General features: G+C 48.7%; 1 protein-coding gene across 1 annotated transcript; it reads left to right on the top strand.

Moving 5' to 3' along the window:
* Window positions 1-29,857: 29,857 nt before the first annotated feature.
* On the top strand, window positions 29,858-66,236 carry JCAD (junctional cadherin 5 associated). The gene is made up of 4 exons (XM_072954900.1): window positions 29,858-30,001; window positions 43,052-43,408; window positions 55,193-58,890; window positions 63,692-66,236. The coding sequence occupies exons 2-4, from the start codon at window positions 43,128-43,130 to the stop codon at window positions 63,724-63,726; spliced, it is 4,014 nt and encodes a 1,337-aa protein (XP_072811001.1). The 5' UTR covers window positions 29,858-30,001; window positions 43,052-43,127; the 3' UTR covers window positions 63,727-66,236.
* The last annotated feature ends 4,934 nt before the right edge of the window (window positions 66,237-71,170 follow it).

Here is a 71,170-nt window from a genome sequence, read left to right as displayed (position 1 = left end):
AAGGGAGAAGTGGGTGGAATTTTAAGGTTGAAGATTTCACGACAAAAAGTTATTGGACAGTAAGAACTTTGAAATAGCACTCAAAGAGAAGATGAGTCATTCCAAAGAGTTTATAAAAAGATGTGAACATGTTAAGAATTGGAGGACGCTTGTCATCCTGAAAGTCTTAGCAGCAACCCAGAACTCATTCATTCTTTCATTCAGCATTTCTTTTTGGAAAATGTTTATTTTATTTTATTTTATTATTTTATTTTGTTTTTTAATTTTTTAATTGAAGTATAGTCAGTTACAATGTGTCAATTTCTGGTGTACAGCACAATGTCCCAGTCTTGCACATACATACATATATTCGTCATTCAGCATTTCTTGAATATCAGCCAGGCACTGGGGACACAAAGGTGAATGAATCAGGCCAAAAGGAAATCCTGCTTTCCCAGAGTTTACAAGGAATAAAACAAGTAATCTCACTGATGAATATATATACATATATTCTAGTGGGTGCTTTGAGCCCAGGAGCTCAGGGAGAAGAGAGAATAACAAAGGAATCAGGTCCGGCTGGGGTGGGAAGGGGTGGGGGTGTAAGCAGGCTGTCCATGCAGTGCCGGTTTGAGCTGGGGTCTGAAGGGGAGAGGGACGGGCCAGTGGAAGAGTCCTTTTAGAGAGAGAATGGCGCACGCAGAGTCCTTCGGGAAAGGATCGTGGCATCTTCCAGAAGCAGAAGGAAGATCAGTGTAGCCGGAGGACAGTCAGGAGACGCGGGGTAAACTGAGGCAGGAGCGCTGAGCAAAGCTCCGTCTGGCTGTCCCGAGGGTCATGGTGACTGGGGATTTCATCCCAGGAGCAGCAGGATGTCATACAGATTCTTGCTGACAGGGGAAATGGGCTGCGACCAGCAGCTGGACTCTCCAGCCAGCCAGCACTCACCAGTTTGTGCCCGCACTGTTTCTGTTTTTCCCACCTTGATGGACAAAGGTCTGGAGGCAGCTTGCTCGAACTTTCTCTGTCCTTCCTTCTGTCCATCCCCGACCTCTTAACATTTTCTCATGTAAATCATCATCTCTTTGATGCCCTGTCTGAGGCATCAAATACCATACATTCGAGGTCTAAAGGCTGCTTGTCCTACATTCAGTAATCCTAGACTGTTTTCTACTTTTGAAATTCTGGTCTGTCTCAGCCTTTTCATTTCCGGCGGCTACTACTGTGTCTGCCTCTCACTCTAATTGGATGCTTCCAATCTGTTGTGAGATGAGTAGCCAGGGGACTAAATGGAGAGGCTTCAGATGAGCTGGAGTTCGTGGGCTTTGTGGTCCCGTCGGATGCCTTGTAGGTTCCCTCCTATGTCCCACTGATGCTCTAAATTTCAGGACGGCTACAGGGAGCTCCATCTAGTGCCTTAGAGCTGTGCTGTCCAGTATGGTAGCCACTAGCCCCAGGCAGCTATTTAAATTTCAATTAGTTAAAATTAAATAAAGTGAAAAATTCAGGCCTTAGTCACACTAGCCACATTTCAAGTGCTTGATGGTCCCATGTGGCCAGCGGCCACCCTATGAGACAGCACAGATCTGAACACTTGTATCACTGCAGAAAGTTCAGGTGCACAGTACTGTTTTAGAGTGTTGGCGGAGACCTTGGACCAAATGGTGTGCATGATTGCCGCTAATATTTTTACACGTCTAGCTGACAGTAACTCCAGGCACGTACCAGCCTGTCTCGTTCCTCTAAGCGCACAAAAATACATTCTGTAAATTATTCCTTTCAGAATTGTTATAATTACTGTAATGTATTGAAGAAACGCTCAGGGATCTGCTATTTCCAGCAGAGAAATGGACCCAAAGCTAATTAAAATTCTACAGTTGCTCCCTGGGAAAATCTGAGCTCTTGCTTGATTCACCTTCCCACAGGGTCTCCAAATAGAAACCCGTCACATACGTGTCAGGCAGCCTTAACCATCTGTTTGAGAAATTCCAAGACACCACCCGAGCCTTCTTTAGTGCCTATCTCAACCTCAGGAAACCAGGTACGTTCCAGAACTTGAGACCATGGCACAAACAGATGCTCATTTTCTAAAAACAAAATCAGCTTGTTGAACTAATGAGCTAGTTACCCTGTGTCCTGAGCTCAGAATAGCAAATGAAAGAAGAAATAGACGGAAGCTATTCCGGCTGCATGTTACATAAAAGCCACGTCAAGGTGTGATGAATAATGCATTAGCGATTCCTTGATTTTTATTATGTGCCAGTGTGAGAATGCGGTCTGTGCCTAGAGGTTTCAGTAATAATCACAACAATAATGACAGCGCTTAGACATCACTCATCCCGGTAACAACGTGATGGGGACAGCGTTTCCCACATCTTACAGATGGAGAGACTGAGGCTCGGGGACGGGCTAGAGGCACAGCAGGAACCCAGCTCTGTGTCACGTGACTGTGCACCCCCAAGGCTGGCGGCTCAGCCCTCTGCTCTCAGATGCATGTGCCCCCTTCTCCTGGTACCTCTGGAGGCTGGGGAGGTGGGTCAGGAGGACTCAGCAAGGCAACGTGACAAGGAGAGGAGGTCTTAATGGTCTAAGCTGGTTGTGTCTTTCTGGAAGCTTCCAGACACTCTAGCTCCTCTGCTGACAGTGTGGCTTGCATGCACTAAACCTTGGCTTTTACTGACAATGGAAAAAACAAAAGTGGAACAGCAGCAAATTTTTTTCCTGACTGTTGTGATCAGCTGATTGGACATGACCTGAGTTTCAGAGAGAAATTCCACTTGACAAAAAGCAAATTGAAACAGACAAAACTACAGGAAGTCTCTAGACTGGGTAGGAACAGCCTGTCTCTTGCTCATTCGGTCATTCGTCCTCATCACTGTTTTCTGGGTAAAGTTCTGTCCATGCCGAGGCTGGGGTTTTAGGATTCTGTAAGGCCTCTCCCCTTGAGGACCTCAGCTGCTAACCTGAGTGGCTGTGAAGATGTTCTGAACACCTGTCCTGTACCAGGCACTCACGATCCAAAGATGAGTGAGAGGCGGCGGTTCCTGCCCAACAGGAGCTGGCAGCCTGGCCTGGGGACCGGCGGGTGAGCACACGCAGGCACACCGCCTCGCACTGTGCTTTGCGGATGTCGCGTTTTTGACAGATTGAAGGTTTGCGGCAACCCTGTGTTGAGTAAGCCTATTAGTGCCATTTTCCCAACAGCATTTGCTCACTTCACGTCTTTGTGTCATATTTTGATAATTCTCACAATATTTCAAACCCTCCACCACCAAAAAGATGACACTTTGCTGAAGGCTTAGATGATGGTTAGCATTTTTTAGCAAGAAAGTATTTTTAAATTAAGGCATGTACATTGGTTTTTTTTTTTTCTGTTTTTAGCCAGAATGCCGTTGCACACTTAATAGAGTATTGTATAAACAGAACTATCATATGCACTGGGAAACTGAAAAATTCCTGTGACTTGCTTTAGTGCGATATTTGCTTTATTGCTGTGGTCTGGAACCAAACTCACAAAATCTTGGAGGTCTGCTGATAATAAAAACACAGCAGGGCAAATGCTATGAAACCAGGATGTATGAAGTGTAAGTGAGTTGAGAACTAAATGCACACTTCCAAGCAAAATTTCCTAGTTATGGTGAGCCAGATGGGGATACAAGTTTAGAAATAGGATTAGCCGGGGAGCAGGTACTGGCTCTGGTTGGAGCTGAGACAACACAGACCAGGCACCTGGGCCACTGGCACCGTTACTGAGGCCACGGGGCCACTGGAGAGGCTGGCTCAGGACTTCATTTGGAACAATAGTTTTTAAAGCCATGATTCACCCATGGATAGAATCAGCTGTAATCACTGGCTAGTAAATATCTATCAGCAATACTGAACTGGAAGTGGAGAAATGGGCCAGGCATCAGAAAGTAACTTCAAGGGATGAGGGCCATGGACTCTCTCTCCATCAGGGCAAAACTGGGAACTGCAATTTCGAGGCAGGAAAGAAAAATGGGGGTGTGGACCAGGGAAGGACCCAGAGTTCCAGGGCACAGAGAATGGACATAACATTTGTCCCAGGGCCACAGGCAAATCAAGGGAAAAGGATCAAAGGGACCCAACCAGACCATCGTTCATGGTGCACCAGCCTGAACCCGCCCCAACCTGAGAGCGGTATCCCTGGGTCCAGCATCCTGCTCAGCCAGGATGGGGGACTCAGTATGCTTGTCTGAGAGAGAGTGTGGGAAAAGGAGGAGATTGGAGACGACGCCACATCTTGGGGAGACCCGGGAGAGGGAAAGGCGGCCAGGCCATGGGGTGGTGAGGACGACAGGGAACTGGTAGGCTGACTCCGTGAGGATTGTGGGCAAGTGGGAAGAAAGGTCGGAGTGGGTGGCTAGGCTTTATGAAGGCAGGAATGATGCTTTAGTTTTGAGAAGTGGGAGAACAGGTTCTTTCCATAAGACCACCACCCACTCCCCCAGGGCTGCACAGGAGGCGCAAGTGGTGGAAAGGGTCCTCTGCCTTCAGTGGGAAGGTGGCTGTTGTATACCGACCCTCACGCAGTGACAGCGACCCCACGGTGCCAGGAGTCTGACTTGGTCCCCTATCACTCCCATATTTCACAGTAGTCCTCCAGGACACAGTTCTTGAATTCTCATCTTGACTTCAGTACAAAAAAAAAAAAAGAAAAGAAACTGACACAGCTGAAAAGTTAAATATGAAATATACTATGAGTTTAGGAGGAATATTCTCTGTAGTTGGGGAGACTCAAGAAGTTTCTTCCTGTGGCCGCTTCTCCACTGAGACCAAGTCCTCATCTACCTGCTTACAGAAGCTCTAGGCAGGTACCCAGTGGTAGGGAGGGGTCTGTGGCCCAGGGTCCTGGTCCATTTCTCAGCCTGGGCAAACCTCCAACACCCACAGGGCCACTAGAAACTGCTGCCCACTAGAAATTTTCTTTTTTCATGGTACATTCATTTTTCATTTGTTCGAGTATTTAAAACTGTCTACTGCACGCCAAGCACTATGCTAGACACAGATGCTACAAAAATAAGATCCTTAGGGAGCTTCAGCTAAGTAGATTTATAACAGTGCGATGTCATAGGCACTCCAGCAGCAAGGAACTCCTGCAACAGTGCCTCGCCGGAAGGCACGTTTCTGGTGACTTCCTACAGCAATCCCCAAAGAAGTGTCACACGCCTTCCCTGTGAATGGCAGCAGCCCGCTCACACTCAGGAAGTCCTCGGGGGCCTAGCAATGCCCTAGGCAGGAAAGACAGAATCCCACGAAGGCCCGAACTCTTTATAACAAGACACCCAAGCGCCCATTACTGCAAGCGGTATCAATAAACCACTACTCTACAAAACCAGAGAGTTTAGAGTTTACTTTGGAGGCGCCTATTAAAGAAACTTGGCCTCCAAATCCTTGCCTGATCTCTAAGCCAGTCTCTGTCCCTGGGCTTCCCTTGGCTTCAGTGCTTGGATCCCCGAGTGCTGCGATAGTACAGGGTGGGTGGAGGTCGGGAGGTGTCTGCAGGAACTCAGGGACGCAAGGCACCATCTGTAAGCAGACACTCATCTTTGGCTCGGCAAACCCTCAGCCTCTTTCTCTGTTCTGCAGTCCTGAAGGTGCCCCGCTGCGGGCCCTCTGCCTCTCCCACCTCTCCAAGGCAGACTGAACGCACCCCGGTTTTACTGACGTGCCCACTCTAAGTTATTCAAACTGATGGGGGTGCCCAGATGTGGAAAACAATGAAAATGGGCTTGTAAGTGACTCTTAATACATGGACAGCAGAAAATTGTCATAGAAAGAGTATGCCGTTGGGATCCACTTGGGAAAACCAGAAGACTGGGTGTTACCAACATTTAAAGCACGCCCAATTTGAGTGATACTTAGTGTTGGCTAAAGATGGATTCCTTTTACTGCTTGGCCTCAGGATCTACATGGAGAGCCCATCTTAAAATTGAAACGTACCGTTGACTTAATACCCAGGACCCTGGCGCATCTGCGGATGTCGAATTCTGTCCTGTATCCTTTCCGTTTTTTTCCAGTTTACCCAATGTTTCTTTTTTCTGTCTTTCCACGTTTACTTGGAGCATTATGCACGCTTTTCACTTTCAGAAATCCTCGTGCAGAGCCGTCTCTCTTTATGAAAACTTTCCCCCAACAGAACCTTTTCGGTTTCCAGCACCTCCTTGCAAGAGTTGCTGAGCAGAGAAGCAGCACAGCCTGCGCTGAGGCGTGGACGCTAAGCCGTTAGCGAAGCTCGCTCTCCACAGTTAAGTGGCTCGCTCTCGCCCAAGCATGGCGCTCGCACTGACCCCGCTCTGAGCCTCTTCGGAAGGACAAATGGTCCCCTGTCACGGGCTTAGGGGGATGTTCACAAATAGTGAAACTAGGAACATTCTAGCTGCAAGCGCCGAGCATCCCACATGCCACTCCTGACGCCGCCTGTGGAAGGAAGATGCTTCCTTCTTGAAGCTTCTAAGCCGCTTACTGCTCCGTGTGACCTGCAGCACTGGGCTGTGTGCTCAGAGGTGAGGCTTTTGCCTGGGATGTTGTCCACGAGCGCACTTGTCCCCAGGAGCCATCTGATGCTTCTTCCCCCAGGTTTGGGAAGCTAGGATATTTCGACCTGCCAGCTGTGGTCTGAGTGGATGGAGGAGGGAGGGTGGTTGTGATGGTTTTGACACCTGTGGAAGCTCCCAGATGCTCTGCTTAGCCTGCTACCCTCCTCCAGGGCCCTGCCACGTATGTGCATGTCTCTGGCCTCCCCACTACTTGGGTCCCCCCACACACAACCCCTTGCCCACCCCACCCTCGTTCTCAATCTCCACTCCCCTTTCTCTTTCGAGAGGATCCCCATGTGTTGTTGAAAACATACCTTTGATTTTAGCCCTCAGGTAGATTGACGTTAAAGAACTTGAATAAGGTTGAAAATGTAGCTGTTGCCACCCAGAGCTGATCAAGCCATCTTTCCACATCTCCCACATCCGTCTGGGGACATCTGATGTCTGTCCGCATGTGTTTGTGCCGCCGACTTTAACCATCCTCTCAGCCCTGCCTGTAACAGGAACTTCCTTTCAAGATAAATTTAAACAGAAAGTCCACGATGCTATTCAAATCTCATCCAGAATTGCATCTATTTTTGAGAAGTTTTTTCTTAGCTCTGTTTAGTGATCTTTTCATGATGCCAAACGGCTGTCAGAAATCATATGGCAGGCAGAGCGTCCCACAGACGTACCAGTCAGTTGCCTTTAAGTCACCCTGTTGTTAATCCTCCAGAGTTTTAAGGGTTTTGTTGAGCTGGGAGGATGGGGAGATGTCTCGGCACCTTTGGTCCAGGCAAATCGGACCTGGAAAGACATTTATGAGCGTGTGAGGCCCAGGTCAGTGCTGAGGCTTCCACTTCTAATCTCGCCGTGGGGTTGGCTCCAGTTCCCTCCCTCGACCCCAGTAAATCAATAGCATGTGAATTAGAGCAGAAGTCAACAGACAGTGAGCTGATGGGGGCTCCTCCCTCTGCCTTGTGAGGACACCCCTGTCCCAGGGGCCTGGACGCACCCCCTTTCCTGCCGTGTCTCGATTTTCAGTTTCTGGTTTGACAGAACCTTTGACTGAGCAGGGAAAGGGCTTTTGGAGTAGACCAGGGAACAATCTAGAACGTTCACATTTTTCTTCTCTTAACTACCTCTTTTATCCACCCACCCATCACTGGCTGTCTGTCACCTGTGCAGATATTTCTCGTAAAAAGCATCTCAAGCAATTAGCAAGTAAGTAGATAGTGTCCGTGATGGGGTTGGGACGCTGATGTGCTTGGAGTGTATTTAGTGTAATTTGCTTGGGACACAAAGGAACATACACAGCACTGAAATCACGGGGCTGGGCCCAGCAGCTTCTTGGGTGACAACCTCTAAATGAAAGACCATAACATTTAGTTAAATAAGCACCGTTAAGTTGAGAAGGTGAGTGTTAATGAGGTTTTATCTCCTTGATGTTAACTCCTGGGACACAGACATTCCTTTGACCATTTTCATAAACATAGTTGGGAACAAAATACACTGGCCATTTTGAATTTATTTGACACAATCGTGTTTTTCATGAACTGTGAATAACTTTTATACTGCGGAGTTGATACGTGTGTGCACGCACTTTAAAAGCCTCAAAACACAAAAGCCTTGCTGTTCACTGGACAGCTGACATCTGCTGCTCATTTCCGAGTGATTAACTCATCCACGGTGACTTCTCACCCCCCTGGAGAAACCAGACGGCGTCACGGCTACCAAGACGGCAGTGGTCCTCCCAGATTCTAGGAAACAACTCTCCAGTCAATGCTAGATATTCTGCATATTCCAGAAGGGGTTTCCAAAAAGGTCTTCTGACACTTGTGTCCCTAGACAGCCATTAGAAGCAACTAAAAATATCCGGCAGGACCTCCACCTGTCACGCCATCATCTCTGCTGTTCCTGAGATCCCACAGATGGATGCACAGCAGTAGTTCTGCACAGAGCTGCCAGACGGGGCAGCCAGACGAGGCGGGGAGAGGAGCCGTGCTGTCCCGGGTCTCGGGGACAGGTGCTCCTCTCTGAGCCCCCAGCTCTCAGGGAGCCATTCGCCGACAGCTCTGCAGGGTGGTTCCTCGGCCAGGGAGAGGCAGCTGCAGGCAGAAGGCCCACCCTCACCATCCATGGCTTCTGCATCTCCTTTTTGGTTAGTGAGCATTCTTTTTTGTACACGCCCTTCCTTCTTAGGCTAGAGGTCACTTGTCCCTGCTGGGTCTTTTTTCTCTTCCCACCTCAAGGCCTGGAAACCAAATGGACTTCGTCCAGCTCTTCCTTTGGGGTCACTGTGTTTTTGAACCTGATTATTTTGAAAAGAGAAAGGAAAGCGAAATTGAATCAGGGCCTTCATCTTGCTGTCTCCCAAACTGTTTGATTTACAACCCGAACACGGAGCTGGCAGATTCCCTCTGCTTGTTCCAAGTCAACAAATGAACCCGGAGCCTGCAGTGAGCATTCCTCCCTCAGAACGGTGGTGTGCTCTGGAGCTCTGAAGGGCAACCGCTTTACCCTGAACGTCCTGTGGGGAGAAACACGTGCTGTTTCCTATTCTAATGCTAATCATCTATCTTTGGGAGTTGGAAGTCATATCAACTGCTTCCAACTGCCTGTTAGTAATTTTCACACTCAGCCTACTTGGCTTTTTTCTAAGAGATCCGCTCTCTCTACCTTCATGAATTTGAAGGAATAGTTGACTCAAGTCCAGTGAGGCTCCAGGTACCATGCTAGGTCTTTTTGAATAGGATAGACACATAACCCAATCCCCCTCTGCTTTTCCCTCCCCACATTTGGAGCCAGTCAAGTCAGGCAGTTGTATTACTGATAAAATATGTCAGAGAATGTGTTTTCAGTCTGTTGGCCACCACGTCCCTAGGTTAGATACATTTTCCCTGCCATGCACAGTGTGACTGCTGAACACCTACAGGCTGGCCCCTCAAACACAGGCTTGGAATGCGTACTGGACTGTCACTGCGGAGGGAGGATGGAGGATGGAGGAAGGAGGAAGGGGCCAGGCTGAGTGAGTTCAGCTCCTCCCCAACTTGACAATCAGGTACCACTTTGCCTCCCACCTGGGGTGGAGTGTGTGAAGGCATGAAGAGGCTGGAGTGTGACTCTGTGTCACCAATGGGGAATAAGGCTTTGTCCACATCCAGGTGCCCCTAACTCAGAAGAGCCAGGATTTCCACCCAAGGCTCTGGGCCCCAGGTCCGGGGTTCATTTCCCCATACCCATCCTGCTGTTCTGACAGGCAACAGCAGGGGTTCTTTAGCAAGAAATAAAATTCTACACAAACTTTGAAAGTATTCCATACTTTCAAAATAGAGAGAAATAGATCCATATACCTTTTAGAACACAATTTCTGACTTATCAACTTGATCTGATTTATTGGTTTATAAGAAGTATGTGAACATTTTCAAATCATATGCCTCTGACTGGAAAGAGTTCAGAGCCACTGGTTGGAAAAAGTTAGGTGGATAGCTCTTTGTTTCTTGATCTATTGTATGGGCTACGGGAAGTCCCATGGTTACTAGAGTGATGACACCTTTTGTCAGATGGAACAAAACATTGAACAAATTTTTTTTCAGTAGTGGGATTGGATTTCCACCCATCCGAGGTCATAATTAATCTGGATTTGTGACATGGGTCTCAGCAGGTAGAATTCACCATTGAAAGTCCAAAGCTAAGACAACTGGTGAGGTCCACACACAGACAGAACGTTCCACCTTGGGCTACTGACATCATCCTGTGGGTAAACAGAAAGCAGTGAGCTCTTGATTGTTGTCTAATGCAGCTCATTTCAGCTCAGCCACATAATACTCAACAGTGAAAAGTCGAAAGCCTTCTCACTAAAATCTAGAACAAGACAAGGATGCCCACTCTCACCACTTCTAGTCAACATAGTATTGACAGTCCTAGCCATAGAAATCAGGCAAGAAAAAGAAATAAAAGGGATCCAAATTGGAATAAAAGAGGTAAAATTGTCACTATATACAGATGACATGATACTTATATAGAATCCCATGAATTGGACAACATCACCTTAAATCCATGGGCACTCTTAAATAGAACAGGGAAACTGAGTCATGAATGATGCTAGAGATTTGGGCTCTCAGCCTAGCTGCAAAGAGGCTGGAGGGCATCTTGAGGGCTAGCCCATCACTCCCCACCAATACCCAGGATTTCAAACACACACCTTTGGTTCTTGAAACTAGTCCTCACATCTTTGGCTCATAACTCATATGGTCCCTCACTTGGAGGCCCTACCTTCTCCCCATCCTGTAGTGGCATCTCATTCCCTTCAAGTGGTCTTTTGTGATTGCACAGCTCTCCCTGGCCACTATCTTCTCAGAGTTTCTGCAAAACCTGTGTCCCATATAGCAATCCAGCACACCTTCTCTCTAAATTCATGGTAAATTTATTGAAAGCAACAATTATGATTCTTATCCATTGCAGAATTTTTGAGCAAGAAGGAATCTTAAAGTCAAGACTAAAGGACAAATGTAGAAATGCTATGGAAATGTAAAGACCAAAACAAGGTCACATAAAAAGGGTGACAAATAAAGCAGACGGTTCCCACAGATCAGGGTCACAAAATGTGCTCTTTTTGTAGTGAACCATGTTGGTTAAACCTCACTCTTCATTTTACAATGTGAGGGAATCACTCTTGAACACCACGTATATGGGCCATCCCCAGAAGACAGTCCTCCTCTGAAACAGTGAACGTGTAAAAACTGAACTGGAGCTCATGAAGAGACCAGAAGATTTTTTAAAAGTTATACAACTAGAAGAAAAGACACCAGTGGTGGCAGAATGACTGTTGGCATCTTAGAATCAGGGTTCTCGACGCCGCCAGGCCTAATAGCAAGATTGTTCCTTGATTTTTGTGGGAAGGATAGGGAGACAAACTAATCTGAAACCTGTATGAAAGTGGAAAACAGAACGAACACGGTTCAGGTAACTATAATGATTTCCAGAGTGCAGATAATTGCTATATTTGACAGTGTTAATTTAACTCACCCTCCCACCTCACGAACGATAGACACTTCCAGAGTCTTTAAATCTTCATTGCTCATTTGCATGTTTTCTTTCTTATGGTTTAAATGCCCGTATTTCTGTTCTGATTCATGACTGACCAGTGTTAGGGCTGATAGGTGAAAGTTTCATTTCATCCCCATGTACAATCACGGATTGAGTTACATAAACACAGATTTGATGGCTTAGAAAATAGGCATTTAGGCTTTAACTATTAAATAAAACTTCTCCCAGCTGTCTGTAGGTCCTGTATCCTGGGGTGTACAAGGAACTCTGCTACATCTGTTGAGTAGAGCAGGACACCCATAAGTAGTATGTTTATCTTGAAATCTGTTTGTGGTCATGTAAAGTGTTGTCTCAAAATCTTTTCTTGAATCATTTAGTGGGATCCACATGAATATATATATATACAGAATATATATGTATATATATACATATATATATATGTATATACATATATATATATACACAATATATATATATATATATATGTATATATATACATATATATTCTGTATATATATATATATATACACATATATATATACAGAAAATGTGATATGAGTTACTTTTTACAGGAAGTAAAATCCTCAGGAAGTAACTGCTTAACATTTTAAAAAAATTTGTATTACTTTTTAAAATTGAAGTCTAGTCAGTTTACAATGTTGTGTCAATTTCTGGTGTACAGCATAATGTTTCAGTCATACATATACATACATATATTCATTTTCACACTCTTTTTCATTATAGGTTACTACAAGATATTGAATATAGTTCCCTGTGATTTACAATAGAAACTTGTTGTTTATCTGTTTTAAACAACAAGTATAGTAGTCAGTACCTGCAAATCTTGAACTCCCAATTTATCCCTTCCCATCTCCTTCCCGCTCTGGTAACCATAAGTTTGTTTTCTGTGTCTGCAAGTCTGTTTCCATTTTGTAAATACGTTCATTTGTCTTTTGTTTAGATTCCACATGTAAGTGATGTCATATAGTATTTTTCTTTCCCTTTCTGGCTTACTTCACTTAGAATGAATCTCCAGGTCTATCCATGTTGCTGCAAATGGCACTATTTTATTCCTTTATGGCAGAGTAGTGTTCCATTGTATATGAACACCACAGCTTCTTTATTCAGTCATCTGTCAGTGGACATTTGGGTTGTTTCTATGTCTTAGCTATTGTAAATAGTGCTGCTATGAATGTTGGGGTGCATGTATCTTTCCCAGTTAAATTTCCCTCTGGATATATGCCCAGGAGTGGGATTGCTGGGTCATAAGGTAAGTCTGTTTTTAGTCTTTTGACAACTCCCTATACCATTTTCCATAATGGCTGCACTAAAGTGCATTCCCACCAGCAGTGTAGGAGGATTCCCTTTTCTCCACACCCTCTCCAGCATTTATTGTTCATGGACTTTTGAATGATGGCCATTCTGACTGGTGTGAGGTGATACCTCATGCAGTTTTGATTCACACTGCTCTGATACTTAGTGATAGTGAGCATTTTTTCATGTGCCTAGTGGCCATTTGTAGGTCTTCATTGGAGAATTGCTTGTTTAGGTCTCTGCCCATTTTTAGATTGGGTTGCTTGTTTTTTTTTTTTATTAAGTTGTATGAGCTGTTTATATATTCTGGAGATCAAGCCTTTGTCAGTTTCATCTTTTGCAAATATTTTCTCCCATTTCTCCTATAGGTTGTCTTTTCATTTTGCTTATGGTTTCTTTTGTTGTGCAAAGCTTATAAGTTTAATTAGGTCCCATTTGTTTATTTTTGCTTTTATTTCTATTGCCTGGGTAGACTGCCCTAGGGGAACATTGCTATGATTTATGTCAGATAATGTTTTGCCTCAAAATGGCGTAAAGACTGAAACATAAAACAAGACACTGCTTAGCATTTGGTGGAGGCAGTGGGAAGACGATGGGGAGGGCACTTGAAGGGTCTGCTCGGGTCTGAACCATTGTCTGACCTCGGACAAGCTATGTGCTTCATCTGTAATGACTTTGAAAGTTTCTCCAGTTCTGGAAAACTCTGTTTTTTTGGCATTATTTTTTTCTTTTCTTCTAAATTGCAGTATAGTTGATTTCCAATATTATATAAGTTGCAGGTGTACAATATAGTGATTCACAATTATAAAGGTTATATCCATTTATAGTTGTTATAAAATACTGGCTATATCCTCTGTGTTTTGCAGTACATCCTTGTAGCTTATTTTGTACTTAGCAGTTTGTATCTCTTAATCTCTTACTCCTGTGTTACCCCTCCCCTATTCCCTCTCCTCTGGTAACCACCAGTTTGTTCTCCATATCTGGAAAGAAAACTCTACTTTTGTAAAATAGGAGATTAGCTCTTCCTCCTTCTTATGGTTAACAAGAAGGTAAGGAGATAAAAACACTTCTGCAGATAGGGACCAGAAAAGAATGCATATTTGGAAAACCCTGGAAGTCTGCACCATCCAGTCTGGAATCAGTGGCATCTTCTTTTAAAATACATTTTGAATTAGGTTTCATATCATTCGATCAGAGGAGCCTCTTCTTTTTTCTTTTTCCTCCAGTTTGTGACCTTCATTAACAGTGAGCTGTCATAGTCTTCCTGTGGCAACATTGTTACAAAAGAATTCAATTTCTAAGGTATTAGAATAAGTGAGAGCTTTTCTTAGCAACACCTGAGAAGTGACTCTATTTTTCATCCTGCGGGAAGATGGATTTGACAGCTAATGGATCTGTTTTGTTCTAAAACTACCATCTGTTCCAAGGCACTTCTAAAGGTTTCTATCATCACCATTATGTGTGAGATGTATAAATACATATTCATAATTATTCATTTCTAAGAAAAAGGTAAAAACAATTAAACTTGGGCTTTAAAGATACAATATTTATACACATGCAACTCAATTTAAATTGCAGCAAATAAAGAAATTGGATATGCCCGCAGACCCTCTAGTTATGTACACATTTGATTGATATCTCTGCAAACTAAAGGAACATCTCATTGCACCAGAACTGCCGGCAATGCGGGGGGTAACGGTGCTACACACAGCTTCTGCTGATTCCAGGAGCGGCCCTGAAGCAGCTGTGTGTGACATCCTAGGGGGGGTGTCTCACTGACACTGGTTTCTCTACTAGTCAGGGCCATGCTGGCACTGAGGTCGGACATGCTGGCATTTGAATTCCAGGTTCAGAGTCAACTCCATGCCTTAACTTACTGAACTTGTTTGTTCAACCCTTTCTTCAATTCCATGATCCAATTAAAGCTCCCTGTAGGATCAAACTAGTTCTAACTGAGTTTTTGTCACTTTGGCCCCCCTCCCCCACAATCCTGACAGATAAAATATCAAAATATAGTGGCCTTTTGTTCTAGCCCTTTATTCCTTATTCTCTAACTAACCTGGTTAACCAGTCCATGGTATGAGTTCTCTAGGTGCCAATAATGTCTTGTCCCTCCCAGGTAACATAGATGCCTCTTGAACTTCACCTTGGGAGGCATTTGCCTTTATCTGGGGCACCATGGGGGGTCTGCAGGAAAGAGATTCAGGCCAGAGTAAAGATGTGTTCTATTGCCTTCAGTGAATTTGGAATACAAGCATTACCTGGTATAACTCTACAGTAGGGCTGCCCTGTGAAAACAAAATTTGTTTTCCTCTTTCAACAAACCAAGAGCAAATCAGACGTCTTGCAAAAACTTGTACAAATGAAAAAAATAGGGTTTAAAAAAATAACATTGTCATAATCTGCAGAAACTGTTCTAAGCAGGGGAGACAAATGTGGAATCCTAGTGTCTGGTTTCCCTAAGTGCAGAGGTAGGTAGGAATGAATTAGATCAGCCAACCATGGGTGCAATTCAAGGTCTCCAGCTCCTGAAGCTCTCTTGCCCGCTACATCCTAGGATCCGAATCGGAGTGGCCATGTTGTGTATCATGTGACCGAGCGCCCCAGTCACAGCTGCTTGGAGCCTGGTCAGTGAACTGACAGAAGGCCAGCCAGTCCATGGCCAGGTGGCCAGATATCCTGGAAGAGGTTTGGCAGGAAAAAAAAAAAAGCTTTGCCCAGAGATAATGGTGATTAAGAACACTAATTAGTGATGATTAAGTACACTAGTCAGTTTCTGTCTCTTGGAAATGTTGCTCCCTAGACCCTCACAGAGCCCGTCTAGAGCAGTACCACCTCCCTCACTCAGAAGCTCATTGTACTCTCTGCACTCTGCTGCCAGCTAGCCAGCGGCTCCTGCAGTCCCTCCTCTTCCTGACCTACCGACAAAGTAAGGCAGGTCCCTAGACCAGCACCCCAGCAGAGGTGAGTTTCCTTGGTGCTGAGTGGAATAGCCTCCCCAGGGTCTGACAGCTAGAGCCAGAGTCAGATCTGTGGAGCCCTTACCTCCATCTCCTCTACATCAAATAAACTTTCCTGCTCCAAGGGCGTACAAAAGAGGATGACTGTGACACCCGACCATCCATCACCAAGGTGTGTTTAAAACACTGGCCGCACCCCCTTCCCTCCTGAATGTTGCCGAATCCCGATAGCTGGGCCACCATCCTTCCAGGCGTCATCAAGAAGAAATGCCTGCGGCAGAACTGACATGTCTAGTTCTGAAGAGGAACGCACTACCTCCTGTGGACTTTTCATGGAGTAGCATGAAAAGGGCCTGCTGCCAGCCAGTCATTAGAGAAGTGACTTCTCTGATTGGTTGTTCCAGATCCAGCTCGTTCCCAGGCATCACAACCAACATTTACTGGTCTTGCCTTTGGGTTAGAGCAATCCACTCTTCCCTCCAAAGCATCAGGCTCTGTGTTGCTCACCTTTGTCTGGCGTTTCTGCCATTAGAGCATCCATTTCAACCATCTTCACAGGCTTGATGGAGGAAGTGCATTAAACAGTGGATCTCTAATGCTGATGCATTAAAAGAAAAAAAAAGAAAGAAAGAAAGAAACCCTCATCTGGCCCACTGGGAGCCCAGAGTGCCTTCCCGACCAGACGTTTGACATCCTACAATTGCCATCAGTCCCTGTGTGTTACATGGTTGTGACAGTTACAAGGTGAAGTCCCTGCAGAGCGTCTCTGAGATTTGTCAGGGAATAAGGTTCACACACACCCAGTTTGGTTGACCAGGGTGAGCTACTGGAATTTCAGAGGATAAGCTGTACCTGTCCTTCGTGACTAAATTATGAAGAGCATGGAAAGCAAATCAAAACCACCATGAAGTACCACATAACACCCGTTAGGATGGTTATTTTAAGAGAAAATAAAAAAATAACAGGTGTTGGCAAGGATGTGCAGAAAGTAGAACCATCACGCATTGCCAGTGGGATGTAAAGTGGTGCAGCCAGTGTAGAAAAGAGTTTGGCAGTGCCTCAAAAAGTTAAACATAGAGTTACCATATGATCTGTAATTCCACTCAGAGGAACATACTCAAAAGAATTGAAAGCAAGGACTCAAACAGATATTTCTGCACCAGCATTCATAGCAGCATTATTCACAGTTGCCAAAAGGTGGAAACAACCCAAGCATGGATTGACAGACAGATAGATAAACAAAGATGTGATGTGATATATACATGCAGTGGAATATTACTCAGCCATGAAAAGGAAGGGCATTCTGATACACAGATGAACTTTGAGGATGTTAATACTAAGTGAAATAAGTCAGACACAAAATGAAAAGTAGTGTATTATTCTACTCTCTGAGGCATTTATAGAGAGAAAATAGAATAGAGGTTACCAGGGGCTGAAGAGAGGGGGGGATGGGGACTTACTGTTTTAGGATAGAATTTCTGTTAGAGAAGATGGAAGAGTTCTGGAAATGGATAGCGGTGGTGTTTGTACAACATTGTGGATGTACTTAGTGCCACAGAATAGAACACTTAAAAATCGTTCAAATGGTTAAAAAAAAAGTATGGAAAAGTAAATCTCTTTTCTCAGTTCCTTGCCGCTCAGCTCCATGTACTGCCTTCTGCCCACGTCTGTGGTCACCTGGCCACAGAGATCACTGGAAGCCCCCACTCTGGAGGCAGGTGGCATGGGACCCTTCCAGCTGCCTTCCAGCAGCATGGTTAACACTCTCTGCAGTCCCAAACATCTTCTTCCATTTTTCCAAGTTCAGTCAAATCCACGTCCCTTTCTCTGCCTGCCATTCTGGGCAAGTGAATTTGGCTGGAGAATGTGCCATCTCTTCTCCCCGAGAAACCCTTCTCAAATGAATAAAACATAGGCCTGAGCAGTTCGGCCTGAGCAGCTGGTTCTCGCCAGCTTACAGAATGTCTTTTGTTTTGCTCCATCCTCGGCAAGCAGGATGGCTCTGCTCTGATGTTGATTCTGATCGCTGGGAAGTTGAGGCTGGCAGGCGTCTGTCGGTCGCATCATACCAGAGTTCAGCTGAGACTCGTGACTAGCAGTGCCACGCTCCCCAGGCTACACGTGTGTCCTCATGTCGTCCTGACCGCACAGAGATGGCCCTTCCTGATCCCACCACATAATTCGAGAAAAGATAAGTGGGCAGCATGGGGATGCTGTCCCTTGCTGACACAGGCAGTCAGTCTGGCTTCTGCATCTGGCTGGGTGAGCCCCACAGCCGCAGAGGACCACCCAACTTTGAGGCTGAGCCCCAGCTGTGGTTTCTGCCAACAACAACTGCCCAGGCAGTGTGATTATTCTGATACAATGCAAACACTGGCATGCAAACTGGAGAAAGAAATCACTCTGTCAGATTTCTGGGTGGGTACCACATGCTCAAAAAGTCCCTGCATGAACCATATTTATAAATGAGAAGTGAAAACACGGATGCCCCAGGAAGCATCAGGCTAACTCCGTTTGTCATCTCAGCCGAGAAGATTCAGAACAAATGACATGGGGCAAAGGGTGTCACAATGTAACGAGGAGGCAGGAGGGGCAGGTGGCGCTGACAGAGGCACATCGGCGCTTTGGTTTTCCCTCTAATTCATCCCAGGGACCCCCCACCCCTTCACAAATACCGCTGAAACAAACTGCCCCCCTTCCGAGTGCATTTCTTCCTTCCCACACACTCCAGCTTTTCCACTGAGTTGCTTCCTAATCTGACGGCATGATGCTGACAGGCTGGCATCTGCTGGGGTCTGGTGTTCGGTGTTTTTGATGCGACATCGGCTTCATTTCATGCAAGAGTTTCTATTGGGATTAAATGTAAGTTTCTAGGCGGGGGTGAAGGAGATAGCCTGGCTTCAAAATCCAACAAAGTAAGAGCAAACCTGGGGGCTCTAGTCCCTCAACTGGCCCTTGGCTCACTTCTTATAGAACAATTACCCAGTGTCAGTGCCCCGCACAGGGAGGTTACATCAATTAGGCCATTCCCTGCAGTCGGGATGAAGCGGCGTGAAATGTCACCAGGCTAATGGGTTTAATGAGGAGAGCACACCCTTCCTGAGGTTTCCCAGTAAAACATCCCGGAAGCAGCAAGTAACAGTCTGTTTCGTGGGCTTTTTCTTCATCTTGGAGGGAACTGTGCTTGTGCCTTCTCCTCCATCCCCAAAGCACATCTCTCCTTTCAGAGAGTCCCTTCACCCTGACCCACTCCACTCTGGAAGAAGAAGATGGCTTCTGGAAATCTATAGAGATTTCCTGCTTGTGTAACCAAGATTTAAATAAAATCATTAAAGCCTTTAAAAACTGGTCAGATGTGGGAAATGGAAAAAAGGGGCCTGCCTTCGAAAGTCGGCAGGTATTGAAAGCGTCTTGTGTTGGGGATGGGATGGACATCACACCGGGGCTGTGGGTAGGATGCAGGTAACCTGTGCCCCACCACGACTCTGCTCTGAGGATTGTGGTCACAACCTCTACATCCTTTTCAGATTCCTCGCTGCCGTGGGGATCACAACTGCAGGTCCCTGGAAATCACTGCCGTGGTGTGTTTGGGCGGAGGCAGAGGTGGCCCGTCCGCCCTCCCGTGCTGTGACCCACCTGCACACGTGGTGAGACATCCACCTGGGAGCATTTAGAAGCCAGGCCCAGGTAGCCAGGCTGGCTCTTCTGAACGTCTAGGCCAGAGAATTTGGCTCAAGACACACAGAAAGAGGACTTCAACCTGAAATCACCGAAACTTTCAGTGAGTTTATAGTAATGGTCACATGATGTGCATCTCGGCCAGTTGCCTGCTTGGCGCCCTCCCATTAAATCTGGAAGAAAAGGGTGAAAGGCGGTGAAGTAATGTCCCAGCCACAGGTACAGGAGGTGATAGGGGGGTATCCAAAGGAAGAATCACGCAGATTGATCTGGCTCGTGTCATGGATGCTTCACAGGGTACCCTTGATTTTGTACCCGACAGTTGTTTTGTCCCAGTATGTGTGGTCAAGTTTAACACATTTCTTCATCCTCTCACCATTGGGCTAAAACTGCTCTTCTAAATCCTGAAAGCTGGTGCTTATACGGGCCTCTTCACACACACACGTGGAGCCGGATCCTCAGATTAAGCTCTGAGATTTTCACATTTCACGTTAAACATGAGCCCTCTCATGGCAGCGTCCTCCTGGGATCCTGTGATAGCTGGGCTTCCAGCAGAATGAAGGGACCTCTGCATATCCTGCCTGACATGGCCTTTGGACTAAGTTCTAATGACATTTGAGGAGCTTTAAGGAGCTCTGACACTTTGTTTTAACTTGCTCTGTGTGATACCGGTCTCTTGTCTGGGAAGAAGGAAGGAAGGAAAGCACAATCTTGCTTTTCCAACTAAAAGGCTAAGTGGAACAGTCCTTCTTAAGAACATATCATCTAATATCTCTGGAACGTTTCTCCTACAAAAAGCAAACGAATACAGGCAGACCTCAGAGCTATCGCGGGTTCAATTCCAGACCACGTCAATAAAGTGAATATAGAAATAAAGCAAAGGGGAGGTAGAGCTCAGTGGTAGAGTGCATGCCTAGCGTGTATGAGGTCCTGGGTTCAATCCCCAGGACCTCCACTAAAACAAACAAATAAATAAACCTAGCTTACCCCAGCCCTCCAAATTTTTTAAAAAAAGAAATAAAGCAAGTCACACAATTTTTTTTGTTTCCTAATGCATATAAAAGTCACGTGTACCCTACACTGTAGTCTATTAAGTGTGTAATAGTATTGTGTCCAAAAAACAATATACATACCTTCATTAAGAGTATTTTTATTGCCAAAAATACTAGCCATCATCTGAGCCTTCAGTGAGTTGTAGTGACAAAGCTCACTGATCACAGCTGGCCAGAATAAATGTAAGAATGAAAAAGTTTGGGATATTGTGAGAATTGTCAAAATGTGACACAAAGACAGGAAGTGAGCAAGCGCTGTTGTAAAAAACATGGCGTCAACAGACTTGCTCAACGCAGGGTTGCCCCAAGGCTTCACTTTGCACAAAACACACGTATCTGTGAAACACACTAAAACGAAGTCTGCCTGTAGAGAAATAACTTTCCCCTTTGATTTTCAACAAATGAGGGGGCTGTGCTCAGAAGTTACATTTGATCCCCACAAAAGGAAGACACTCATGGGTCTTGCTGGCAGAGTGCCGTCACATGCCAGGAGTTGCCATTCCTGTCACTCATTCTCACATGAGCCCCAGGAGGGACGCAGCCTGAGGACAGCGAACATTTATTACACGTCAACTCTGTGCTGGATGCTTTCAGAGAAGATCTTTTTTTTTTATTGAGTTATAGTCATTTTACAATGCTTTGTCAGAGAAGATCTCTTTTGATCCTCATAACCAGAATGTGGCTTATTATCCTATAAGGAAACCAAGGCTCAGAGAACTGAAGTGATTTGCCTGAAGACACACAGTTAAAAAAATGGCAGGCTGGAGACCCAGCTGAAATCTGCCTGACCCCAGAGCCTGGGCGCCTCTTCCTTCGGTGAGATTAACTCCTGACCAGCGAGGGAGCTGGGAGGCACTTCACAGAGAACCCACATGGGGCAGCCAGCCGGCTGCCACGGAGTCAGACAGGGCAAGTGGAGGACGATTACTGAGAGGTCCCGTCCCATCAGGAGCCAGTCGATTCCAGGGGCCGCCACAAGCTGTGACTTTTTGGTGCTCATTTGAACCAAAAAATGCAGATTTCTGAGCCCCACCTTTGGGTTCCTAGCCAGTGACCACTACCCACTTTTTTTTTTTCCCAGATGGCCCATACATTTAATTAAATCAGTTGATGGCATTTCCAGCCCTAATGGCACCTGTTGTGAATGGCAGTTGTCATCAGGTATCTTGTCACTGAGAAGTTCACCGTCTGCTGTGATGAAGGAGGCCTTGTGCATATAGGAATACTGCGGGAAGGCGTGCGATTATTTTGAGATATTAGTAAAAATGGTATTGATATTAGTATGGCATGGTGCACAAAATATAGCATGTAACCTGGAAAATTGGAATGTTAAATACACTTTACTGAGTAGTAGTGGGAGTTAACAGTGCACTAAAGATGTTTCATGGCCTTTAATTTAAATGCCAGGTTAAGTTTTTATGATACTAGCATCTGGTCACCTGCCTTTATGAGGAAGAGGGGAATATTTTGTTCTCCCAAAGCAATGATGTATTGGCTGGGGTTCCTTCTTACTGTCTTTATATTAGTGTTTCAATTCTCCATCCAAGAACACCTGTCTGTCTTTTACCTTTTAAGTATATTCCCTTAAACATAGGTATTAAGACTTTAAATTTTACATCCAAAGGCTGAACTGCTTACATCCTACAACTGCTTCAGCATTAGGATCTTGGTCCTCATATTCCCCAGCCTGTCACCATCTCCGTTCCCATGTGCTAGTGCCCTGTTCATACTACAATTCATTAGAAAAGTAGGGGGAGGTAAAGATGATGATGATGATGATGATGATGATGATGATAATATTGGAACAAGTTATTGTGAGACGGCAGCAGAGAGTTAGTAACTAGGAAATGTTCTACATTTTAAATTAATCCTCCAACATATAAAAGTCATCCTAACCTCATATGTAGATTGGCTGATAAGCAGGTGGGCCCTGACCACAAACAAGGCAGTGTTCTCTGGAAAAGATATTAATTTTACTTATGAATAGCACCTGTTCCAAGAATGTATAATATTATGGCTCCAGTGTGTGCTGTATAAGGAGGAAAACCAGGGGTGGATTTAATACTACATCTGTGACTGGTTACTTATGGTAACCTTCAGGTATTTGGTGGTTTCAGCAAAAGTTCTAATGCACATTCCAGGCATCAAGAACCATAGGGAAGACTGTAAAAATATGGAGACAGAGAATGAATACATTCACTCGTTTGGGAAAATGAGAACGTACACACAGCTCCCTGCTGGCTTGAAAACTGCACTCAATCCATCCTCTCCCAGGGGAGCATCCCGTGTGGGGACTGAGGTGCATGCTAAGATGGGGGTGTCACTGGGCCTTATCAGTGGTGATCACGAAAAATGGGCCAAGTTACCCTTTTATCCAAGGGATATCCATTTCTCCAGGGGATGGTAGGTAACAAAAGAAACTGCAGGAATTATCCAGGAATTTACTAACCAATTGTTCCAGCCAAGTGAGACACTGGGTTTGGACTTTTATTGTTGCTTTTTTAACTGTTGGTGATGAAAATCTGACTTTCACCAGTGATTTACGTTCTTTTCTCAGACTTAACGTTTCATGTCTACTAGTTCTCTGCCTGCGAATCACTGATTATTCCCCTTGACTCTCTTCTTTGCATGTTTTACATTATTTGCTTTTAAGTTTAGTTTTTGTTGGGTTAAACCAAATAGCATGCAATCTGATATCAATATCTATCTATTTATCATCTATCTATCTATCTATCTATCTATCTATCTATCTATCTATCTATCCCTTACCTGGGTACGTAAGGGGCTAATAAAGTTTAAGAACAGTCATCTGGGTTTACGACAGAACACAGAAAGAACAAAAGTAAAACTCAAGACAGATTTGAAACAAATTGACAAAAATATCGAGAAAACTAGGCATTTTCTGAAAGTACTGGTCATTTTCCCTTCAGTAACCCTCAGCTCTCCACTCACTGTTTTCACCCCACTCATAGGATGAGGATTTATAACTCGGGGTTTGCACAATGTGAGTTTGGATAGCCATTTTTCACTTCAGAGATTCAACAATTCAATTTCGTCTACCTGTTCAAAGATATGGTGCTAGGTTGTGGTAAACAGAGAGGTTGATTTGGGTCTTAAGATTATAAAGGTGAGTGAGCGATGACTCAGAGAGGTCAATGCCTTTGACAGAAAAGTTGAATGTCACTCACAGTTCCCCTAGAAAGGAGAGGCACACCACGCCACGCAGGGCCACAGAAGGTAGGCACCAATGTCCCCTGGGGGCCAGAAAGGAGGAAGGGGAAAGCACACACCACAGCCTTTACTGGGTCTCAGTGGGAAAGGCAGGGCAGGGCTGGGGAAGCAGCTTGGGACTGGCTGGTTTAAATAACTGTGGTGGGCTTTGGGGCATCAGGGCTGCCCCTGGTTGTCTGGGTTGATTTAGGGCAGGGGAAATACTGGCTTGGTGTGCGAGAGAGAGATAAGGAGGTGGTTTATAGAATGGGCTCCTGGTCACAGAAAAGTTGTAAACGGCTGAGGCCGTTGATTTAGCCCCATGATTGACGGATGCCAAATAGATAAACATGGAGCCGAAGGAAACAGAGTTAGGGCGGGAGGGGGGCAAGCCCTTCCACCAGGAACTCAGGCTCCAGTAGCTGAATTGAACATGTAGAATGATGCAGCAAATCCAAGGTGTATCACGATGAACGCCACCCTAGCAGCTTAAACCAAATGCAGTGGGAGTTTGACGGAAGGAAACAGCAAAGATGTGGAAAGCTGTCTTACTGGGGAGGGGGGCTCGGTCTGCTCAGCACTCAGCTAGAATCACTCCTTCAAAATCATATGACCCTGGAAATAAATCTCACCCTCAGATACGTGGGAGAACTTAACACATCACAAACGTTAACTAAAAGGGAGTTCTTGCCTCTCCCTCCCAGCCTAACGTCATTTTTGTATTGCTAGCCATCACAGACTTCATAGAAGTCCCATATAGTATTCTCTCCCCAAATGGAAGCTTTTTTTTTTTGCAATTAATTTTGATAACCAACTTGTTTCATAGTTACTCATGTGTCGCCCATTTTTCACCTTAAAAGTCACACAGGGTTAAAGAAAATACTCAACTCGCTTTTGGCCAATTCTCGATTAGCTGGTGTCAGATGAGAGGTGAGAGGTGGCCCGGAAATGCCGGTGTCCCTGTCCGGACACTCTGGCGCTGGCCCACATCTGTGTCTCCCTTGTCCCTGGCGATCCCAGTCAGCCACTGTCACTCCCTGGAGGACAGGAAAATTGGGTTTTCCTTATAAACCTGGCAAAGAATTGTAGACTGTGGGCAGGAGGGTGCTTGGAATGTTCTGTCAGCCACTGGCGAACAGCAGCTCTGCTGCAGGGCGTGGGGAGAGGCCCAGAGGCTCTCGCATTAATGTGCAGCCTGATGGAGGGGAGGGTGGACAGAGAGACAGCAGACAGCGCACAGTGCTTTTTCTCATGCAACCACCAGCACATCCATTCTCCTTAGAGTGAACGTACAGGATCGCACTATGCCTGTCATCCCTTTTCTTAATCCTCAGGGTTGTGAGTTTTCTGTTGGGGTTGGTGCCAAATCTTCTAAGTCAACAGTTAACAGACACCTGTTGCACTTCGTTCCCTGGAGGCGTCCCCCGGCACTGTGCAAGGACATCCACGGCCACTGTTTTTTGAATGTTTACTATGCGCCTGTCATTCTGTTGGGCCCTTGGCACATTAGTTCTCTCCCTGTGCTCTGGCCTTGCTTCTCAAACTTTCCCATGGGTACGAATCATCTGGCCCTTTACTCGAAGTACAGATCCCAGGCCTCAACTGTAGGAATGAAACAGTCTGATCGTACCCAGCGTGGCCAAGGCCCAGGAGTCTGGCTCCCAGTCAGACTCCCAAGTTGATTCTGAGGGAAGTGGTCCACGGAGATCACTTTGCAAAACAGATTTCTGGTTCGTGGTTAAAAGTAATTATTCATTGTAGCCCCTGAGTTACTAGAATGTATGTCAATATTTAGAAACAAGGTTTATAAGCATCTGTTGACCTAAAACCCTTTCTAGTTTTTGTGTAACTATCATTGTCTGACTCTAGGACAAGCCAACTAGAGGGACTTGAAGATATTATCAGGAACATTCATCTTTTTAAAATAGTAGAGCGGCTAGAGTTTTCACAGACTAAGAAAAACATCAAAGAATATTAAGTCAGTTCAAGGAAACCCTGTGGTAGGTCAGCACTGGGGCCCTAAAGCCAGGAGGGAGGAGGGTTTTCCTAGGTCCTTGAAAAGGCAGCAAATCAAAGAAACAAGGGTTTTGTCCTTTCTTTCTTTCTTTTCTTTTTTTCTTAGGAAGGCTATTAAGCATTCTTTCCCTGGTCAGTGCACATCTGCCCCGATGACTCAGTAAACCATGTTCCTTCCTGAGGCTGTGAAATCCCTTCTCCAGGACCCGGAGAGGGGTGGGGACACTGGGCCATTGGGGCTGGATCCCGCCACATGGTCCCGGGCGGCCCTGGATATCTGAAAGCATCATGCTCAGAGTTGCTTTAAATCATGTTTTCTGTTTCCTATCAATCACTTTAGTAGTAGATAGATTTCTTTCCCCCTGGGTTTAATGCTCCCAAAATGAGGCAGATGAGAGGGAGGGGCTGAAGTTACATCAAAGTGAGAGTGGGAGGGGACGAGGAGGGATGTCATTCTTCTTATGGCCAAAATAAAATGTATGCAGGTGCTTTTTGTGACAAAGACGTATGACTAATGAAGAAATGCCCTTTTAGTTAAAAACATAATGAGGAGCAGATGTATACCTGTACACGTGTGTGTATACAAAAGGCAGAAGACCACATGCATGCACATGGCCGCACAGCTGGGTCTCACATCTCATGCCGCCACCCCAGGCCTGTGTACCGGTGACCAGGGTGGGGAATGGGTGCACTGAATTTTCCCATCCACTTGTATCTTTACTTAGGGAAGCACCACGCTCCTGTACCCCACCTCTATCTTCTTATATTTGTGAATCAGACATTCGCCCCCCAATACTGATGTACCTCTTCTATCTTGCTGGTCTTCCTCTTCACAATTGTATCCCCGAATCTGCAGAAGAGACTCCCACCCTTCTCCTTGCTCCCCCCTACCCCCACCTTCTAGCCTCATTTTTTTCATTCTGCTTGTTCATGTGAATCGGCCCTTAGTCATGGCTGGAAAGCATTAGAGCAGGGCCAGTGCTGTATCGGAGCTGCGGAAAGAGGGAAGCCAAACATTCTGAAATGAGGTCGTCACGATAAAGAGCCAGTGTCAAGAAACCACAAAAATCTCGGGAACTGTGAAGTCATCTTCTCCGGAATCTCCACTGGCTCAATCTCGTTACCTTCCCCTCATTAAAGCTGCCCTTCCCAGCCTTTCTGCCCAGTTTCTTATGAAATACACTTTCTATAAGTGTTGGTTTAGCTTGCTCCTTGCGTGGCTTCAGTGTTGTTCTCTGCTGCGACTTGACAGCTACGTTATGAAACTTCGGTGGGTTTGACCCAGAAACCCAACAATATAACATTGTTTATGGGGAACCATGTCCTGATCTCAGTTGGCAGGTTGAGAAATGATCTTGGGGGAACATTTGGCTTTAAGTGTATGCATAGTACTGGACACATACAGATGCTTCACAGCCAAAGGAAAAAAAAAGTTATTTCTTTGAGTTATTTCATTGACAAATTGGGGACACAAGGGAATGGTGTATCAAAGAAGCAACCTATCCCTGAGAGATGCTTTTATGACAAGAAGCACCATCACCACTGTCTATAACTGTGATTTCATAGGAAAGCCTCCGCATTTTTCTTTTTTTTTTTAACACCTTTATTGTGGTCTGGTTCCTGCGCAGTAAACTACACGTATTTCAGATATATAGTTTGATGAATCTTGATAGCTGTACACAACCATGAAATCATCACCACAACCAAGATAGCTGACATTCCCATCGCTCCCCAAGAGGTGCAATTTTCGAATTCCCAATATACCCCTTTCTACCCCCTTTACCTTCTGAACCATAAGTTTGTTTTCTGTGTCTGTGAGTCTATTTCTGTTTTGTAGATAGGTTCATTTGTGTCCTTTCTTTAAGATTCCACATATAAGCCATATAATAAGGCATTTTTCTTTCTTTCTGGCTTACTTCACTTAGAATGACAATCTGCAAGTCCATCCATATTGCTGCAAATGGCATTATTTTATTATTTTTTCTGGCTGAGTAGTATTCCATTGTGTGTGTGTGTGTGTGTGTGTGTGTGTGTGTGTGTGTGTGTGTATCTCACATCTTCTTTATCCAGTCATCTGTCAATGGACATTTAGATTGTTTCCATGTCTTGGCCATTGTACATAGTGCTACTGTGAACATTGGGGTGCATGTGTATTTTTGAATTGTATTTTTCTCTGGATATATGCCTAGGACTTGGATTGCTGGATCATACGGTAAGTCTCTTTTTAGTTTTTTAAGGAACCTCCATACTGTCCTCCATAGTGGCTGCCCCAGTTTAGATTCTCCCAACAGTATGGGCGGGTTCCCTTTTCTCCACAACCTCTCCAGCATTTATCATTCGTAGACTTTTCAATGATGGCTGTTCTGACTGGTGTGAGGTGATATCTCCCTGTAGTTTTGGTTTGCATTTCTCTAACAAGTAGTGATGTTGAGCATCTTTTCATGTGCTTGTGGGCCATCTGTATGTCTTCTTTGGAGAGATGTCTAGGTCTTCTGCCCATTTTTTGATTGGATTGCTTGTTTCTTTGATATTAAGGTGTATGAGCTGTTTGTATATTTTGGAAATTAGTCCTCTGTCAGTTGCATGATTTGCAAATATTTTCTCCCATTCTGTAGGTTGTCTTTTTGTTTTGTTGATGGTATCCTTAGCTGTACAAAAGCTTATAAGTTTAATTAGATCCCATTTGTTTATTTTTGCTTTTATTTCCATTACTCTAGGAGCTGGTTTAAAATATATATTGCTGTGACTTATGTCCAAGAGTGTTCTGCCTATGTTTTCTTCTAGAAGTTTATAGTATCTGGTCTTGCATTTAAGTCTTTAACCCATTTTGACTGTATTTTTGTATATGGTGTTAGAAAATGTTCTAATTTTCATCTTTTATGCATTTCTTTTTTTTTTTTTCTGTTTTCCCATCTTCTTTTCCCAGCCTGGAGATGATCGCCTTTGTCTTTGCTTAGTACATCCCACCTGCCTTCAGGGGACTCCCCAGGAAACCTTCCCACAGGGTACCAGTGTTAGTATCACTGTTAGTGGGAGGAGCTAACATGTCTGCATTCTTACCATACGCTAGGACTGTGCTGAGTGCTCAAAAGGCATTATCTCACTTAATTCTCATGGCTTTCCTATACACCATCATTGCCCCCATCTTGTTAGAGAGGAAACTGGGGCTAATAAAGTTAGGTTATACATCTAGAAAGTGGCAGAAGCACCCAAGATCAGGACCCAAGCCACCTGCTCCTTGAACTCCATCCAGATCATGCTTTCTACTCCTGTCTCTCCCACTGGTTTCCTGGGATGCGCTGCAGATAACGCACCACGCAGCCCTGATTATATGGTTTTTCTTTTCCAGCACTAGCGTGTTGGGCCTTTTTTCCCTCTCTCAGACTGTACACAATTTGTGGTTAGGGTCCAGAACGAGGGTCTTGGGACAGATTCTGCATTTTGCTAACTCTAGCGCCTCCCAGTTTCCAGTGGCAGCACTTTATGGGACTACGATTTCCTCATCTGTCACCTGCGACGTCTCCAGCCTAAAGCTCAGACTCTTAGATGTCTGTTTTTAAAGATCTCAGCACTAAGCTGTTGTCCCTGTCACTGTCCTCCGCTATTCATGCCTTTGGTGCGTGTGTGCTTTGTGAAAGTGTGTGTGTGACTGTATATGAGAGCTTGTGTGCATCTATGTGTGTCTGTGTATGTACGGACAAGTATCTGTGTGCGTGTTTGTGCGTGCGTCGGGGGGACATTCTCACAGGGTTGAAGCCGCCCAAACCCAAGTGACAGGAAGAGAGGGAAGGGTAGCCAGTTCACCTGTGCCTTCGGCATAATCCACCCAGGCGGCGCCCGGAGGAGGCCGGTGATCCAGGCTCCCTGCCCACGAGTCTGCCCGGGTGCCGCCCTCGCGCGGGACAGTGCAGCCTGGAGGCCACCGGGCGGGCGGGGCGGAGCGTGGAGATGCGCGAGGCGAGGCCTGGCGGCGGGCGGGGCGGAGCGGGGCGGAGCGGGGCGGAGCGGGGCGGAGCGGGGCGGAGCGGGGCGGAGCGGGGCGGAGCGAGTGCGCGGGGTGGGGCAGGGCCGGCGGTGGGCGGGGCCGGGCGGCGGCGGCTCCGGGCATGCTCGGCCGCGGCGGCTGCGAGCGGGGCGGGTCGCGCTGGTCCCCGGCCGGCCGGTGCGGCGGCGGCGGCGGCGGCTCCGGGCAGCATGAGGGAGCCGATCGGTAAGTCCCCGCGTCTCTCGCCGCTTCTGACTCCAACCGTCCACTTGGCCTCCTCCTACGGCGCTTCGTGGGCCTCGCCCCCAGCCTCTCCCGCTCGCCCCCCAACTTCTGCAGCCCGGACGTTGCTCGGATCCGCGCCCTTTTCAGCGTTGGGGGATGTCCGCATCCCGCCCGGAGACCCCGCGCGATCCCCAGCCCGGCAGCCTTGGGCGGGGGCGCACCTTTGCTGGGAGGGCGAGTCCCCGCCCTCAGGTGCCCAGCCCCGGGCGCGCGTTCCCGGGTCGGCGCCGAGGGCCGCTGCTGGCGTTGGCGCTCTCATAGTCCCTCGGCGCGGGGAGGGCCCAGAGGGCGGGGGTCGCTGTCCCCCTCTCGGCGTGCTGGCCACAGCCCGGGGCCAGCCAGCCTCCTCCCTCGCTTGCGCGCCGCGACTTCGCGGATATCTCCACCCCAGGAACTGACAGCCGCTGCGCAGGGTCCCCGAGATCCCCGGTTCCCACGGGTCGCCTCCTCTTCACCCTACCCCGCCCCCGGCAGCCGGGAGCTGCCCGCAGGACGTTGGGAGCTCGGGGCCGCGCCTCCGCCCGGCCCCGCCCAGCCCCGCGCGCCCACCCCGCGGCGGGTCAGCGCTGGGATTAGGGCGCTAATCGCCGCCCAGCCAGTGCCCGCGGCGGCCCGGCCCCCGGCTGCTTGCGGTTAAGCAAAAGAGAAAAAAAGGAAAAAAGGGTGGGAGAAAGGAAAGAGCCCCGCCTGCGAGCGCTGTAAATCTCGTTAATCAGCTGGTTTATGGGATCTGGAGCCCGCCTGCCGGCCCGGGGTCTCCGCGCGCGCTCTCTGCGCCCCTCATCCCCAGTCGCCGTCAATTCACCCCGGAATGCCAGTGTTCTCCTAGATGCCCTGACCGCAGTGAGGCTCACAGCTTACAGCTGAAAGCGCCGCTCTTGCTCCCTGACACTGGTAACAGCAGCCGAGCGCCTCGGATTCTTCTAGGGGGGTTGAAAAAGAAGCTGTGATTTCACTACTGAAGAAAAAAGGGAAAACGGGAACTTTATGCCAGCACAACCTGGTCATGCCCTGGTCCCTGCTCCTCCACGCTTTCTAGGAGCAGAGGACTTTGGGGAATTAGCTTAGGCAGGTCACTCCCCCTCCCCCAACACACACCCGCCGCTGCCACCCGCTCTCCCACCCCCGGCATCCCCTGCCCCCACTGGAGATCTGGTTGCCTGGCCCGTTCTGGGGGAGAGGGTGGAGCTGTATGGACCACCCAACTAGGACATGTTCTCCTTTCTCTGGCTCTTTTGTCTTTTCAGATTAGAAAATAGATATCCCGGGGATTTGAGAGGAGGATTGGAAGATGGGAGGGGATTCTTAGGAGGGGAGTGGGTCAGGGATTCGGGCAGCCAGAAATGCTTTGACCGAAATTGCAGACTCAGTGCCCTGAGTGGGTGCAGGCTGTGCAGGTAAAACTTCAGGGACATGTTGCCTTACATCAGGCAGTTTTAGAATTTAAAATGACTGGATTAAGACCATCCAGCAAGAAAAGTGAGTGTAAATTTTTTTTTTGGAAATCATCCACAGATTCTATTTCTGGGAACTTGTGTTGGTTTTCACATGAAACTGGGAGTTTGGTCAATTCATTTGGTTTTCCATAATGTTCTATGGGTTTGGGCTTTATATTTACCTTGATGTTAGGTGTCTAATTCTTGGCCAACAGCTGAACAAGCTTCCTGAAGGGCCCTAAGTGTTGCTCAGGGCAGGCAGCACATAGCAAACTGTCTCACTCCCGCTGGAGTGGGTGAGCAAATATTTGTTGAACAGAGGCCTTAATCTGCTGTGCTTTCCTCCAGCCAAACTTCACCCTCTGCTGCAGAGATTGGAAGGTCAGGCCCTTGGCAGGCCCAGGAGATTTAGGGGGATTGGGTGGCTGGAGGAAGCCTGTGCGAGAAAAAAAAAAAAAAGAATTTTTGTCTTTCCACCTCCTTGGAACATAACTTAAAATGCCCGAGTGTCCACAATCAGAGTTATCTAATAACATCTGAGTACTCACAGATTCCAGCGGCATTTGGCTATAAAATTTTAGCTGAAAGAGGTAACTGGAGATTGGAGGTACACAAGGAGAATAAATGAGAGCCAGTTTTTCAGTTTAAAAAAAAAAAGCAAAAAAAAAAAAAGCAATTCTTCTGAAAAGATCCTGGGAATCTAATTTTTAAAATACAGTTTAAAAATCAGTCCTGGAAATGCTATCAGTAAAGAAAGCCCAGGAGTCTGTGGTTCCACCAAGTTCTCATGGTCCTAGCTGGAGAGCCCTGGAGTTTGGGAGGACAGTCGACACCAGCCACGCTGTAAGGGTCCAGAGTTTTCTCCCTTAATGAGCTTGGCCGGACTTCACGCTAATCAATCTAGAGAGAGTTTGGAACATAGAGCATTGGATTGAAACAATTGTTCTATTGTGGTTTTTATTTTGATAAGCAAAGACTTTGTCTCTGAAATCCTCCGGGTCTATTGCTGAACCCATTACTGCAGTTGAATCATTTTTTTAGCAGATGGTTAGCAGAAGACTTTGCCATGGTGCTTTGTTTCAAGGGCCAGCTGACTTAAGGAATGCCAGGGGACACCCACTTGCTAAGGCCAGCGGCCCAGAGCGGGCTGTATCAGTCTCCAATCCTCTGATATATTTTTTAAACTCTACTTGTCATTTAAAAAATACAGGAACCACCTTGGTGTTAAAGCTTCATTATCTTAGTTTGAATTTGTGATATCTTGTTTAAAATTTGGCTCGTTACCTTTACTTTCTTTAACTAAATATATTTTCCGAAAACTTTCTGTAGGTAATATAGTTAGAAACAGCCTGGCCAAACTGGCAAAGACTTACTATCAGGCCACTGAATATCCTTGTAGTTTGCTGCTTTTTGGTTCTCTCTCTCGAGCTTGGGTATTAAGCTTGTTTCTTCTGTGTGTAAATGCAAGAATTCAGGTACTATTATGAAGGCACACCAAGATATATTTCAAAGAGGGGGATAAAAGGAGAGAGAAAGCAACTGTATGTATAGGATGACTAGTTGGGGAAATAGAAACCAGATGGTTATCTCGACACAGTGGGATTATTTGGAACTTTTACTTTTTACTTAAACAGTGAATTTTTCAGTGCTTAATTCTAGAATAACTTTATATATAGACTTTCCTAATTAGAAAATAATGTAAGAATTATGTGAAATAATTTAAACTTTACCATTTTTGTAAAACTTTGGCTTTCTTATTCTAAAGACATTTAAAAACAAAGCTAATGTGTTGTAAGTTCAAGAGACAATTTTAGGAATCTTTATATGTGGAGCTTGACATATATGATGATAGTGGAGTTTAATTCTAACCTGTATGTGGAATTTGACCCATGTGGTGATAGTGGAATTTAATTCTAACCTATTAAAAGTTTTATAGTTGTTTTTGCAAATAGCCAAAAATCTTATCCGATGTCAGTCCTTTTCTCAGTGACCGCTAATCTTTCAGAAACATTAATGAGGTACTTAGGGTCTCATAAAAATGGGTGGGATCTCCAGAGTAATCCTTGTGTGACAGAATTTAGAAGTGAGAGAGAAGACAGGAAAGTGTGTGTGAGTGTGACTGTGTTCATGCAAGTTGTGGGGTAAAGGACAGAAGAGAGAAATTAGAAGAAAAAATACTTATGAAAGAAGTTAAGTCCATAATATTTGCTCCTTTATTTTCTACTCTTTTTTAATCAGTGCCTTAACACCAACCCAACCCAGCAAGGTGAGCATTCCTGAAGCCTTTTGATCTTAGACCCAAGTTTTCCATCTCAGGGTTTTTTGTTTGTTGGTTGGTTGGTTTTTTGGTCACCTTAAAGAAACTTAACTCAGTGAATCAGTCTGCTTTTCTGTCTTAGGAAGTTTTAACCACTTGAGGGCCCTGACGGAGCTGGTCATTGCTCTGTGGTGTGGTAACGACAGTGTGAGCACTTACTGTACCAGAATTCAGACTGGAAGTGTTGAGCTCTTTCATTATTAAGACTGCGAAGGGAAATAGCAACCCTTTTGCTCATAATAAAATACATGGTTCTGCCATCAAAAAAAAAGCTGGAGAAAGCATTAAAAGTCTGTGCAAGTTAGCAAAGTGCTCCAGTCTGGTTTGTTTTGTGTCTTGGCTATTTACCTCTTGTTTAAAAAAAGTATTTTGTTATATATTAATCATAACATTAGAGCGAGACATTGTCAGCTGAAGAAATATTTACAGTCAACTGCCAACAATTTGAGGGACTAAATACATCTTAAGTACGGAATGTCAGCGAGTATAACTGAGAAGTTTAGGTTTTCTAGACGAGTACCAATGTCTCATCAAGACCTTTAGAATGCTGCTTGTAATCTTATATTCAGTTTTGTCAGCAGAACATGTGATTTTCAACCTAGTAGAGGCTGGTCAAATATCTCTGTAGCAGGGAAGACACACGTAGCATGTGCTAGACCCTTCGAACCTGATGTAATTTACTATTCATTTGTTCTTTTCTTCTGTGTCTTATTCTCGTCGAGTCTTCCAAATAAGTGATACGTTTTTGAAGATACATTTTCCTGATCCTACCTAAGCAATTTTTTGTTTTTAAGGTTTTATCCCCTGATGAGGAAAAGATACTAAGCTAAAGAACAAGAAAGTACCAATATCTGACCATTTTTTACCTGCAAAATAGCAACTTCGTGTAGTTCAATCTAGTATATTTCATGACAGAACATCATAAAATACAGCAAAGTAAAAATAAGGACATTTAAAGAAAAAGTCAGAACCCAATGCCACTGTTGATATTCTGGTATGTTTCCTTTTGGAGTTTCTCTCGGCTCTGTGTGTGTGTGTGTATGTAAATGAAATTGGTCTTATATACACTACATCTAGGCTTTGTATCCTGTCTCTATTACTCAACATGGTACCATGAGCATTTTCTTCTGTACCATGATATATCTGAAAACACAAAATAAAAAAAAAGAAATATATATCTGAAAACATAATTGGATACATGTGTGTGCACATTTTAGCCTACCACGTGGATACCCCAGGATTTTTTTAACCATCCCTTAAATGAACATTTAGCCTAGCTTTTTTCTCTATTATCATAATTAAAACTTGGATACGTATCCTTATGTAAAACTCTGTGTGTATCTCTGATTATTTCATGAGGATGAATCCCAAGAAGTGAGATTATTAGTCCACAAATTTTCAGATTTTTAAAGATCTTATAATATTAATCACTTTTAAGAAAGGAAGTAGCCATTTACCTACAGACCCCCCCCCATATTCATATACCCACAAACAGGAGAACCTTTGTAGCTCACTCACCAGGCCCTCACCAACAGCAGATACTGCTTTCTAGAAGCTTTAATAATTTTGGGGGTGAATAATGGCATTTTGGGTTAATTTACATGTCCTGGATCACAGGTGGGGGTGAACATTTGTTTCGTATTTTCAGTCGGGTGTTTGTCTCTTTCCTTTATTAGCTTTCATGATTTGGGCACACATTAAAAAGGAAGACAAGTTCCGGTTGGTTAAATGGGTTTATTAATATTTTGTTTCATTTCACTGTCTTGGGGAGCCTGGTAACTGTAAATATGAGAATATTTTTATAAATGGAGAAGGAGGAGGCTGTGGCACCTGTTCATTAACATTCGTGGGCAAGTCTCAACCTCTACTATTGAGGATGCCCATGACTGAAGTGACCGCCTAGACGACACCATCCTCAGGGGCGGGTGTTGATGGCGTTCCTGTGTCTTTATGTCCCCAGAGTCAGTGGGCGGCGCCTGCGCTCTGGGGCTCCTGGGAGGGACAGCTGCTGGATGGTCTCCCTGGCCTGACCCGCCCCCTCCTCCCCCTCCACGCAGTGCGTGGCTCTTCAGCTCTGCTCCCTTGGTTGGCCTTGTATGGCTGCTATTAACGAGGCCAAGGTCAGAGGGTCCGTCTTCACATGACCCAGTTAGCTGTGTTCTGTGGCACACGGCCACAAGCTGTGTTCTCCTCACTGGGGCCAGCTGACTAGGAAGTGCGTGCTGTTGGTTACCGGGGAGAGCAGGTGAGGGAGAGGGGCGATTTCTAGAGCGAGAAGGAACCTGACGAACCTCCAGCTCAGACTTCACATTTTGCTGTTTCCAGGGAAGACTGAGACCCATGGATTCTCCCCTTTTCTCTCAGGCATTGTCTCAGCCTCAGTCCCACACAGCCGATGTGTATTGAGCGATGAGGGGAAACAGAAATCATCCCTAGGGGGAGGGGGTGGGGTGGACCACTCACTCCACGCTCAGATCCTAATGGATTCTTGGTGCTTTCCTAACTTTATCGGCCCTGTGTCCTGAATGCAAAGGACACAGCTAATATTTAAAGAATTTAGAAGTCTCCCACACAGAAAGATGACTTTATGTAGTTTCACTCAGGTTCTTTGGAAACGACAAAAATTCTGATGAAAATCCATTTGAAACCGATTTGGGCACAAGAAACGTTTGCAGGAATAAGCTAGTTAAATCAAAATCAAATTACCTGTCACCTTCAGCCAAGAGTTATTTCCAATCTCTGTGTTTCTCATAATGAAAGGACCAGCACCTTAGTCACCAAGACTGAGATTCACTGGACCTCTTCCCTTGAAAATGGCTCTTGATCCCTTTGTTTTTCTTATCCCCCCTGCTGCCACCCTTCCGCATTACAGTGGAGGGGACTTGTGACTGCTTGTCCACATCTGTCCTTGTTCTAACCACATCAGTCCCCCTCTTTCCCGATTCACCGTCAAAACGTATCTCCTTTGCCTGCCCAGACCCTTCTGTGGTTTCACATTGTTTGCTCAGTTAAGTCCAGACTCTTATCATGTTGCAGATAGAAGTGGCTATTTCTATATAGATCTTTTTTTTTCTTTTAGAATTTAGTTTTTTTTTTCCTGAAAGTAACTCAATCCTCTTCCATTTCTCATAGATGTAGTGTGTCTGCTTTTCAAGGTTTTATGATAACTCCAGGTCACTGACCAAGAGCCTGAAACCCAAAATGATTGATGAGGTCTGCTGAAGGTCACAAAGCACCTCGTGCTGTATCTGGGAATGAATCCTATTACCGAGTATTTAGGAATCAATGCTAGTATTGCTAGACAGTCAAGCGAGGCATCAGCCATCGTGTGGGAGTGCGCATGCGTGCACACGTGCGTGCATGAAGTATGTGTGTGCTTAGTGGGTACCAGGAAAGAAACACCTAGAAGTGCCATCCTAATCCCAGAGAATAAAGGAGAATTCTTTTCCTTTTAAATATGCAGTTTAAAATTTTTATGCCACTATGGCTTCTGTCTTTTTTGGTTTATATTTATGCATTATTTAGTAGATTAGGAAACTTTCATTACTATTAAGGAAATATGGAGCCTAAAATAGTAGCCAGCTGGACAGACCCTGTTTTGACCCTGGGGTCTGCACTTATGAGCTGTGTGACCTCAGACTCTCAGCCTCGGTTTTTCTCATCTGTAAAATGGAGACATTTGTATCTACAGCAGGAAGTTTACTGGGAATGGGAAAGGAAGTAAGATGTGCCAAGCAACTAACAGAGTAGCTGGCACATGGCAGGTGCTCAGTGGATGGATGGTTGATGCAATTATCTTTTCCTGTGCTGCTTCTCTGAGCTTCTGCTTTGTATGAAGAGTTTATTGGGGCGGCCAGCGTGGCTGGAGGATAAATTAACCACGATTAGAAAGACATTCTTGGTGAATTTGTTATGCATCTGCTGGAGAGTATTTGAGCGTTTCACCACCTACCACAAGTATCCTCAAGGGGAAAAAAGTCGTAGCATAGAAACCTAGCAATGTCATGAGCCTGTCAAAAGGCCCAGCCCTTGAAGCCCGGCTCTTCAGCCCTGCTATTCCTCCAGCCCTGCCCCCTTCAACTCCGCTGGATTAGAGCCTGCATGCTATCAGCTTTTCTTTTGGGGTCTCATCTCATGAATTTAATTTAATTTAGACCAGTCCTGTGGAGGTGAACAAGAGAATAGTGGGTTGAACCCAGACTTCTTACCCAGCTCAGTGTTACCTTTTGTCTTCCTTCACCGTTTCTTTGGTCATATTATGAGTTTTTATACTCGTGAGTATGCAGTTTCCATAACAGAACAGAGGGTAAACCCCCGAAGTTTGCATTTCGCCTCACCGTTTTTTGGTGTGTTACGAATCCAGTTTTTCCCCTTTCTGTGTGCTGCCCGACAAAGTTTGCTTTCATCACACGGTTTGTTTTGCTGCAGCCTGGTGAGAAGATGTCTGAGCCTAGGTGACTAGGTTGAGCCCGGATTTCTCTCTGGTTAAATCGAGCAACATCACAAAGTCCAGTAGAAATGACTATCCCAACACCCTAATGGCTCCTGGAGGCCATGTACTTTTCTTTGGAATAAGTGGCAGATATATTTTACAGATTGGAAAACTGAGACTTGGGAGTTAAGTCACTTGGTAAAGGCCAGCGACCAAGTGGAAGCCAGGCTGGAAAGCCAGGCCCTTCTGTCCTGAAAGTCCACGTTCTCATCTTACTACTGTGCTCCTGGTCCCTCTCTGTCGGGGTGGGTGGGGGTGACAGGGTAGAAGGTCTGCAGCCGCTCCCACCTGTGATGAGAAGAAACAGCTGAGCACACGCTGCCCAGGGAAGGAGCCCCGCCAGGACACGGGTCCCTTTTACGAGACTGTCACGTTTTTATTGGGGAAGGTAGAATTTTTAAAGAGCTTTATAAATTTTGTCTTTGGAGTGCTGGACTTACTCTGTGGGTTAGAAAATAGTAGGAAAAGATGAAAAGAGCCATAGTGAACCCAAAAGAAACAAAAACTCCGCCAGGAATGGCTCTCCCATGCAGCAGCACCGCAGACCCGGTTCATTTTGAAGGTTCTTTGGCGCCCCTGTCCCTCTTTGCTTCTGAGATGCCAGCTTTATCTGTCAACCAGTGAAGCGGTGTGCCGAGGCCTCGGGTGTCAGGCCCCAGGTAGATCGGGGGCAGGGTGAGGAAGGAAGCAGAAGACAGGACTTTCCCTTAGGAAGGTTTCTTCCTTTTCATCTTGTGCCCTGAGGAATAGGAAAGTAGCTTCACTTAGTTGCCATGACTTTTCTTGGAAAGGAGATTTTTGGTAGTCTAGAAGAGCCACATTGCTGTTGAGAACACAGCAAGGAACTTGTCAGACGAAGCAATTTCTCATCGATTGATGGGCTCTTTGAACTTGACAGAATTCTCAGGGGCCATCTAGTCTGGCATCCAGACCGGCACAGGATGGACTTCTTCATTGTGCCAGGCTGCGGTTGGTGACCGATGAGGGCGACATGACGTTTAGGGGGGTGGCGACCAGCATTTTTAAAAAGTGAAATCGAATAGAAAATATTGCAGCACCTGTCAGGTTGTGAGAGTAATTATTTTTCCCTTCAAGTTTTGATTGATGTGTGCACACATCCTCAGTGGGTTCCTGGAAAAGCAACAGAGCTTCTAAACCCGTTGCCTCGACCCCTGCTTAAGACTCTCCTAGCGAGGACATCTCCCAGCGTCTCCCTCTGTGAGGGACTGTTCTGTTAACATGTATGTTCTTATTTTAAATGTCTCCTTTGCATACTGGTATTTAGATATCCACAGAATGAAAAAAGATCCTGAAAGTGGGCTCGTTTGTGTCCTGGACTTCCAGCAGCCAGGGCTACAAGTCCCTCCCTCCCTGGGGTTGCACCTGGTGCCAGCACGGACTTGACCACTTTCACTAGATGTTCCACTGGATTGGATACAAGACAATGAGCAAAGTGGCGAGGGAAAAAATTCATACGTGAACTGGCTGGAAAATCATACCTGCAGGGTGATCGCACAGTGCCGCTCCACCCAGAAGGAGAGGATCTGTTTGGCTTAGAAGCAGTTTTCCAGAGGCCTTCCTGACCCCTTGAGACTGGGTTCGTGTCCCATCTGCATCCTCCTGTCCTCATCCCGGTCGCAGGGCCGTGACACTCTGGAGAAGTGGAAGGCTGCCGTCACTAATAGACGCGTGGGCTATGTTTCAGTGACCTGGTTTCTAGCTGTCGCTACAGCAAGCCAGTAAGATTCTCAAGAGCGAAGAATGTGCCTTATTCATTATTAGAGTTTCAGTGCCGGGTGCATCAGAGGCACCCAGGCATCGTGTTTTGATGTAAGTAACGTGCACTGTTGGAAGTGACTTGGGTGGTAACTGAGGTGGCCGTTCATGAAAGACAGGTATCTGGGTGATACAAAGCGTGTATGACTTTGGAAATAGAGAGTTACATCCCAAATGACACAGAAGAAGTTAGGACGTGGTCTAATGGTCACGGTGAATAACTAATATGAAAGCTTTTCTTGAGGGCAGGTAACCCCTCAAAGACGGAGTAGCACAGTAAACCCATGGGCATACATTTGTGGGGTGACTAGTGCTTTTACGTGTGCTTGTTTGGCCCTCAGCACTGTCTGATGAGACAGGAATATAGTGGCGTTGCCATTTTGCAGATCAGAAAACTGAGGCTTGGTGCCGGGACTAAAAGGACGACGCGTGATATCGTGCTGTTTTACGCAGAGGCGCCCTTGAACAACGTGGGTTTTAACTGTGCGGGGCCGTTCAGTCCAATCCAAAGGGCTAGAAAAACCGTGTGGCTATTGAGGACTCTGTGGGAGAGGAGAGGTGATGTTTAGCCTCGGTGTGGAATGAGGGAGAAGCCCAGGCTCTGAGCTGGGGTCGAGGAGGCCAGGAGTCTAAGTCTGCTGGAGAAGGCTCCTCCGGGGGTCAGACGATGGCTGGGAACCCCTCTGGGTTGTGGGGCCCGTGGGGCTCTCCTTGCTTCCCGCAGGGCTGCTCGGCCCATGTGTTGAAGCTTGAGGCTGGTGTCCTTTCTCCTGCTCCCCACAAGTTGCTGGCCCCTGAGAGACCAGACGAGTTAGGAGCTCCCCCAAGTCAGTACGCCTCGGACCTCAGACCTATGACGTCAAGTTACAGCACTTACGAGTTTGAATCTTTTTTGAAAGTTGTTTATGGCTTGGCCTGATTGTCATGCCACTTAAGAGTTCGCTGAATCTGCCCCCACCCAGACGTAGCCATAGCCGGCTGACTTTCCTAGCCCCAGGGGAGATGACTCCTGTGTTTTTCTTGAAGGTCATCGCTGCTTACCACCCTACAGTGGCCCCTGCGGTGGACACCGGCCTGCTCCTCTGCGTATTAGGTGGCCAGCTGGGTGCAGTGCACTTTGCTTGGTTTTTAAAGAGCCTGACTTGGAAGCAGAGGGAAATTCAGTGTCCTCAACCTAAACTCTAACTTTAACTGCGGTGCTGACCAGATGTGTGACATTGAGCCAGAGAGTCTGGGGACCCTGGTCCAGGTTACCAGGGATCCACTGCTGTGTCATTTCTCTACTTCTGGGATAAACGGTACCCCACATCTATTTTCCAGTTCCCCTTCTCATCCACATGCGCATGTAGTTTATGCAGTGAACTCCTAATCATCCTTCAAAACCTAGCCCAAATGTCCCTTTCTCCCACATCCAGTTATTTATTGAGAGCCTACTATGTGCCAGATGCAAGGCAAAGACCTTGCCTCCATGTCCCATAGCCCTGGGTTTGGAATGAATCTCTTGCCTCTGCAGCCCCCAGCCCGGTGACTTGCTCAGTCACATCAAAGAACAAATGCTTGCCTTTCTGGTGCTTCCACTTCTATGTCAGTGTTGTACAAGCTCCTGGAAGACGTAGGGCGGGGGCGTCAGGAACAGCGTAGTTGCTACAGAGAGTGTTCTACCTGCACAGTAACTGCCGGAGCCTGGGAGTCTTCCCTACAGTGCAGGTACCTTCCAAAGTCGGACATCCCCCCGCAGTCCGTGCTGACAGCGGAGATTCCACTGCTGCCCCAGCCTGGCGTGTGATGAGGGCGAGGTCCTGCACGGTCAGCAGGACTGCGAGATGGACCCCACTGAGAACTCCCGCCGGCAGGAAGCACATGCGTCTCCCTTTCACCTGCACACGGGCCGGCAGGCATTTCCTGGCCATTGTTTGCCGGGGCTGCCACTGTGCTATTTCCATCCACCAGCCAAGCGGGGCTGGAGCTGGCCGGGCTCTTCCAGGCCGGCCTTCGGTGTGCCTGTCACCCAGGCCAGCATCGCAGACCCTGGGGAGGCAGCAGCGGATCTGTCTGATCAAACTGCCTATTAACAACCAGAAGACACAGGAAAGAAGATGCTCTTGTGTAAAAATAAACAAGACAGCCCCACCTCTTTGCATACATGTGCTTTCCAGCAGGCTTCTGTCCCTCTTTACCCTTCTTGGTTGGTACCACTGCCTTAGGACAGTTTGGCTGGCGAGTTGCTGTTGGTGAATTCTTGTACCATGGCAGGACTGGGCTGTGAACACCCTTTGCTCAAAGACACAGACTGTTTACCCAAGATATATTGGGGAGAAATTTGACGCTCAAAAGTTTCCCGTGGAAAGACGTTTGGGACTGTGTGGTGGGCTGGGGGTGTACACTTGGTCAGTGTGTCGTGGGTTTTCTCATTATGAGCCTGAAGACTTAAGATCTATTTTCAGCAGCTAGATAACCACCTAGATTGCTTCCACCGAAGTGTATCCCTGTGCTGATGAGAGACCTCGCTCTGCTCTGCTGGAGCAAAAGCTGTGTCTACAAGATGAAAGCAGGGAAGTGTAATCAGATTAAGCTGGACGCTGGCAGTTGCTCAGTTTAGCAACGTGGAGTAGTGATTGCAGCTTCAGAGTGTGTATTTATTTTGTCCTCACTCCTGTGTGTGGTGTTTTCAGACGTCTGGGGCAGAGGGTGGGTGGACAATGTTAATCATTTCGTGGCTTAAACGTGATTCCAGACTCTCCTGAAAGAGGCGGCCATCAGAGGGCAGGGTCCCCAGGGTTCGTGCCACACTCCGCCAAGCCCCTCCAGCACCCCCCGACCCCCTGCTTGAATGAGATGGGAAGTCCAACTCCTTTCCTTTCTCTGCAGACACCACAGCCAAGGTCGGGTTTGGTCCGGGGGTGGGGGGTGGTGGTGTCAGACAGGGGGACTCGGTGACTGCTCACAGACTCTCTCTGTTGTCCCTGCAGCGTGGGTCCTGCCACCGCCACCGCCACCGCCACCACCACAGTCCCAGCGGCGGAGCGTTGATGCAGCTGGTGCACGATGTACAGTGTGGAGGACCTCCTGGTTTCTCACGGGTACAAGCTGCCGAGGAAGCCCCTCGCGCCGCACGAGGGTGACTGCGAGGGCCGCCAGCCAGCAAGGGCCAGGGCGCGGGCCGGCCCCGGGCTGCTGAACGGGTGTGAGGATGGCCCCGCCAGCTGCCCCCGTGGTGAGACGTCGCTGGGAAAGGGGCGAGTGAGCGACCCTGAGAGCAGTCGCCGCCGACCGAGGGTCCACGGGGAGCCCCCGGACGCTTCTGCTCGCAGGATCTCTGAGGCCGGGTAAGCTTGGTGGTGGACCCACCGTTTGCCTTTGACTCGGGTGTGTAAGTACATCCTTCAATACCTTGTATTTGGCTGGGGCCCCGGGGGAGGGGAGACTGGGCGACATGGATGCTTCTGTCCGTGGAGCGTTTGGGAGGCTCCATGCACTTAGAGCAACAGACCTTCAGGAAATAGCGGCGAGTAAACGAACTCTGTCCCGCCAACACCGCCTTTTAATACTCAGCCTCTTTGTTCCCTGATAATCTCTCACATCTTTCAGCCAGGACTTGTTTAGAAACTCTGTAAAAGCCAGTTTATGTCAGGCACATTTTGTTAGAACATTAAGCTCTCTCATGAACGTGTTTCAATGTTTTGTACGTTGCAGAGTTGAAAGAGGTATGTCTTCCCCTCCCCTTTCGAAAAAGAAAACCTTTCTTCTCATACGTTCATACAGTTCCATTGGCTTCCAACCCAGCTTTTCCTTCCACACTCACACTGGCCCCAGCGTGGGTATCCCATCTGAATACAGCTGCGTCTGTGGGTGTTTTCTTACAGCAACAACGGAAAAAAAGAGGGGGGATTGGCCAGGGGGATGGGGAGGGAGGTAAATAAAGGGAATTTCGGCAGCTTGCCCCAGAGCCAGCACAGGCGGGGACCCACGGCCCCCAGCCAGGCACTTTCAACCTGGAGGAAACCTTTGCTATCACTTTGTAAAACTGTCTTCAGTGCTGCGTGGGGACCAGGCTCAGACCGGGGCAGGGGCTCTGCCCTGCAGAGTGTGCCATAGGCTGCGTGTAACTGGCCCAGGATGGGCCAAGGAGACGGATGAGAGCAGAGGCCTGACTTTAAGGGAAACAAACAAGCAAGCAAACAAGAAGGGGAGTGAACCGAGCCCAGAGGGAAGGAACCGGGCTCCCATGGTTAGAAGTCGCCCGTCCACGGGAAGGCTCTTCCTCGCTGGTCTGTAGCTTTCAGGCAAAGACGGGAAGGACTTTGCTCTTTTAAGTTGGAGCGTTCAGCACTCGGTGACCGACCGACTGCAAGCCGGGGTGATGGCCCCTCCTCACGCCCAGTGGAGTAGAAGCAGGTTTGTGTGTCCAGGTGAGGACCACCTCTTTGGCGAGGGGCAGACGTTCAGGAGGGAACCCAGGGTGGAGAAGGACTAGATGCCACTTTTATTTAGCCTTGGCCTTCTAATCTCACACTCGTGTCCACCACCGTCTTGGGCCTCTGTCTGCCACCACAGTCCCTGAAAAGCATCCCCGCCGAGGACTTTGGAAGAGGGTGCTTGTGAACACGGTAGCTGAGGGTCGGGGCAGCCTGGCTGCCACTACACAGACCCCTGCTCGATGTCACCCCGCCTGCCTTGGTCCTGGTTTGGTGCGAGGACGCCTACCTCCTCCTTAGATCACAGGGCACCGAGGCTGGGCCTTGACTGCCCCTCCTTGCGTATTTCCTGCAGAGCTTGCCAGGCACACAGTGACCATACCCAGGGATCCAGTTCATTCTCCCCCCGTGGAACAGCTGCTTAGAAGCAGAAGGCTCAGTGTCTAATGAGGTGAAGACGGTGGCTGTGGAACCGGGCAAACGTGTCACGTAGGCTGTGTGGGGTCTGTCCCAGGCTTGAAGGAGATCAGATTTGGGTCCTGAGTGGGAGGCAGAAGAATTCTGTGTGGGCAGTGAGGCTCCCAACTCGTCCATATCTTGCTCAGGACCTTCCAGCCTCTATGTGGTAACAGGTTCCTGAAGACTGCGAGGGCCCCCAGCCCGGCCTCCATCAGACCTGCCGGCAGGCTTGCTTTCTGTCATGAGTGACGTGCTCAGATGAGTGGTCGCATGCAGCCCTGGGCAGAGTTCTCAGCAGATCTGGCTGCATCCTGACATCGCTGAGGTTGGCTTCTTGACCTGGGAGGCGCAGGGTGGCTGTTGGATAGAAGGGTGCCTTGTAGGGTGGGAAGAGGACACGCACACGTGTCTGCAAAGACCCACGCCAGCGCCCAGGGCCTCACAGACCAGCTGCCCGGCTTCCTGGGTTGAAATGAAAAGATGTTTTCTTTTTTTTGTGGCAACAGAGAACTAAAAGCAAGAGGCAAACGGAAAGGTAGGTGGGAGGAGAATTATTTTTCCCCTCAGAAAAAAAGTGCTTTGAGAGGAAATCAGCAGGTGCTAATATTAAAGCTCTCCCTGGTTGTGGTAAATCCTGTAAAAGAATTTGGCATTTATTAAACACATGTGAACTCATTGGATCAGACCTAGTACTGACGAGCCAAGGCGGCCGTGCAAGGGCGGAGTATTCTGGCGCGCTGGCTCACGGTGGCTGGGAAGTGGAGAAGTTTCCAGTGCGAGGACCTGTGGGAGGCGAGTCTGGGAAGGTTCTGGTGTGAGGAGGAGGCTTGGCTCCCGAGCTGGCCACTGAGGTCGTGGTGTTGGCAGCTGCATCTGAATGGGCTAAGTTTGGGGGGGCGAGCAGGGTGGGAGGCGTGGGGGACCAGCACAGACACAGCAGAGCTCCCAGGGGGCCGACTGGTCCCCGGGCGGGGGGGGTCTCCCTCCTTGTGGCTCCTCTGGATGCAAGAAACTAGAGCCATGTGCACGGAAGGGGAGGTTGTGGTGAGAATATAGCGAGGGTCTCGTGGCCCGTCCATGGGTGGGACACGCAGACTGGCGGGTCTCCTCCCAGGTAGGGATGAGGCAGCCGGGCCCTGGAATGGATCAGCCGATGACTGCCCGGGCCCTGGGTTGTCCCCTGCAGGACCTTCTCGATCTCCCTCCACGTGGTCACTTGTCAGGGCACCTCCTGGCCCTGTTGCTCCTCTGCTGGCCTTACCCCCTCCCCTGGTGGGCACCACTTCCCAGCATCTTTGGCTTGGGCGCTTGCGTGATGCTGCCGCCTCTATGTGGCAGTTTAGCTCCAGACCCCCTGTGATTTCCACCCTGTGTCTGAGTTGACATTTTTGAGAGAGAATCCGTGGTTTGGGGCAGCCCTAGGCGCTTTGGCTTGGTTCGCGGGTCAGTCCTACTCGGTTGGTGCGGGGAGGGAGGCTGGACGGCGGGGGTGTCTGAGCCCCACTGCTCTGGGCAGAGGGGCTTTGGACGAGGGTACTTTCCAGGCCCAGGGTAGGGGCTGACCATGCACCCCAAACATCCTTTCTTTTCTCTTCCCTGACCGGTCATTTACGAAGCCTGAAGATTTGGCATTGCCCCCTTCAGCCACTCACTCCGCACAGAGCTCACCTAGGTGCTCGACCACTTCTAAAGGGTCTCAGGTCATGGGCTGGGATGATGAAACTGGCTGTAGGCTTGGCATGAGAGTCACCCACGTGGTGCAGAAAAAATGCTCGCAGAGCATGTCCAGTGTCACTGCTGCATTTAGAGGTTTATAGCGGGAAAACTGTGACTGTCCGTGAAGCTGCACCCAGTCGGCGTTCTAGGCATCAGATGATTTAAAGCTGGGTGTTTATTGTGTCCCAATTTGGGCCGTGTCACCAACAACAGGGACCTATTGCATGCTCCTTCCCGGTGGCATTTCTGTCCTCCCTGTGGCAACGTGAAAAGCACACCTGTGAAAATGTTAAATTTACATCTGTGTTCGGAGGTTATAGTGAGAAGGAGACTTGCAGTCCATCCGTGGCGCCAGGTTTAACTGTCTGTGCACCACTGCCCTGTTGCAAGGTTTGCTTGTGAAAACACATGTGCGCACACACACGATTAAGGGGAAACAGGGAGTTATTCCCCTGTTATCTCTACGTGGAGGAAACTGCAGACTTGGATGCAAGTAGCCATCACTGAACAGTCCTCAGCTACCATTAAACATGTGAAATACTGTTATCAGGCGTTCCCTGTTTCCTTAGTGTGTTTCCTTTGAAATGTTATAATCAGAGGAAGCTGTAAAATAGCGTAACACAGCAACGGTTCAAATCTGAAAGTCATACCGTAGTCGGCTCTTCTCTGCTTAGCCCCAGAAGTCCTGGGTGAAATTTGTGCTAGCTCACCGGGCAATAGCTTGTAATCATCTTTTGTCATCAGCGCAGTGGTAACTAATGAGAGACCTAGCAGCCTAAGAGCATCTCTGATGTGGGGTCTGGGTCCCCCAGCTCGGGAGGCTCACATGTGATCAGGAAACATCGATCAGGATCGTGCTACCGGGCACAGCAAACAGTACATTTTCAGAGGCTTTTTAAGCTTCTCTCAAATCATATCCTGCTTATAATGGTTTTCTAAAAAGAGGAATTCTTCAAGTTTGACATCTGTTTCCATGTAACTCGTGCTCCACAGAATCAGACCTTCCACGAGCGTCATGTGTCCTGTAGCTGCTCGCCTCCTGTCACGAGTGCGAGGCATCGCTACCTGGACCTCTTCAGGAAAGAAGGAGGAGTCGTGTGAGCTGGCGTGCTCACGGGCACACGTGGAGTTAAGGCCTAGTTTCCCATCTTCTTGTTGTCACCCCTTCTTCTGAGGTGCTTTGTCCTCATTCCCCAGCAGTGCCTGGACACTGTCCGTCTCCCCTGCACACACTCCCGGCTTGCTCTGCCGAGAGCCTTTGTTCCCTTCGCGCGTGAGGCAGCAGGAGGGCCAGTGCTGAGGGACAGGGAGGTGCAGCACAGCCTGGAACCTCACTGGTTTTGCCAGCCATGTCATCACCAACAGGATAATTGTTAGTGATGAGTTTCTTCTCTAGCTAGAGAGTCAGGTCAGTTAGGAAATACCCAGGTGTGAAAAGGGGGCCTAAAAAATACCTGGGTGGGTCTTGAGTCCCAGTCACTTTGTTTCAAAGCGAGCCCAGACTGGAGTCTGGTTGACATCCTGATGAGTCCCGGCCGTGGGACTCAGGGCCCTTACTCCCTTCCTGAGGGCGAGCATCCTGGCCTGTCCCGGGAGAGGATGGGCTGGTTCTCCTGGTGCCTTCGGGCCCCCCCATCACCGTCCCTGGCGGCTGCCTCCCCGCCTCTCCACGGCGCTAAGCTGAGCTTGCAAAGAACACGTGGCGCAGCCCCAGTGCTCGCTGAATAGATGAGCGACAGTGAAAGGGAGGGGCGGCCGGAGGTGTGTGAGAGGGAGGCGGATGCTTGGGCTGGTTGTTTTTCTCGGTGCCGATGGTGGCGGTGAAGGGACCACACCAGGGGAGAGAGACTGTCCCTTGGTGGAAATAGAATATGTCTTTAAGACAGATAACAGGAAAAGACCCACACAGTCAGCCTTGCCTGTTGGATTGTGTGGCCTACTAGCTCCTCCTGCTTTGTTGGGAGGAACTCACTGCTGGTTTGCTGGCCACGGGCATTGCTCCTTCCCCTAGGGCCCGGCGGTCGCCAGAAGGCAGGGCCTGTTATGACAGTCAGCGACATCGTTACTTCCTGTTATTGTGAGGGCCTCCGATGACAACTTAGAAGAGGACAATGCAGGCCTAAAATAACCCCCCGGCCGAGACAAACGCTCACTCCTGTGCTCTTTCCTGCACACCCCTCACCCCCTGCCCCGGACGACGTGAAGAAAGAGTTTAGAAATGTACCCGCTCCACTGAGAATTGATTTTGATTGGGTTAACGGTAGTACCAATAGCTAAAAACAAGGGTTTGTTACATGTTCAACACTCTGCCAAACAATTTAAACATATTATCTCACCCCCCCCCCAGCAAACTTAGAAAGGAAAGAATCATGACCATCCACTTGACCCGGACGGGGAGTCGGGGCAAAAGCAGGGAAGGATGTCGCAGAAGACACATGAGTAGAGAGCCAGGGTGCTGGCATCCAGACCCCCGCCCCGCACCTGCTCCTTGGGGACCGGCTGCATGTTCACCGGTGACCTGCCCACAGGCACCGTCTCCTCACCCCGCTGTTCTCCCCGGAAGCCCTTCCTTCCTCCAGCTGGGAAATTGATCAGAAGGTGCACAGGAACCTGGAGTGAGTGCCATGTGGTTGCCGGGTGCCAGCCCGTCACAGGCGAGGCCCCACATCTGGGAGGGGGGAACGGCGTCCGCCCCACCTGTGTCCCTGAGAACTGCAGTGCCAGGTACTGACTTGTAAAAAGCAGGGACACCCCAGACACTCCTCCCTGAGGCAGGGCCTCTGACTTACCTTGCAGGAGTGAAAGGGCCTTACCAGACTTGGACCAAGGGTCAAAAGTCTGTTGAAGTCCTGCCCCAAAGATGGTGCAGAAAACCGCTGGCAACCACAAAAGAGCAATTTGTGTCTGTTTCTAAGAATATGGGCTCATCACGGTCTGTGGCAGGGCAGGTCAGCACCAGGGCAGGAGGGCCTCCAGGCTGAAGCTTTCCGTTCCGAGCTAACCTTCCTGGGGCCTGGACCCAGGCTCCAGTGTTCAAAACCCCTGTGTGGAGGAGGCCCGGTACTCGGGGGCTTCCCCCCCGTCCACGCATCAGCAGGTGCATCCCCCTGGTGGATCTGCCTAGTTACCTGTGCGCGGGCGGGTATCCTGAGTGCCCTGAGCTGTCTTCCTGCCCCGCCCCCTCCATGGGTCTAAAGTTAGCATCGTTCATAAGCCCAGTCATTTATTATGCTTCCTCTTCCAGGACCATTGTTAGCTGTGGGTGGTTTTTTTTTTTTGAAATAACAAAACAGTAACATCCTGAGATGATCGCGCTGAATTTATTTCAGCTGAACCTATTTTATTTGTTATTTGTACTCATTTATCGAGACGTTGTGGAAAGCAGGCATGACAGCCCCTTAGTGGCAACCCGACGGTTGGGCGTTCTCTGGTTACATCTGTGCCGGTGCGGCCCGCAACCCTGGTTCACGAGGAGCTTTGCCGAATAGTGGTCTTCATCCATTGTGTTCTCAGAACAGCTTTATCTTTTCCAACTGACCTTAATTTTTGCTAACCTCAAACCTCAGTCTTAATCTCCCCTTGACCTTGTCATCCCCTTTCCACAGTGAGCCTATCTGTTGCCTGTGTCGGAGGGCTATTCACGCAGTGTTGTGTACTGAATACACCAAGGCTCGCTACAAGGTAAAGTTGCAGGCTTGCAGCCCCAAAGAGCTTCAAGGGTAAATGCTGTAGCAGGAGATGGCGGGCCCCACCCCAGAAACACGCCAGACATCTAACACGGGCTGTGAGTGTGTCTCTCCCGAGATGCTGCCCCAGGGCCCCTACCAGGAGAGAGAGCCTCTCCTTCAAGGACGGGGAGATCCTTTAAGTGACACGCTCTGCCTTTATGCTCAGATGTGCTTCTGGGCAAGACCGACTGACCTATGGAAGAGAGAGCGGCTTCTGAAGGATGCGACGCCGGGGTCTAAAGGTGATGGACAGCACCCACCTCCGCTTGGCTGGGGGCCCTGCCGGCAGGAAGAACTTGCTGGACCTGGGACCACTTCAGCGGGGCCTCCCACCCTCCACTGGACCTCCGTGGGGAGGACTAGACTTCAGGGGCTGCCCTGGGGATGGGGTTCAGCGTTTTGTTGGTAGAGTGGGGAGGGCACCTTTTCCTGCCCTTGGGGCGTCAGGTGCAAAGCTAGGCCCAGGCCGTCGCAGACTGGGGCAGCTCCGGGACCTTGGAGAGGACAGTCCTGCAGCGTGTGTGACTGTGATTAAAAGGCGTGGTGGATATTACCCTTCTAAGTAGGCTTTTACTTTCTAAAAGGAAGGTGGTATTTTCCGTTGCAGTTGAAAATGTGGCGCTTAAACGAACAGAAAGTTCTCCTAGTGTTTTTCATCATCTGCTTTTATACATTCGGCAAGCAGACTTGCCTCTTTTTCTTTAGACATGCTGTTTTTCACATGTTCACGTTTTAGATGTTTTTCAGACACTGTTTATCACCTGTTTTTGTCGTCATCATGTGTCTCTTCTGATTCGCCAAGGAGCGGTTCCAAGTGTAGCTTCTGTCTCCTCTCCGACCTGCTCTCCCAGGAGTTCTGCACAAAGACCCTGCCTGTTTCAGTGACCGTGTTGACATTGCTTACGTGGGCTGTCACCCTCCACTTCGCTTTCCTTATCTCTTCCCCACCCTGTATCAGCGTGCTCATTTCGTTTCTGTAAAATGTCCCATTGTTAACTTTTTTAAAATGTAAATTATCAGTCTCATTTTTTAGAAAGAAAAATTTGATCTCAGCTTATTTCATCAGAGGTCCTAGAAAACAGATTCTTGGCTTTGAAGCCATAAGAGGTAGCACACATTTTAGCTGATAACAGACATCTTCCATGGAAGCCAGTAAATGTCCAACTTGATCACTTGTCCGAGGGAGAAATTCGCCACAGCGTCACCCTGTGGGTCGACTTGTGCCCGTCACAGCTGGGCTCATTCTGGGGACAAAAGGGATGCTTGTGAAATAAATGCTTTCTAGTTCTCTATGTAATGCAGATTTTTAAAAAAGAGAGAGAGAGTATTTAAAATTCCCTAGGTGGATCTGAGTTTTCCTTAAATTGTGATTTTTGGTGTATTGTGCAAGTGGAAAAAAAGTTTAGCCCAGAATGCTGAGCCATTTTAATTGGTTACAAATGGCAGTTTTGACAGAGTTAAGGTGATAATGTGATTTCAGGGGTGGGGGGTGAAAACTGACACCATCACTTGTGTAGGTAGCTGCCGCCTGTCTGTATTCTCAGCCTGTTTCTGTCTGTCTTTGTCCCTGTTGATGCGCATGGCTTGTACGGGGACAGAGAGCATCTTGGGACTTCAGCACTTAACCCACCAGGCTTTACTGAGAAGCCAGAGCATCTATTGAGAGAGTGAGCAAATGCCACGCAGGGTGATCTCTTCTGTAGGGTCAGGGGCCCCGAAGTTCGTTGAGGGGCCTGTACAGAGTAAGGCCGGTGCTTATTAAAGCTGCTTGGCCGCATCCAGCCCGCTCACCATCAGCTGCGGAACAAAGGCCATGAAGGAGACACTGACACTGGGCATTGACCACCTGCTTCCTCCTGATTTATTTTGGCCTCTCTTAATTGGGCCTGTGGCAATTGTCTCATCTTATTAAGCGGCACTTTCACAGTCTTGCCCTCGGACTTGGCACCGAGTCTAAGACCCTGAAGCCAGCAGGTGCTCAGGACCCTTAAATGGTTCATTGCCTGTATCAGCTACGGAGGGACAGCCCCAGGGGCATCTCTGACTGAAGGGACCTCGGCTTCCAAGCTCCAGATGGTGCTGCGCTGCTCACCTGGGGGCGGGTGGAGATGGGCCGGGAGGACCTGACCCAAGGGGCGCTCTGTTAGCCTTCGAAACCTAAATGCTCAAAACATGATTTGATGACAACAAGCAGCAAAGCACTTGACCTTCACGCGCGCGCAGCGTTACGGCAGCTGCTCTGGGGCTGATGCTGGACCGCAGAGGGACATCAGACCTTTCCTGCTTTTCCAGCCCGTGGCCCAGCTTTGCTCCAGTGGCTGCTTAACAGGCTCCTGGGGGTGGGGGGAGGCAGGATTTGAAGAACTACTCTCACTTTTTAAGGCAAAGAAGGAATTCCCAAGTAGTAATAAATAATAACAATAGAAATATTATTAGTAATAGATTTTTACTGTTGATCTACCACCTGGTGCCGGAAGCACAGCCCGTCTTTCTGCCCGTGTGTGGGGCATGGTCCTCCTCCAGCCCGTCCCCACAGCTGCTCCGTTCCCAGGCCCTTCCCTGCTGTGGCCACACACGACTCGAGGCCCGCAGCTCCGCCCCGTCCTCTACCGTCCTCACCCGGCCGAAAAGTGGGCTGTGGTGTGGAAGTTGTTCAAAACCACGAAATGTGGTTTCATGACACCTTAGCACATGAAGAAATGACCAGCAACCAAAGAAATGCAAATGAAAACCAGTGAGAAGTTCTTTTCACTTAACTAATAAGGAGGAAAATGGACCGTGATAACCAGAGCCGCGAACAGCTCTTCTCCACGCCGCTGGCCCGGCCGGCATGGGAGTGCGGGCGGTTGGTCCGAGGTCAGGCTGCAGAACCTGATTCTCTGATCTGCCAGTGCCTTTTCTGAGGGTTTATTTTAAATAACGTGAGATGAGCTTAGTGTTTGTGAGCAATAGTGTTTCACAGAGTGTTTTAGAACATAAGCTACATCCGTGTCCAAAGCGGTATGATGGTGAAATAAATCTTACATACGTGATAGAGCTCACCCACTGAAACTCCGCACATGAGGAATTTTTCATTATGTCAGAAGCAGTAAAACAGAGTGGCCACCGGGGCTTTGTGGTCACTCATCGGGTTTGAGTTCCTTTCCCACTGCTTATAAGCTGTGTGACTTGGGAGAGTTGTTCAACCTCTCTGTGCCTCAGTTTCCTGCTCTGTAAAATGGGACTGACAGCAGTTCGTACCTCGGGGAGGGGGCGAGGGCTGGGGTGCTGGTAAAGCTGAAATGAGTTCACGTATAGAAAGCGCTTAGCGGGGACCTAGAGCACAGTAACCTTTATGTCAGCCTCGGCTGTTTGCATCACAGACGTCAGGGAGTGTTCACATAAAACCAGATCCCCTGTAGAATAGCAGTCAGGCTGTCTGAAGTCCACGTCCCACCACACAGAGACCGGAAGATACGTATCAAAATGATGATCTCTGGGGAGGAAGACTACAAGCAATTTTTGGTTTTTGTGCTTTTCCTGTATTTTTTCCAAATTCTCAACAACGAATACTTTTATAATTAAAAAAAAAAACCTCAGCACTTTTCGAGTTGAAACCTTTTCCGCTTAGCCCAGTGTTGATCAAGGTAGACGACCTCCCCAAGCTTCCTGCCACTTGGTGGGCTTTCTGTGTTACAGTCCTGTCTCTGCTCATTTCTAGCCAGCTTCGTATTTCTGCACAGTTTGACAGTGTTGTTCAGATTCTTTCTTCAGAGCTAGAACAGTGATTCCAAACTCTGGCTGTGTGCTGGGACCGTTTGAGGAGGTTTCGGAACAGACCGGTGCTGGGCTCCTGGCCAGGCCAGTCAGATCCAAATTCCAGGCACTGGTATTTTTTAAGGGCTCACAGGGAAGTTCTAATGTGCAGGCAGGTGGTGGACAGCAGCCTGGAGCAAGACTGGCAGAGTTCTTCCCCGTCAGCAGAGCTCCCCTCTTCCTCTGATCAGTCTCGAAATGTCAAACCGAGTGGTGTTTCAGACACTACCTGAGGACAAGACATTATCACCTGGAGAGCTTGTTAAAAATACACACATCTGGACCCTAACCCAGACCTACTGAATCTGAACTTTTAGGGGGAGAGAAACTTGGTCATGTTTCTCTAGGAGGTTCTTACCACAGGTCTTTCTCAGCCGCACCCTGGGAATAGCTGGGGGCCTGGAGAAACAAGGGTACCTGGCTCCCCACCCGCCTCTGTGACTCTGATGTGATGGAGCTAGGGTGCTGCCTGGGCTTCAGGAGTTGTGAGGTCCCTCCAGGTTCACGTGCAGTCGTGGTTGACACCCATCAGCAGCGATGGTCCTCAGTGTGGGGTCGTGGGGTCCTGGGGTCCTGCTGCATCAGCGGCCCTCCCTCTAGTGACTCCTGCACTCACTCCCAGAGGTTGCCCGGTGGTCTGGCCTGAGCTGGGTCTGGACCCCCAGGGGCCCAGGACCGCACTTGGGAAGCACGGCTCCTGGGCTCACCCTCATTCCCTTGTACAAGTACATCACTCAAGTACAACCAGCGCCCTGCTGTACTTGTGGGCAGCCTGTGGCTGCCACTCCTAGGCTCTCAGTGGCTAAACACTTGGCCGCCTCCCAGCCGTAATTAGTGGGCTGTGTTTTCTTTAAAGTTGATGAGCACTGTGGTTGGGACTCTTTTTCAAAATTCCCGGCCAGAGTTTGACTGGAAGGCTGGTCACAGAGGCAGAGAAGTACACGTTTGTTCTGCGCGGGTCCTCCCTTGGTGTAACCTCTGTGCCTCTGTTTTGCAGGTTTTATCATCAGCCCGTGCTAGCGTGGTCCTCCCAGCCCCTGGCCGGTCGCAGCCACACCTACTGGCGGAGGAGAGATCAAGAGGGCAGCGGCTTGCTGGGCCCACGGGACCGGGAAGACGCCAAGGTCCGAGGCATGGCCCAGGCCCACAGCCTTCCGGAGCGCATGAGGGAGGGGCCCCGGGAAGTCGGAGGAAGGACAGAGGATGTGATGAGGAAGGTGGTCTGGGAAGAAGAGCTGGGAATGGCGGGTCCTGCCAAGTGGCAGAACGTAGGCCCCGGAAGCTGGAACCAGCCGCGGAAATTAGGGAGGCAGATGTCTGATGGTGTCGGGGAGAAGCTGTTTCAAGACCTGCACCCTTTCGTGCGTGGGGAGCACATGTTGAGCAAAGGGAAATCCCAGTCTTTGCCTCGAGTTCTTTCCCCTGAGAGCCTGAGCTGCATCGACATTCCCATCCCGTTAAGCGACGGGCCTTTACCGGCTGTTCCTAAAGGGCCATTTCATTCTCCAAATTGTGTGCCTGACTTGGAAGCCGCCAGGAACCCCGAGAAGGGTGGCTCCTCAGCCCCCTCACCCCGGCCTAAGTTTGGGAGACCCATCAAGCCTCCATCCTATGACTCCCACCAATACTCCAGGGCCGGAGCGGAGATCAGCGACCTCACAGCCAGCCAGCCGCCCGACCCACGCGTGTCCCACCCAGCCAAGACTGAAGACGCGAGGCAGGAGCTGGGGGTACCTGACCCCGGCCTGGAGCCCCCTGGGTATGTGCCTCCGCCCTCGTACCGGTCCCCGCCCCAGCCTGGCACATACCTCTGCTCGGAGGATGCAGCGCCCCGGCATGACGGTGGTGGCTGCCGGGCACAGCCACATTCTGGGGAGAAAGCTGGTGCCAGCGGTCGGCTCCTTCCGGGCTCCCTCGGTGCTGGGCCTGAGTGCAGCCCAGGCCCCCACTCACCTCGCGGGGTCCCTCCGCAACCCCACCCCACCACTGCTTATGGCTCCGTCCTTTACATTCCCTTTGATGACCCTCGGATACGACACATTAAACTAGCCCGACCCCAGGGTTTCTGGGAAGAAGTGAAGCTTGATGGTCAGCCCTGCCTATCTGGTCCCGCCCCTGCCCCAGAGCCAGCGTGGGGGAGCCTGCGGTGTGAGGGTGCCGCTTGGAACCCATCAGGGAATGAGAGGGACCCCGCCCCTGCCACTCCCAGCCCCCCATGGCTGTGGGGCCAGCCCCTCAGTGATGGAGAAAATGGTGGCTTTCCTGACCAAAGAGACCACTGTGTTATCACACAGAGACAGCGGTCCGACGTGGGGGACGGCCCACTAGGACTCCCTGAAAGCCACGTTTCCTCCCTAAACCCTGCAGGCGAGAGTACCTGTGAAACTCAAACCCAGCTCAGAAAGTTTGAAACTGGGATGCAGATCAAGAAAAGTTCAAAGAAAAAAATGAACGAGACGATATTTTGTTTGGTTTCTGTCCCAGTCAAATCAGAATCATATCTGCCAGATACAGATACGAACAACAATGACTTAAAACCGAGCGTGGATAAAAAGAACGGGCCCGATAAGAGCACGGCTTTGCAAGAACAGAGTCTGCTCAGCTTGTCCTCCACTGACCTGGAGCTACAGGCACTCATGGGAGGCCTGGCTGGGAGAACAGAGCCCCAGAAACAAGACCTGGGGCGGCCCGGAGGAGACAGGCACACAGACGACCTCAGGTTCACTCACCCTGCAAAACACAGAGAGCTCACGTGTCGTGGCTCGTGGCCTGGGCACCAGTACAGAGACCAGCAAACACAGACCAGCTTCCCTGAAGAATCCCAAAGCCCGCGGCCCCTCCCCGGGGAGAAGCCGGGCGGGTCGCCTGACCCAGTGCTAACTCTAAAATGTCTGGACCCTGTACCCTTCGAAGTGCAGATGCAGGTGGCATTGGCTTCCAGCGACCTGACCCACAGGCCTGGGGCTCATCCCCTGAAAGGTCAGGGGTCCCTCAGCCCATCCAACAACAGTGCTTTCTCCAGGGCTTCCTCGTGTGTCAGCCAGGCACCCGTGCCTAGAGCCGGCCAGGCACAGCCCGGCATGGACAGCCGTGGGCGTGGCACCAGCCCCGTGTCCAGGGGTGAGGTGGTCAAGGGGGAGACCACGGGCCCCTGCAACAGTCAGCAGCTCTTCGGGCAGTTCCTCCTGAAACCTGTCAGCCGCCGTCCCTGGGACCTGATTAGCCAGCTGGAGAGTTTTAACAAGGAGCTTCAGGAGGAGGAACCAAGCAGCCGCAGCAGCAGCAGCAGCGAAGATGGTGAGACGGGGCAGCCCTGGGAAGGCCGTGCCGGCCCTGCAACCCAGCACGCGGGCTGCTGCGAGGACGGAGTTGAGGAAGCGCCGAGGAGGCTGGTGGCCGAGGACTCCGAGCCCTGGTGGGGAAGAGTCACGAGTAAGTCCAAGAGCTGGAGCAAAGAGCAGAAGCCTCGCTGCCGCAGCCCATTGATGGCGGAGGGCAGCAGAGGAGCCGCGTGGCTGTCACCACCAGGAAGCTCCATCGCAGGGGAGGGGGACCAGGAGGTGGAGGATGGAGTGACCGAGCCAGCAGTCAGCCCAGGACCTGCGAAACAAGTAACGTCTTCTAGATTAAGTGATGCAATGCCAGTGTCCCCAGTGGGTCCAGCAGAAGCAAGGGAGCCCCTGCTGAGTCAGGAACCCCCTGGTGGTTTAAGTGCCCCGGAGCTGAGCGAGGCCAGCCCTTCAAGAGCTGGTGGTGGGGAGCAGGGGAGCTCTGGGGTCCTGGTCCCCCTCTCTCTTACCGGCAAACTCCGAGGCCTCTCAGCACCGGACTTGAGATCTGTGGGGCTGACACTGGCGCAAGAGTGGAGCACCAGCACGGTAGCAGGGTCCTCGGGGGAAGCCAGTGCAATAGAAATCCCCCCGAATGAGTCCCTCCAAGCCAGGGCTGCCAGGATCCTGGGCATCGAGGTGGCCATGGAGTCCCTGCTGCCGGGCGCCGGGAGGGCGGGGCAGAGCCAGCACCCCGAACCCGATGGAGGCACCCACGGCCCCGAGTCCCCTGGACAGGAGTCTGTGTCCAGCCCGGCCTGCCGGGATGAGCCCTTGGCATCCACCGACGCCTTTCACGGCAGGAGGAAGTGCGGCTGGACCACAAGCCCTCTCTTCGTAGGAGAGAGGGATGTCCCCCGACGGGCTCCCCAGGCTTCTGAGCCCAAAGGGGTGGACGGGGACACCCTCATCCCCAGCCAGGCCCCCGAGCCTCAGCCCAGCCTCCAGGAGCCCCAGCCCTTCCATCCCAAGGACGTGGGGACAAAGCCACCCTTCAGGTCCACCTTGTTCCATTTCATAGAGAGGACCCCCAGCTTGGCAGCCTCCGAGAAGAGGCTCCGAAGCACTTCCAAAGTGATTGAAAGTTTACAGGAGAAACTGGCTTCCCCCCCGAGGAGGGCAGACCCCGACCGTCTGATGAGGATGAAGGAGGTGAGCTCCGTGTCTCGGTTGAGGCTCCTGACCTCCCGCGGCACCGAGTCTGCAGAGGAGGCCGAGGAGCCGACGGCCGAGAAGAGCTCCAGGGTGCGACCTCTCAACGCCGGGCACCTGCTCTCCGAGTCCAGGGGCGCCTTCCCGCTGGGAGAAGACGGGCATCCGGTGGCACGACGGGAGGAGAATGGCGGGCAGGACTTCTGGTGCCCAGGTGAGGAGGTGGGCAGGTGGGCGGCCGTTCCGAGGTCATTTGATGTCCTTAGAGCATAAAAATACCAGGTTGGTGGATGGTGAAACCTGCAGACTCAGAAAAGGTAAAATTGAGCCTGTGAGTTAGGGTACCAAAGACTTTTCATTTTACCAAGAACTATCCAGAAGTTTTCCTTAGAAAGCAGGATCTTGCAGTGTACTTTAAATGATCCTATCTTTACAGAAGTTATTTGTGTAAGTTACCAGGTAAAATTACCTGTATAAACAACTCTGGGGCCTCTTGCTGTGAGGAGGTGCATCCACAGAGTATTCTAACTTCGGTGCAGGCACCTTGGTCAGTCCTGTAGGAGACCACAGCATTTGTGCTCTTTACCCGCTCCCAAAATAAGCATTCACCCAGATAACCCTCATTGCTCTATTAACCAGATGAGAAAAGTTACACCTGGCTGGTTAAGTAAACTGCCTGCCCCCCGTGCTGTCTTAACATTTTCACCTTCCAGAGTCATCTGTCCCCCATTCGTGGCTGTTTTCACCACCACACCGTTAGTGAGACTTGAGCAGTTCCGTGGACAGAATCAACAGCCTGCACTTTCTCCGTGGCCACCCCTGAAAGTTCACCTGCCAGCTCTGTGTCTTGCAGCCCCTGAGCTCTGATTGCTAGGTCCCAGGGTGGGGTGGGGGGCCGGTTCCGGCAGCAGCACCCTGCGGGCCCTGGGCCTCCTGCACCCTCTCACATCCACGTGTCTTCAGAGCCTTCTCCACCTTACAAAAACAAAGCAAGTTTCCCACGATGGTAACGGTGGATCCCCCTACACCAGCTCACCGGCTCGGCGCTGACACAGACAGGCGAGAGGGCTCTTGGCGTCCCTCTTTTAGGCGCTGGAGATTATCACTTACATATCCCAGAAGTGATGAGAAGAGTTGAGGGTGGGTGTCAAAGGGTCCGCATCATAAACACAGACTGGAAGGGAACCTGATCGCGAACTCCGACCTTTGCTGTAAGGCAGAAACCGCCCCTCCTGAGTGCCCCAGTGCTGCCCCCAGACCCCCGTCCGGCCTCCTCAGCCGGACCCCGCCATCTCACTAGTGCCCCAGCCGCCTCCTATTTTGAAGTCCAAGGATTTAAAAGTAGACGGGAAAGAATCCAGAAATTTTTGTTTAACAAAAAAGTCTCCTTGGCACTTTGTAAGGTTTCCCGCAAATGCAGTGCGATTCTTAGGAGCGTCGGCCAGCGTTGCCCCGTCCCTCGTGCAGAATACATTACTGAAGTAACCCCCTCGTCAGGGCCCTCTTGGATCATCTGAGCTGACCAAGTTGGTCTCTGCCAAGGAGGAGGATGCTGGGGATGGGGAGCCTCCGCCGTTATGGCAGCAAAGTGCTACCTGGCCCATTTTTTGAGCCGTTGGGGTTCATTAAGAGGCAGCATGGTTTCCACAAGCCTTCCCACCAAAAATATGTTCAGTGGCTTTTAAGTGCTGGTTAAAAAGACACCATAGTCTTTTAAAGTGAGTTTTTTAATCTATAAAATCAAAATGATTTTATCAGTTCTGAAAATTAAAAGGATTTTAAAGTAAGACCCCTCTTGTTATAATAAAAACACCAGTTTGTACAGATTTCTGTGCCTCAGTCCACAGCCACATATTGGAGGGAACATGTGACAAAATTCCTAGTTCAGCAAAGCACCCCCTCAGTTTCTAGCTCTGACCGTTTGGCACGGAAATGGGATTTGAAAACACCTCCATGATGTCGATTTTACCTTTAGCCAGCCGTTAAACCACCCCACCCCGAGACTTTACCATTTTTTTTAGCTGTAGTTTCTAACAATTCGAAAATTTAATTTGTTTTTGCCTCTCTGATGCTTCTATTATTAATACACAATAAAATGACCAAAATTGAAGGCAGAGAGCTCCTCGCAGTGACAGCTGCCTCAGGCTGTCTTAAGCAGTCACACAGCAGGACACATTGGATGGTTTCTGTCACGCACAGCGGCTCACGGGACCCTGCACCAACCTGTGTGCTGGTCACCAGGCCTCAGGACGCAAAGCCAGTCCTCTGAGAGGTCTTCCCTTGAGGGAGTAGGACTTTTGACATGTGTCAGCCTCCCCCCTCACTGTTTCTTCACCAATTAGAAGAAAGCTGTGTTGCCTTGTTGCTCATAAGCGTTTGGACTTTTTCCTTTGGGTACATTCTATCATTTTAAACACAAGAATCATTATCTCTGTCCCCGCCCGACCTTTTGCAGTAAGGAGGAAACCAGCCCATCACCCCAGGGTGCTGGACCAACCCCACTGCTCCTGAATCGACAGCCCACTTAAATTCAGGTTTTGTTCTGGGATTTTAACGGAGGATTATACCATACTGTGTATGTCTGTGACCGCGCTCTCTCCACCACCAGCACCAGCGCACATGCAGGCACACACATGCGTGCACACAGGCCCCCTTCTAGAAAGTGAGTATCTGTGTCACATCCCCCTCATATCATGAAGTCTTTCCTTCAGCTTAAAGATGGTCCCTTCAGCTAAGGGTGTTTTTAGTGGTCTTTTTGGGGCTCTGGCTAAGAAATCAGTATCTCAGAACAGGTCATGGAATCCCGTCGCTGCTGGGTGGGTTATGTTCCAGCTTAAGTGGAACCCGGGCGCCGAGGTCAGAACCTGCTGGTCCCGTCAGCCTCCGCCGCACGCTCTCGTAATCCAGTCCCGGACGAGGAAGGGAAGCCCATCTGGGATGGTTTGATGACGCCAGATCATGCCGCTGGAAGGCTGGACGTCAGCACAGCCTCAGGGGCAGCAGTTCTGGTGGGTGTTTGTACACGAAATACCCACCAGGGCGGGTTCTAGTGATTTGTCTTCACCTGAACTGTTACCCCCAGGAACCAGGATTCCAGAGACTCAGGGTACTAACCTCTCTGTTCTCCGGGCCTCAGCCGGCCAGTGTAGTGGCCCTTGTCACACGGGGCTTCTGAGCACTTGAAACGTGGCGTATCCAAATTGAGAAGGGCTGTTAGTGTAAAATGCCCACCAGAGTGCAAAGACATTACCGAAAAAAAAAAAAAGTAAAATTTCTCAATCATTTTTATGTTGATTACCAGTTGAAATGGTACAGTTTCAGATATATTTGGTGAAATAAGATATATCATGAAAATTAATTTCACCTGCTTCCTTTTGTTTGCTTTCACATGGGTACTGAAGAATTTAAAATAATAGAATGTGGCATGTTCCATTTTTATTGGACCTGGACCCACCGTGATCTGCAGAAGGAGCCCATTGTGTCCAGAATCCACCCCATGGCTCCCGGTCCTGGGCCCTTAGCTTCAGCAGGGGCTTGGGCCGCAGGCATGCTCTGCAGAGGTGTCTCCAGGGGCCTGCCCCCGGTGGACTGGTCAGTGCCCAGTGTCTGTGTGATTTGGGGCTTAACAGACACTCAGCCCCTTCCAGGCCTTTCTCCAGTGTGCCCTTTCCACAGAGCCCTCCATTAGTGACCACCAGCCTTGAGCAAAGGACATCTTGGCTCATGGGAGGTCCCTTGAAATCAGCACCAAATGAGGCCCATTGAGTACAAAAAATGTAGCGCTCAGCCCCCAGGAGTCCGTGTTGTCACAGTGGGTGTTGCGAAGGGTGAACCAGCAGAAGGTACTGGTTCCCGTGCACGCTGCTTGCTTTGTCCAGGTGGGCACCTGTGTGGTTAGTCACGTGCGGGGAGCTGCTGCTTCCTCAGAGCACAGCCTGTCCTGTGGCTTATAACATCTGACCCGAGTGCGACAGACACTGTCTTAGTAGCTACGGTTGCAGTATCATGTCGTAAATACACCGTGGGGAGTTGAGAAGGTGTGAGGAGGATGCAGTAAAAGATTCTGCTCCAGAGAAATCGGAATCTGTGTGGCCCTCAGAATATACTGTTGTCCAGCTAGATTTGGAAAGAGATGGTCCTGTAATGGTTTTAGTAACTATCAGGTTGTACCTTCCTTCCAGATTTCTTACATGTTCCCTCTAAAGACGTTAGGAAACCCTGCAGCTGCCGTGGCAGGAAGTTCTGGCCGTAGGAGGCACACGTGTGAGCTTCAGGTTTGCCTGGATCCCAGACCCCTGAGGCTCCCGGGGGGACCAGATTCAGCACCATCCAGCAACAACCCTGGTGACAATCTAGGACTACTGTTCTGTTGTATGCTGTCCCATTTTGGAAACCCAGGCCACCTGGGCCCAGTGTGTGTGGGCTATAGATTGGGTCAGTGTGGCCGCCCAGCCTCACACATCCCTGAGTGTGGAAAGCCCGGCAGATTTGTGCCAACGGGCGTGCCTCCAGCCCTGGGCCTCCCTGTGTAGGGGTCAGAGACAGGAGGCTCTCACTGTCAGCCTAGCACTCAGGATTTCAGGGTCCTCACGCCCTTCTGGGACATCCTTGATCACAAAGATACGGATTGTAAAGCAGGCTGTCCGTCATCAGAGTTGTAATTTACACACACAGAATGTCTTCTCTCGCGTCAGCTAAGCACGTCACCGCTGGTTTACAAGAGTTGAGTTTAAAGTTAACTATGTTCCACTAAGAACAACAGGAAGGGACCAGCAACATACTAAGTGACTCTCGTATTTCCATCTGTGATTCAGGAATGGTCACACGTGTCCCTTAAAAATAGCCTTTTGGTGATAGCTTTTTATTCCTTAGTGAAAAATAGATTGTTGAAATGTCGGAAAATTAACATTTATAGACTTGTGGACTTTGTTCTCTAAACATCTTTATGTATGGGCTGAGGATTAAACAGACAACAGACCAGCTAATTTTCTTTCCATTGTATTCTCTTTTTGCAGATTCCTACGACCCTAGCAGGGTGGAGAGGGTGTGACGAGATGCCAGTGAAACACAGGGTCCCTGTGGTTGGCTGATGGCGTGAGGTCTGAGTCCGCCCCCAGCCCCTCTTGCCCCGTAAGAGCTGGGAGCTGCTGGCTTTTCCTGCGCTGCAACATCCTTTCCCATGGCCGCCAGGAAGCTCACAGCCCTCCAGAATCGCTTTATGGAAATAAAGCGGTAGTCCACTGAAACCATCTGTTTCCATAGCACGAAGAGTTAATACCTGTATTTAGGGAAGAGTCACAGAGACTCTCCTTAGTGGTGGGTTTAGCCAAGCTGGTAAGTAGTTTGGTGTTAACTTGGCTGTGTGTGAAAAATTCAAATGCCGACAATGTAGTGAATGATTTTGGAAGGACTGAATGTCAGAAGTTCCCCCTCGCAGCCCCATGCCCGCGGTCCACGCTCGTGTTCAGGAGCTTGGCACGGAGGCCGCTGCTGGAGTTTCAGCACTTTCGAGTTTCGGGGAAATGTGAATGCATATATATGATCCACTTCTAATCCATCTGGCCTTCTGCTGCTGGAAGTCACTTTACTTATAAGTCATTTGCCATCAGAGAGTAAAAGCGATAGCTTTTAAGTTCCTGAAGGATTCAGCCTTGTGCTGTAACATAATAAGAGTGTTATTTATCTGGCAGTGAAGTACTTTGATCGTTTGCAACATGCCATCGTCTGCTTTGCACTCAGTATTATCTATTTTTATTTCCTGTATGGATGTTTAGAAATTCTTTATATGAAAAATAATTGCCGGTTTAAAAGAAACCATTTTAACAAAGTAACTATATTTCTTTTTACAAAAAAATGCTATTTTTCTATGATGTAAACAGTTGTTAGGTGGCAGATTTTTAAGGAAGTTTATTGTATTTAAGAGTCTGTGTCCCTTTGTGTGAGAAGAACCCAGAGAGGGTTCACATTTGCTGTAAAGCATATCCACCCGACCCATTCACAACTCTGCTACTTTTATTTGAGAAAGAGATGTCAGTACAGACATTTCTCAGGGTTAATAAAACTAACTTTACAGAAAGAAAAAAAAATTTTTTTTTAACAAATGTAGCTGTTAAGGTTATATCTGAAAATAACCCTCTTAAAACCAGCCAACATCCTTACGACAAATTTTCGCTGCCATATCCCCTAGAATTACCAAAAACAGTTTCATTTTTGTACATCTATGGCGGTCTGCCCTAAGACCATACTATACCCACCCACTTTAAAGAAATATGTATTTTTATCTAGAATGATCCTTAATTAGTGTCCGCATATTTTTGAAAGTGCTAGACATTATATGTATGCCAATACAAAAGTACTATGAGGCCTGTGTATTCTACTGTGTTTACTATTGCATTAACCTGCACAAAGTTTATGCATTTTGTATGCATTTGTCCCTTCTTTCCAAGTAAGGCATTCTTGTGAGCTAACGTTTCCTGAATGGTTTCTGGTCTCCCTCCTTTTCCTCTCCTTTTAGTTTTTCTTCTCTCTCTCTCTCTCTCAACCACCTTAGCTATTTTTAGGCGTTTCAAATTCCTAAAATGTGAACTGTTGGATGGTCTGCATTTTGGCCCTAAAACGACTCTGGGCTTTCATGGCCTGTTTTTATCTGTACCATATGATTTTATTTCATCAGAACTTCATGTATTTGGACTGTAATAAACAACACAGAATCTAAGCAGTTCTGAACAATCTTTTCAAACCCTCTTGTCTGTGGTCTTGGTTCTTACCTATTACTCACAGTCACTCCTTCCCAGATTTTGGCTCCTGCGAAGTTAGAATACTCTCTGCTTTTCACAGCCCGCTGAGATGGGCCGGGTCTCTGCCAGCAATGGTGGAAACAGTTTTTCCCAGGAAAAATTCAGGAGGGAAGAGGTCACTTGCTCGGTTGTGGTTGGTGTGCCCTAGTAGAGCTAAGGACGTACAAGCATATGAATGTTCTGACTTCCTCTCAGATTTCCTTGATCCCGTCTAAAACGTCTTTTCATCAAAAGAACTAAGTTATAGCTTATTCCTCAAGAGAAAGAGAAGGACACTAAAGGGAAGAAATTATGGTACCCGGTGTGTATCACTAACCAAAACATGGCATTCTCATTTTTTCTGAAATGGCTATATCGTCCATCCCTGAAACTATTCTGAAAACTTCATGGAAGTGATCAGTATTTACACCTTTACCCTTAATGTCTGGATTCCAGCCCCTTTTTTGGAGGGGGTAAGTTGGAAAATTTGACTTTTAAACTTTTAAACTTGCATATTCTGAGATAAATAATATTGTCGTCTCTAATCAAAAGTGGCCTTCCCAGAGGTTTGGAACTTAATGCTAATAATTCTTTGACTATTTCTGTTGTTCATACATACACGACTCTCTCTTCATTTGTGGCTAGAACAGAAGTTCTCAGATTTTGTGTTTGTCCTTCTTTTTCTCATTCATATGACTTACTGGTGTTTCATAATTATAAAAAATCAATTAAAAGTTCTAATTTTGACTATTTGGACTAAAAAATTATATGAGGAATCACATTTGAGATGTGTTTGTGTTTCTTGATTTGCCAAAGAAGGGGGAAATGTTGGTAATATAGCTCTAATTACCTTCCTTTGAAGAAGATTCCTGAATGATTGAAAACCAGGTATCTTTTTTTTTTCAGTGGAGGTGCTAGGGCTGGAACTCAGGGCCTCACTCACACTGAGTGTGCGCCTCTGCCCCTGAGCTGACCCCCCCCCCACTGAAAACTCAATGTCTTTATTGTTGTTTTGAACTTTACGTTTCTGCAAAGCACAGAGAACTGTCTGAGGATGTGCAGCTCCTGACACCTTCAGGGTTCTTTTCCACGTTGTTCATAACAATTTGGGTTTCTTTTTAAAAACGTCCCTTAGAAATGTACGTGCTTTCCAAGATCCTGGTTCCCGTCTGAGGCTTAGGTTTTGATTCACGTGGAAAGTCTAAGTAGATCTTTTTTTCTGTTCCGTCTGACAGTTGGTAAAGGGCTGTCGTTTTGAAGTTCAAGCGTTTAAACTCAAATGACTCTGAAACAGGACCCTGACCGCCTTTTCCAGCTCTGATAGCTGGCGTGGTTTAGGGCTTCTGGGGAAAGGTATGAAGTGGATCCACTGTTGACACAAGTGCCTCCCAGCTCCAAGCAGAAAGGGCGGCTGGTAGATAAGATTAACCCACCACGGAAGGTTAGGTTATGTTTGTATGTTTTGGCTATTCTTTTGTTTTGTTTTGTTTCAAATGACTAAATAACCCACAAGTAAGTGTCAGATTCACAGTCTCTTAGAAACTGACCAACACAGCGGAATTCCCTCTCTCTGAACATCTGTGCTTAGGGCTTGTAAGCAACTCCCTCGTTCTGACCGTCACTGCTCTGCAGCTCCGTCTGTGTGTGTGGCGGGGCTAAGGGATGCAGCTTGAGGAATGGAGGGAAGGGTGGGAGGGTGTTTCTAAAGCTGAACCCCTTACAGGCCTGGGGGATTTTCGCATTTTCTTTCCGTTTTGTTTTGAACTGCAGATTCTGTACATCTGTTTGTGGGAGGAGGGTGGCCACTTAAGACAGGACTTAAGAGACAATTCCCAGTGACCTTTAAGAGTCAGCCTGGTGGGAGGTCCTTTTCCAGGAGTGTGGGTTGGTCGCCTCTGGGACCCACCAAGTGCAGAAAGGGAGGTGATAAAATAACGTTAAAGATGGAAGGGTCCCCAGCCTGCATGTTTTGTTAAAAAAAGAAAATGGGAGTGCTGAAGACTGTCATTCAGATTGTGGCCTCTTGAAAAGTTTGGCAGGGTGTAGCTAACTGCCCACTGGGTCGGTCTGGGCTTCATGGTCAGCGCAGGGAGGAGGATGGAGCGTCTGCAGATCCCTGCCCTTGGCTCTGAGAGCCCCTGTCACAGCGTGTGTATTGCAGAGGACAGGCAAGCCCTTGCTCTGTGGCCCCTGCTCAGTGACTGAACTTGAGCCCACAGGCCAGTCCGGACTGTCGAGCTGTTCATCCCATTGCCTTGACCGGGGGTAAGGAGGACGCTCTCCCCGTGAGATGACCCCCCTTCCCTGGGCTTGCAGCTCGGCCCGAGGAGGGGGCAGCACCATTTCCTCCTGCCCTTCATCCCGTGCACAGCAGGGCCGCGACGTGCACTGTTCACTAGCACGGGGCTGAGGAAGCAAGGGCCCGTCCGAGCTGAGATGCACGTGGCAGAAGTTAGACATGAAAACCAGATGTCCCCGCCGTGGAGAGGAGCAGTAACCTACAGGTTAGGAACATCAGCCAGGCCCTCTCGACTGGGCCGGCTGGAAGCCGAGCCCTCACCCTGGGGCCCCTCAGGATGGCCAGGCAGAATCATCTCAAAAAAACAAAAACAAAAACCCAGAAACAAACAAACAAAACACTTGGGAAACTTGAAGGCAAGGCCCTGTAACCCCCCAGAGACCCTGAGCGAGCAGAGGTGAAGGGGAGACCCTGAGCGAGCAGAGGTGAAGGGGAGACTAGGGACACCAGCCGGGCTCAGATGACTGTCTTTGAGGGGCTCTGGTGTGTCTCTGCACAACGTAAAGACTTGTTATTTCGGTATGGTTGACCCGCTCAGTAACACACGTCTTCCAAATAAAGATTTTGCCTGAAAGTGTCTGTGTCCCTTGTCTTTGGCGGTGGGGGCAGGGCTGCCCTGTGAGCCTTACAGGCTGGTCCCTGGAGGGTAGCGGGCTGCATGAGGTGGGCACAGCTCCAATGGTGTCGGTGATGCATGGACCGGCGGTCCAAGGAGTTCTGGCGCCTTCAGTCTCCACCGAGCACTTCCTGGGTGTCAAAGCTCCTCTCTGCATCTCCCACGTGGTGGAGAGAGGACAAGAGTCAATCTGGGGGCTGAGTTTGAGTTTGGGCTCCATCCCTCACCGCGCAGACATCCCTTCTCTGAATTCTGTTTCCCCATGTGCATCTCTTAGCCCTTGAACATAATATACAGAAAAGCGCCCCCCCCCCCCACCCTCCAGCCAGCGCATCGTGGGTTTTCACCGCCTAGAGAATGAACGTAGTCCTGCCCCTTAAGGGGAGCAGGCCTGCCCGGCATCTTGCAGGTTTTAACATCCAGGCCTTGGTCTTCTTTGAGGGGTTTACCTCCTCGTTTCCAGTATTGCATTGTTGGAAGCAGATGCAAATTCTGTACCCCATCAGGGTCTCTGCTTCCTGTAGCCCAGGAAACTTACAAGCTGTTGTTTCTGAGTTTTAAAAAAATTTGGTCCTCTGGGAAGGGGACAGTGGTAAAGGGCAAGGTCAACCCCCAGTACCTCCATTAAAAAATTAATAAAGAAATATAAATAAACAAACCTAATTACCCCCCTAAAAAAAGAAGATTTAAAAATCATTGTAGACTGTCCTGTAAAGATACTGGTGTAATATATCATTTCACAGTGACCAAGAGAACCTGGCTGTCATCAGAAACTGTCTTAGAAATCGAAGGGGTAAAAAACAGTGTGGTCCTTTTTCCCATTAGCTTTTGCAGACCGTCACCCTTATTCTTTCCTGGCTCCACGTGTGTGGGTCTCGGAGCTGAGTGTTCCGGGGCCTTCTCGGTTGCCTGAAGTTTCAGATCGTGTGAAAATGCGGGTTTGAAAGTCAGAGCCCTTCCCAGTGGCTTGGTCATTGTGTCTACATGTTAGAATATAGCTGAAAAAAGTCCCTTGGCCAAATTAATGCACTAAGATGAAACAGCCCAGGAATCAGAGGACCCTTCAACTCGCTGGGACCGAGGGCCCCTCCGCTACCCTCTCTGGACCACTTCCCAAGTGGAGAAGAGGGACTGGACTCAGTTGGCGGGTTTCTTCCAACTCTAAGGTTACATAACTACTTTCTGGCACAATCAGAAGTCCATACAGTCTTTTGTCCTGCCAGAATGGTCCAAAAGCAAAATAATTTGAAAACTGTGGCTGTACATGACTGAGGGCCGAGTCATCGCCGGGGTAGGGAGGTCTGCCATTATTTAATCTTGCACCAGGGTGGTCCGCTCCCCAGCTCCAATAACTTAGCATGCTTCTCCCCCGCCCCATGGTTACGGACCAGCCATGAGACCGACAATATGGAATTCTCCCAAACATTTCCCATAGGTTAGAGCCGGGCGCCGGGGTGTTTGTGAGCCTGGCAGTCAGTCCAAGGCATTTATCTGCAGTGTCTGTGTGGACTGCTTTTCTCACAATTGAAATGCTGTCAGAGTTGGAGATGTTGTGTCTCCCCGGCCAAGTCGGCCTTTCTGCTTCTCCCCGGTGCAGAAATCCACCACCCCACCCCACCCCCCGCCGCCGTCCCCAAGGCGGCTGGCTTGCACTTCCCAGGATAGAAGTGCTCTTGGTCACCCCCCTTTCTCAGCCCCTGAGAGACCACGGCTCCCAGGAAAACGGAGCGACCGCCTGGTGGGCTCTGGTCTGGATTCAGCAGGAGAGCCCGGCTCTTCGAGCTCCAGGAGGCTGGTGCCAGATCCCACCAGGCTCCTTCCTCTGTCCTGTGTTTATCCCGCTGCATTAGCTGTGGGTGTTTTTGCCCAGCCTGACCCTGCTGGCGTATCAGAGGTTATCAGCAGCATCAGCTTGGGTAGAAAAAAACCCAAATGTGTGTTTACCTAGCATTTCTTTTGAGTATTTAAAATAAGATGCTCAATGTGGGGGAGAGGTCCCTGCTGGGTGCCAGGTATGTTATAGGCATTAATTTAATTCACACCACTTTATGAAAGACAGATGGGCACAGGGAAGACAAATAATTGCTTACAGAAGCAGGGAGCAGCAGGGCAGGGGTTCAAACCAATTTCTCTACCCCGAAGTACATGCTGGTCATCTCAGCTTGCTGCATCCTGGGAGGACGAGAGAACGATCCTCCAGCTAGACAGGAAATTCAAATACCTTACAGTACTAAATGCATCTGTTAGAATCAGTTTCAGCCCTTTACACAAGAAAATTGAAAGCAACAGGGGCTTAAAAGAGATAAAAGCCTATGCCAAACTTCAAAGGAGTCCAGGGCTAGCATGTCAGTGGCAACTGGGGAGCCAGGCTCCTGTATCTTCCTGTTCCAGCATCCTCACATTGTGGCTTCCATCCCTAGGGTAACCTCATGGTCCAAGATGGCTGCTAGAGTGCAAGCCATCTTGGACACTTTCCAGGTAGCTGATGGGAGGAAGAATTCTCCTCTCCAATGAGTTAGCCTCCTTTAAAGAGAGTTTCAGGAAGTCCTACACTCCTGCTTATATGCCGTTTGCTGGAACTTAGCCACACGACCTAAGGGATGCTGGGAAATGTCCTTTAAATTGGGCACCACCATGGGTCTGAATGTGATCAGAGTTCTATTACTAACAAAGAAAGTGACAATAATTATGGACTGGCAACCAGCAGCCTGTGTCACACTTGAACCGCCCACAGGCGTCAGCTCCAGGGCAGAGGGATGCTCACGGGCTGGATGTAGAGCCTCTGAGTTGCCTCCATGACAAG

The sequence above is a fragment of the Vicugna pacos genome, chromosome 35 (assembly GCF_048564905.1).
Source record: "Vicugna pacos chromosome 35, VicPac4, whole genome shotgun sequence".
In the NCBI taxonomy this organism is placed as follows: Eukaryota; Metazoa; Chordata; class Mammalia; order Artiodactyla; family Camelidae; genus Vicugna; species Vicugna pacos.
The sequence above is the reverse complement of the archived record's forward strand: the minus strand, read 5'-3'. Positions and strand labels throughout refer to the sequence as shown.

Bases quoted from the DNA above. Each gene is read 5' to 3' on its own strand.
- JCAD (XM_072954900.1), top strand. From the start codon at position 43,128: ATGTACAGTGTGGAGGACCTCCTGGTTTCTCACGGGTACAAGCTGCCG. The intron at 43,409-55,192 runs GTAAGCTTGGTG...TCTGTTTTGCAG, and splicing joins CGCAGGATCTCTGAGGCCGG to GTTTTATCATCAGCCCGTGC. The intron at 58,891-63,691 runs GTGAGGAGGTGG...CTCTTTTTGCAG, and splicing joins GCAGGACTTCTGGTGCCCAG to ATTCCTACGACCCTAGCAGG.